At 43.7% G+C, this 70685-nt stretch overlaps 3 protein-coding genes across 7 annotated transcripts; 2 read left to right on the top strand and 1 right to left on the bottom strand.

The window, feature by feature from the left end:
• The first annotated feature begins 18959 nt into the window (after positions 1–18959).
• PRDX4 (peroxiredoxin 4) lies at positions 18960–28088 on the top strand. 2 transcript variants are annotated; one of them, XM_076356237.1, is made up of 8 exons: positions 18960–19200; positions 21905–22022; positions 23034–23150; positions 23729–23851; positions 24494–24624; positions 26294–26328; positions 27508–27554; positions 27900–28088. In XM_076356237.1, exons 1-8 carry the CDS (start codon positions 18960–18962, stop codon positions 27901–27903), a joined length of 816 nt encoding a protein of 271 aa, XP_076212352.1. In that variant the 3' UTR covers positions 27904–28088. The 2 variants fall into 2 exon arrangements, with proteins under 2 accessions (XP_076212352.1, XP_076212344.1); XM_076356229.1 differs by lacking the exon at positions 27508–27554.
• Positions 28089–36142: 8054 nt separating this feature from the next.
• ACOT9 (acyl-CoA thioesterase 9) lies at positions 36143–57449 on the bottom strand. Of its 3 annotated transcripts, XM_076356198.1 has the most exons (16): positions 57198–57449; positions 55584–55675; positions 54000–54026; positions 50939–50984; positions 47089–47259; positions 46957–46994; positions 44721–44804; positions 44025–44128; positions 42833–42906; positions 40754–40821; positions 39678–39789; positions 38433–38523; positions 37855–37940; positions 36945–37032; positions 36607–36757; positions 36143–36362 (listed from the first exon to the last, which is right to left on the bottom strand). In XM_076356198.1, exons 1-16 carry the CDS (start codon positions 57209–57211, stop codon positions 36304–36306), a joined length of 1305 nt encoding a protein of 434 aa, XP_076212313.1. In that variant the 5' UTR covers positions 57212–57449; the 3' UTR covers positions 36143–36303. The 3 variants fall into 3 exon arrangements, with proteins under 3 accessions (XP_076212313.1, XP_076212322.1, XP_076212332.1); XM_076356207.1 differs by lacking the exon at positions 54000–54026; XM_076356217.1 differs by lacking the exons at positions 50939–50984; positions 54000–54026; positions 57198–57449 and having other exon boundaries at positions 55584–55651.
• Positions 57450–63805: 6356 nt separating this feature from the next.
• On the top strand, positions 63806–66880 carry SAT1 (spermidine/spermine N1-acetyltransferase 1). 2 transcript variants are annotated; one of them, XM_076356184.1, is made up of 6 exons: positions 63806–64066; positions 64392–64443; positions 64533–64616; positions 65826–65927; positions 66015–66055; positions 66413–66880. In XM_076356184.1, exons 1-6 carry the CDS (start codon positions 64001–64003, stop codon positions 66515–66517), a joined length of 450 nt encoding a protein of 149 aa, XP_076212299.1. In that variant the 5' UTR covers positions 63806–64000; the 3' UTR covers positions 66518–66880. The 2 variants fall into 2 exon arrangements, with proteins under 2 accessions (XP_076212299.1, XP_076212290.1); XM_076356175.1 differs by having other exon boundaries at positions 63807–64066; positions 66367–66880.
• The last annotated feature ends 3805 nt before the right edge of the window (positions 66881–70685 follow it).

Raw genomic sequence — 70685 nt, 5'->3', positions numbered from 1 at the left:
GCAAGTGGTTATGAATATCTCAAGTGCGGGAAAAGCTTCACTGAGAGCACTCACACCTTAGTAGGCTGCAGAGGACCCAGACACAAAGCCCAGAGCCACAGGAATCCAGACTTTCCTTTTTCATGTGTTTTGACATTCGGTCCTACCATTTGGGATAATTCAATCTTTTTTAGTTTCAGGACCTGAAATGAGGAGGGGACCAGATATGTTTGTGTTTGCGGTCTAAGTGTGCACATCTGTGAGCTCACATAAGCTTCATGCGGGAAAGAAACATGCCTTAAATAACACACGAAATGACTCATGTATTTTTAACTGTCCTGAGACTGGGGAATTACCATCTGTAATTGCTGATAGTTGATGACCATTGATAAAATTGATGGAGCCCTGGTTGTTGAGGGGACTGTATTACACAGGCAGGGCAACAGCTTACAGGAAAGGAAAGGAAGCGTTTGGTTACCACAAAACAGCTTAAAACTAAGACGAAAACTTTACAATCAGAGTTGTGGTTGTGGATCACATATTAGATAAATATTCTGCTTCTGTGTGGAGATGTTATCCAGCTGAATAGATCAGCTTTGACTCTTTGATAAAATTATCTATTTAATCAAATTTAGAATCAAATAGCAGCCAATTTCTTACAAACTTCTTCACCGTGAATATGGTTTTGATTTTTTTTTATATATATGTCAGCATGTTGCATTCTGTGTGGTCTCTGACTGGATCTCCACCAGGTACAGGGACTCGGGCTTTCACTTTTCTTGGCAGGAAATCTCCTACAATTCCCCTAAAGTTCAAGCCTCAATTCTCACACTCCTACAGCACTCTGACTATATAAAGGTCTTCAAGTTATCGCTTGGAGCTATGGCAACAACTTGAAGACAACGACCCAAAGCAGCTTTTCAAACATCTACTTTTTTATCTTACATTTCTTTTAGTCTTAATTTCTACAGAAACAAAATATAAAAAGATAAAAAGATTTTCAGTAGGGCAGATCATATTTTAATTTAATTTCTTTAATCACAAGATTTTCAAAAATGTGTCCATTTCAAAAGAAAAATTTCCACCACAACTACTTGGAAAATAAAATACATTAGATAGAACGTTTTCAGCTTCTGTCTTAGAGTCATGATATTTAATTTCCATATCTGATTTATTTTATGGGAGTGTTCTGTCCATGTTACTTTATCCCATGATATTGTTAGAATGAATTAATTTTATGCTTAGATCAAACCACCTCCCTAATATTTAGGGAGGTTTTTAGATCAAACCACCTCCCTTCATTTATCATTTCGGCCACACTGCTGGTGCTCCAGAGCACAGTGCCAAAACTGCTGAGTCAGCACACCCAAGCCAGCGCAACACCTATCAGCTCCCAAAAAACAACGCAGCCACAACAGTACAGCACTGCACCTGAGCCAGGTGAGGTGAAACATGCTGCTCACACTACTTTAACAGCTCCCTATCTGCAGCAAATGTGACAATCACTGGCTCGGGCATTTCTGCACTTGCAGAACAGGACAGGCAGATATTTCCCTTGGGGGAAAAAAAACCAAACCTGTCTGTGATGGGATTAGGTGGAAATTAGCTATCATCTACTGACCCCTGTTGGCACTTCAGCCCAATACCGAGAGCCTCAAAAACTAAAGAGTGAGGGTCTCACACACTCACTGTCTAGTGCTATATACCTGTCCATAGGCACCTGCATTTTCAGCCTTAAAGCTCCTCTGGTGTTTAAAGTTCAGTCCTTGAGCATGCCCACACAGTGCTGAGCAGACAGGGACTACCTCAAACCTGGGCTCCCACCAGGATTTACAAACCTCGGCATTAGTCTGTTCGCATGCCTCACTGCTTCTGCCATTTGCAGGCGGCGTTACCAGGGCCACTTGAGGATAAATCAGCCCACAGGGTTTAGGGACACAACAGAAGCTGGGCACACCCAGGGCAAAGGAGATCGCACAAGCACTCCAGTGGGAAGCCACCATCCTGCTTTAGGTCCAGGACAGGACAGATTAGTCCGAGCTTCTTCCCCCCGCACCAAGAGGACAGTGACAATCGGGTGATGCACCACCGAGAGACAGTCACTGGATTTCACATCGGCCAAGAAGGAATTTTCCTAATGAGCACTGATAAGAGAGGCTGGAAAGGTTTTGCTGCCTCCCTTGTGACGTCTGGAGAACAAGTTTTATGAGGAGCGGCTGAGGGCACTGGGGTTGTTTAGCCTGGAGAAGAGGAGGCTGAGGGGAGACCTCATCGCTCTCTACAACTACCTGAAAGGAGGTTGTAGCGAGGTGGGTGTCGGTCTCTTCTCCCAAGTAACTAGCGATAGGACGAGAGGAAATGGCCTCAAGTTGCACCAGGGGAGGCTTAGATTGGATATTAGGAAAAATTTCTTCACCAAAAGGGTTGTCAAACATTGGAAGAGGCTGCCCAGGGAAGTGGTTGAGTCCCCATCCCTGGAGGTATTTAAAAGACGTGTAGATGTGGTGCTTAGGAACATGGTTTAGTGGTGGACTTGTCAGTGTTAGGTTAACGGTTGGACCTGATGATCTTAAAGGTCTTTTCCAACCTATATGATTCTATGATTCTATGATCTTAAAAGATACAGAAAGCTGGCATTAGTATTTACAAAACTCTGTCACAAATGAAGATTGCTCTGAATGCAAGTCACTTATGGCCGAAGGCCAATGTTTCACAGTTTGCACGGGTGGCAGGTTGATAAATCTGGAATCACAGACAGTTCCCAGGAGGAAAGTTGTCTGAAAGCTGCATGGGACTTTGGTTTTTCAGGAAAAGGGCAAAAAGCTAAGAATCTCAAGGAGCCCAGTTTGATTCAATAGAGAGAAACCCTTTTTGGAGTCTTCCTCAACTATCCCTACAGGACACATGGGCTCTGTTCTCTGCTCCTGTTCCCATAAGAAGGTCCTAACCACTGAGTAAAAATGTATTCCAGGTTCACAAAATCATAGGTTGGTTGAGGCTGGAAGGCAGATCATCCACTCCAACCCTGTGCTCAGAGCAGGGTCAGCAAGAGACAGTTGCTCAGGGCTGTGTCCAGCCAGGTTTTGAATATCTCCAAGGATGGAGACTCCACAACCTCTCTGGGAAACCTGTGCCAGTGTTGAATTACCCTCACAGTAAAAAAAAAAAAAAAAAAAAAAATTATTCATATGTTTAAGTGGAATTTCCTGTATTTCAGTTTGTGCCTCTCATCCTGTCACTGGGCACCAATGAGAAAAGTCTGGCTCCATCTTTTTTACGACCCCCACCAGGTTTTTAGGCACATTGATGAGTTCCACCCTGAGCCTTCTCTTCTCTAGGCTGAGCATACCCAGCTCTCCTAGCCTCTCTTCATATGTCAGATGCTCCAGCCCCTTAATCATCTTCACGGCCCTTCACTGGACTCTCTCCAGTATGTCCATGTCTCTCTTGTACTGGGGAGCCCAGAGCTGGACCCAGCACTCCACATGTGTCTCACCAGCGCGGAGTAGAGGGGAAGGATCATCTCCCTCAACTTGCTGGCAATACTTTGTCTAATGCAGCCCAGGACACTATTGGCCTTCTTTGCTGCAAGGGCACATTGCTGGCTCATGTTCAACTTGGTGTCCACCAGGACGCCTAGGTCCTTTAGTGCAAACCTTCTTTCCAGCCAGCGTGTACTGGTGCCTGAGATTATTCCTCTCCAGGGGCAGGATTTGGCCTTTCCCTTTGCTGAATTTCATGTGGTTCCTGTCAGCTCATTTCTCCAACCTGTTGAGGTAAAGCAGTGCAACCATCTGGTGTATCAACCACTGCAAAGTGGTTTTGTAGTGTCTGCAAAGTGGCTACACTTGGATACAGATGCCCCCTTCTTGAAGCAGTTCCAATTTTATTCATCAATCACCGGAAAGCACTGAAAAAGTCTCTCTCTGGGTAGGATATCAGTATTTACCTGTCTTTTAGCAGAAAGGCATGAGTTCTGCCTGGGGGCACTTTTTCCCATAAAGTTCAACATTAAAAGAAGCAATGCTACTATAAAACCTGTATCAACTGATTTAATAAAAGATGCCGTCTCTCCCTAAAATGTCACATCTCTTATTAGACCGAAATGGTTGCTGCAAGTACTACTGCTATTGCTACTATAAAATTTCAATCTTTTTATTTGGGCTTTAAGAGTAGGTTTTACGGATACTTTACCAGTAGTTAAAAACCCCTGCCTCCTACCTCTGTGTACTTGAATGGATTGCCTCATCTATTCTGTTAAATTATTATTAATCACATTTATTAGCTGAAGATTTAAGCCTTCATTTGAGAGATCCATACAGAGAGTAAGGAGGTACACACTGCTGGAGGGGCACATTGCCGAGCTGTCTACTTCTTCCATTAATCAACGCACCAAAGGAAAGATCTCCACCAACACAGCTACACCAGTTCTCACCAGGCAACAATCTCCCTTTAACATCTGAAAAGCATTTCTTATTTAACAATGCCAGGTAATTAAATAATCAGAGAAGCATATGTCTATGGAGAATCAGAGAAGTATATGCCTATGGAGATTGTTCAGTCCCAGGCACAAGTGTGAGAATGGCGTTTTTTTCCTCTAATTAGTATTGAAGTTAATTTCCTCCTTAACTCTTTATCTTACTGCTCATTTGAATTTCTCAGAAGCATTCATTTTGACTCTAAGAAAAGCTGTGTTTCAAATACTTGCACCTTTGCTGATGTCCGGATTAGATCTCCTCACAGAGCAAAGCGTTCCCCAGGACGGCTCTGCTTAGCAGGACATGGGGCTCAGTATTTGTGTGAATCAATTCAGACCATTTCAGGGTCACTTTTAGCAAAGCAAAGCCTGCCTGTTAAGACCAGATAAGAGTGAGGTCATTGATTTATTTTTTCCTTATTATCTGGCAAGGTTTCAGTTGAAGCCTAAACTCATTATCTCTGTGGAAATACAAACATAAGTTGGTCCCTTGAAGCAAGTTAATTTAGTTTGAGAACAGTTAAGGAGTTACCTTCTGAATTCAATTAGCTAATAACTCCTGATGGGTAAAGGTCACAGAAGATCAAGGCACCGTGCTGGTTTAAGTTAAATGCAATTCCAGGTAATATCAGAGCAGCACTTTTCCCCTTCCTACTGAATCATGGCCACAGCTTCTGGCCACCATCTCCAAATTCTCCGTCAATAAGAGAGACAAATTTATGCCAGAAGGGAACACCTTCGGGGATGAGAACAGCAGCAGTACCTTTGAGCCACAGCTCCTTCAAAGTCCTCCCTTTGTACAGGAAGGAAATCGACGGGGGAAGACCTTGCTCCTTCCAACCGCACTGAATAAAGCCCCTCTATTCACCTACATTAATGAGAATAATGCGTACATTAAAATCCAAATCCCTCTCTGCAGCAAGGTTGCAGCCAAATGCAGGATCCATTTTCTATTCCCAGATGCAGAGACGTTTCTTACAAGGACTCATGCCATAGGAGAGCCTGTGTTTCTGCAGAAGGTATGACACTTCTGGATCACTCATGGGCCACCAGCACAGAGGCTGTTTCAGGCTGGGCTGGAAAAACATTTTCAGCTTAACGGCCAAGTTAGAAAATAACACTATGAGAGAAACACTGACAGGCTTGATCACAGTATAGTAACTGTTGGTATCACTATAATGGAGGGGAAGTAAACGGTGCAAGGGCGGCACATTGTCATTGTTCTCTCAAGGAAACACTGGGCTCTGAACTACCCTGGGCAATCACGAGCTACAAGCAGCTCCCTCTTAGAGAAACAATTTTTCACGTTACAATGTGAAAGCAAATTTCTTGACAGTATTACCTCAGGTCATTAGCTGGATTGTAATTCTTGTGTTTTTCCAAACTGATTTCCACCTTAATTTGATTTTGAGCACCTGATTAAATTTACCCTCCCTGAAGAAACAGACATTCAGTTTAACTCCAGCTCGACATTATCCTCGTACCAAAATAGTTCTCACGGTTGCACTTTTAGCTATAGAATAATTTTGTCACTGTTTTACAGTGGCATTCTCTAACCAATGGCAATATATTGGCTTGCTCCTGCAGATCTGTGTTATACACAAGCTCAGAAAGCAGAACAATAAACCATACAATGCAAAAGGTAGAGCAGTAGCTCTTCAGAGAACCACAAAACATTGAATTACAGGATGAGGAAAGCCATGTATCATGCATTACTCAACACACTTTGCCTTTCCGAAGTGACTCTTTTCATCCCACCAAGATTTACCACAGGATAAGGTGCAAGGTGCAGCACCGTTATTCATTTTACTTCCTCATCCCACAAGGAACGGAATTCAATACCCAAAAGCATGGGTGTCTCTCTGGTTCATTATAGTAGTCCTCAGGGCTCTCCCCTCCTCAGGTGGCTGGATCAATGCAACCTTCTGCTCACTTTCTCTTCCAAGACTCCAAGTGGACATCCGGGCTAGGTCTAAATTCTTTAGGTAGAGATCAAGCCTCAGGACCCCGTGGGTCTCTGGGGTATTTTATGTGCCTTTCTCCCAGACTGATTCCTCATAAAAACATTACGCAGAAGAATTATATTGCATCAGGTCAAAGGTCCATTTAGTCCAGTATCCCGCCGCTGACAGGAGCCAGCAGCAGATACCAAGGGAAACAACTTTAAGAAGGGATAACCATGCAGGCATTTTCTCCACTCTCTCCTCCCCGCATCCAGCAGCCTGCCACGCAGGCAGTTCCTCAGGCAGGAATGTCATCTTGCTGCCTAATAGCCCCTGATGGATTTTTTTTTCCCATTAATTCATCTGATCGGTTTTGAGCCCGTCTAACCTCTTGACACCCAGCAGATACTGTGAGACTGGTTCCAGTTTAATCACACACCACAAGGACCGAGTCGTTTGCTGTTGTTTGCTTACACTAGCCCGTAATTCCACCTGACGTCCCTTGTTCTTGTTCTGGGAGAAACGCAAATAATCATTTGCTACTTATTTTCTCCATGCCACTCATGATTTTAAACACCACTATCACATGCCCTTCTACCTTCTCTTTTCCCGTCTAAAGAGTCTATTTAATCAATCTCAATTCAGAAGCCGTTCTCTATTCCTGAAAACACTTGTCAGGTTTCTCTGTCCCTTTCGGGCTCTGCTATACCTTTTCTTAGACAGGGAGACCAGAACGGCGTGCAGTAATCAAGAGGTGAATGCACAGCAAAATGGTTATTTTGTTTTCTGTGTCTTCCCTAGCAATTTCTGACAATCTATTTCCTTTTTTGAGCATTGCTCTGCCCTCAGCCAACATTTCTTAGAACTACTGACAGCCACTCTGAGCTCTCTTCCCTGAGTGGTAAGAGGTAGTTTAAAGCCCATCTTCAGCATCGTACAGTCGGGTTTATTTTTTCCCATGTGCATTATTTTGTGTTTATTGGCACCGAATGCGGGTGCCATTTTGCTGCAATGCCACTAGGTATCGTGAGATTCTTCCATGTTTTTAAGAGTAGATTTTTTTTTTCCTATCCTGAATAACTCAGTTAAAGAAACATCCAGCACGTCACTATTTAGCACATTTTCCAGACCACTTATGAATACGCCAGACATCACAGATATTAGTGCAGATCCCTGTGGCATTCCGCTTGTTATCTCCCACTGACATACCTGACCATCTATTCCTACCCCTCACATCAGTTCCAGAGGGGATCTTTCCTTTCATCCTGCTACAGTTTGGCTTCTCTATGAACTTCCGACTGAGGAGCTTATCAAAAGCTTTTGGAAAATCTGAGTACACCGTACCAACCAAATCACCCTAATCCACACACATGTCAGTGCTTCAGACGAACAGCAGCGGATTTCTCTCAGACACGATTTCTCTCAACAAAAGCCACATTGACATCTTTCCAAAGCCCTTTTTAAAGATTGGTGTCAAATTGCCATTTTCCCTTTCTGTGGTCCTTTAGTACAGTGGATCTGGGGGGAAGGGGGGGTGTGGGTGCTCCTGCTCCGCTACTGAAAATTGGCCGAATCAGAGTACGCTGCGGTTGCAATGACCAAAAGTCCCTCCAGCCCTAACCGTGCAAACGAGGCCCCGCTTGCTCTTCTGAATGACGCCGAGCACCGTTTCGTCTCCTGGGGATTCCCTGTTTAGTGGCTTCAACGAGCAGTCACTCATGCTGCTTACAACAGCAGTCTCCCTCCCCATCACGACGCTTTCCCCACTAACACTCCTATTTTTTTTTTTTCTTCAGCTGCTCGGTTCCGTGGATTGCTTCCACTCCTTTAATGCCCTAAACGCCCCCTGCAGAATGACCTTCCCCTCAGCAGCCAGACCTCTCCTGCAGCCAGGCTGCACTTGCCTTGTGAACTCAGGCCCTTCTGGAGCTCACCCGGAGGGCCGGGGATCTGCTTTCGTAGGGGTGAGGCCCCTGCTTTTCTCCCCCGCGTTCAGCCACCCCTGATGAACATTACACGATAGAGCTGTCTTTTAAGAAGGGTTAACAAAAGCCCAATTTACAATTCATATGGGTTGCCCAGTGATGAAAATTTTGAACCCACACAACCATACTGGCCCTTCCCTTTACGATTCTCGGTTAATCGTCTTAGTGTTATGGCTACTCATCTAAAGCCTGAGACATTAATTAAATTAATGCCGGTGACAGAATTCCTCTAATAACATCCAGCGATTTGTCAACAGAGCTGGTAGTTATTCCAAATTGTTGTGGTTATTCCAAATAAAATTTAACTATGCAAACATACTTGGTTCTTTCTCATTTTACTTATTTTTATGTTAACGAGCTTATATCTTATTCTTACCCCTTTCCAGATGTTTCATTCAATGCCTTGAAAAATATAAATGTGCAAGTTTCAGTGGCAACTTAGCTTTTCAGAACACGTCACAAGTTCTTAAAGCTTTATACATACCATCAGTAAAAAATCCACCAGGATCTTAGGCACTGCTTTGCATGTATGAGGTGCTATCTGTAAAAGAATTCAATCAGAAAATTCATTACAAAATGTAAGAAATGGTCCAGAACCTCCAGTCTAGTGTATGCAGAAGTTTATGAAGTGGTGTAAAAGGAAAATTGTTTCCAGAAGGCATCAGGCAGATAAGATAGCAAAGATAAAGACTTCCAGACAAGAAATCGGAAAACAGACCACACAGTGACGTCCAAAAATATGCCATTATAATTCAAGATACCAATGCTCTAGTTAACAGGTAGATCTGTATCCACTCATGTGAAGCAAGACTGGGGATTAAAAATGTTCCTGTCTCTGAAAACAGATATTATGAAGTGTGTTAATATTAATGGAGTATTCTCCACTGAAGAGGTAAAACCTTCCAATGGAAGAAAAATAATTAAATCTCACTGACACATATATGTGTCTGTGTGTGTACATAAAGACAGGCACATGAGCTCATGGAGCATTGTGAAAACACATGCTTTGAGCTTCACGGTATTTTGAAAATTGAAAGGTGAACCAGGTAAGGCGGCACTACTTTCCTGCTGTGAAAGACCCTCAAACATTTCATTTCAGATGAAACGTCTTTTGGACAGGACAATTTATGTCACTGGGGCTACAGTAAGTACCACTAGGCAGTAACTGGTATCATTTACTGCAAAATTTAGTGTACAAAAAATCTCCCTCCACAGCACTCCAGAAGCCAGGAGAACACATGTATAATGAATATTTCAGTACTTAGCACTCATAAAGAAAGGAAAATCCAGCAGCGTTAGATCCCAAACCCAACCACATTAGGACAGTCGCTGCACAGAAGCAGAGTTTGAATGAACAGTTTCCAACTAATTAAAACCTAACAACCATAGCAATGTTTCCAGCTCTCCATGCTTCACTGTTTCATTTTTTCCACTGACGTTCATTTAATATAATATTCAGCTTCCTCAAGTCTTTATTCCACGCTAATTCCCTCGGGCATCTAAGTCAACCTTTCAGAGATGACATTCCTCCAAACCCAGGCCTGGCCAAGCTGTTTTGAGGTATTTAACCAGGGCAGCGGGGTCCATTGGGCAGAGAGGAAGCAGGCTAACGCCAGACTCCTCCAGGTGATGCCTGTAATCCCCTTTTCTCCAACTGGCCTCTGAAAACGGCCCTGACCCTGCTCTATCTCCCAGCAGCAGTTGCCTGCTGGGGAAGGGAGGGTGGAGAGAGCTGCTGGCCTCTCCCTCAGCCAGCCCACGGCAAGACAAGCTTGCAGGCACAGCAGAGGCTAAGCGGCTGCACGGACCCCCGTGCACTCTGCCCTTACAGCCGCCTTGCGTAAGAGCCAAGACCAAATCTGACCCATGACAAAAGGAGGAGACTCCTCCAGGCTCTTCTCCCTTCAGCTGCCCAAAGGCTGAGCACAGTTCTTCAGGAGCATCACAATATTTGCTTATTTTCCCAAAGTCCCTCCTTCAAAAGTCTCACAATTGCATGAAAATTCATCTTTCATTTAAAACAAACAACAGTTTTGGGCCTCCAGGGAAGCCCAGACGTGTGAACCCTACATGCACACAAGGAACCAGACAGGTCCAAAGATCTCTAAGTCTATTACCATTACTGCTTCCCATCTCCCAACCTTTTAGCATCTGGATTTGGCAACACTGCACAAAAGCTCAAGGCATGGGGCTCACCATTTCCTTTCTTCCAGGCTTGGGGCTGTTATGTGCCACTGGGGGTGAGGAAAGGGGGCAGTTTCGGTCCAGTGACTTCCCCCGCTAGTCTGCCAAGAAGCAGATCACTGCTGCCCAGCAAAGCTCGCACTCTTCAGCTGTGGGAGCACCGCTGTCACCGACAGCAGGCTTTGCATCAGAGACATTCAGGCTAAAAGCAAAATCTTTACAGCTTCCAAAAAACAGCCAGCCCCTGTAGCTACAGATAGGGCAGACTCACATTTTCTTTGAGTGGGTGCAGAAGGATTTAGCACATTTACTGACCGGGCTACATGTTCTGTCATCTGGAGCCTTCTGCTTGCCCTTTATTTGTAATTTTAAAAAAAAAAAAACCCTTGGTGAGGAAGGACATACCCTGGGTTGCTGGTGATAGTCTTGTCCCTCCCTCATGCAATAACAACCCCGCAGCGGCTCTCCTGCCGTTATCAGAAGCGCCCAGGAGCACCGAGATGGGAGCATGGATGCGCTGAAGCATGAAGCGGCGTGGGATTATAATGAGCTACCGACCCTTAACAAACGATTTGGTAAGTATAAACAGCGGTTGCCTACAGTGACCTATTCCAACATGCCCAGGCGCCAGGCGCAGCGAGCGGGCGATGTGCAAGGCGTACTGCCTGGGGAAAAACACTGCACAAAGCCCATGGCACAGCCAAGCGTGGTCAGTATTGATGCCAACTTACCACAGCTGTTTCTGGCTGTATCCATGGTTTTCCAGTAAGTAAACTGACCTTATGGGTAATAAAAATGAAATCACCGAAAAGATGATGTCAGGCATTTTTAATGAGGTGTTTTTAAAATGAATTATTCCTTGCTAAACAGTAAGAGGCTCCAGCCTGTTGGTAACGTGGCTGCAGACTCACCAGGACAAAAAGCATCATGTCAGCAGCCCTCTGCGAAATGGCAGCAAATCTTGCAAATGACCTTGAAGACTGTTTTCCTACAGGATGATCAGGAGATACGGAACCCGACTTTTCCTTTTTTTTTAAGCGCTGCTTGTTTCATTTCCATTAAAAATACCATCTGGCAGAAATCTTATCTCAGAAATCAACACCCAGGTCTAAGAGAGGAACTCTGCCCCACAAACTATTCTGTGTTATCAGCTTTCTTAACTGGGAACTTCAGCTCACTCAGCCAACTTTTCATAACAACTATTTCAAAGCGTGGGCCTGAGGAACAATTCCATGTAACAGCTAGCTGTGCACCAAGTCGACACATTATTTTATTTATCTCAGCAATACTTACCGTCTTCAATATCTTGGAAAGTTTTATAATCTTTTTAAAAATTGGGGCAATTATTTAGCAGCGCCTCTCACCCAGTGAACGGCAGAGACGACACAAATTTTGACAGGATGGCTGCAGCTCCAGAGCGGCTCAGACCTACCCATCCCCACGCCCAGGGACAGGCTCTGCTGCCTCGAACCGCACAGGGAGGAGCCCTCAGCAAGACCAGAAGCTGTGCACGGGCTCAGCAGTACGATGCATTTTATTTTCAGATTGCCCGATGGCACGAATCAACCCACAGTCTTTTTTGCCACTTTAGACTCCATACTGAAGAAAACTGTTACAGCATTTTGGTTTTTACTCCTTTATTGTAATTTAAGTGCGTAAGTTGCATACCATGCTTTATTTTAGGCCTCGAGAGCAGCAGATACAAGAAAATCAGCTGCACACAACTGTAGCAAGTATTAGTATCTTCTAAACATTTTCCTCCATTATTTGATTCGGTAATGGTGAATGAGATTGTAGGGTATAAACATATACATGCTTTGCACGTAGGTAATATACTTTAAGTGTAGTATCTTGAACGCATATAGTATCTTGAAATCCCTATGCTTTCACTTAGGAGTTTGTAAACTTGCAAGCTTTTCTAAACTTGTAAGAATAATGCCTTTCTGAAGAAAAAGTAAGCAAGAGTAATAAATAAAACTCCTAGCTGGAAACTATAGGCTTTTTTTCCTTTAATTATGGGAAAATAACAGCACTCAATTTCAAGTTTAGATGTGGTAGATCAAATATTGTCTCTTGCACAGGGGCATGGCTTCCCAAGGCCCCTTGGAAAGTTGACGACCCAAAGCAGAGAAGGAGCTTTGACACAAGCAGGGGTTATGTTAGTATTGACCTAAATCAATGCACAGTTCACTACCAACACAAAATAAATGCTAAATTAGATTGTGGAGAAAATATGAGGTAACTGAAAGAGATTCAAGACATATACCTATGGTCTGGGAAACACAAATATTATATCTATTTCACTTCCAATGACTAAGAAATTTTGCTTTGCAAGGAAACCTCTAGGTCCCTGCATTAGACCAAGCGGACAAGCTGAAGTAGTTGAATCTCTGAAATGTATGCAAAACTGAGTTGGAATGAATGTGAATGTTACCATAAAAAATGGTAGAGTCTTCATTTATTTACAGCAATTCTAAATGGAGCACAGAGATTTCTGAAGCAGCAAAGAAGAAGGAGGGCCTGTGCACCCCACTCAGCTTAGTTCAAGTAGAGATGATAGTTTTCTGGACTGCTGTTTAAACTCCCAGAAAAATGTGTGTAGCTAGCAAAAAGGAAGCAGAAACAAAAATCCAATATTGATTTCAGTAGTCCGTAGTGACCAGGTCAAAACTTACCTTCTGTTACAAATTTCCACCTCTTTCACCATGAGTTTTATGGGGGTTTTTTTCTTATTTTGTCCTCCTTTTTAAGGGACTTAAAAGGAGGCATCTTCCCTCTCAGAGGCATAATCAAGAAAACTTCCTACTGAAAAATTATACAAGGTTGATTACATTTATTGTTGCAACAAGTTCACAGGAACTGCAGTTGTTTATAAGTATTGAATAAAGATTTCATCTTGCATTTCCTACACCCGTGGACTTTGTATTTTAGGAAAAAAAAAAAATCTAAAAAAGCTCTTCTGATTCCAGATCCTCAGATTTTAGGAAATTTCAGGCACTTGGAGAATACACGACTTAAATTTTTTTAATCGGTATAACAGCGTCTTACTGCCACCTAGTGAGCAATGTAAAAGCGACTAACACATTAAGGCACATGACTATTTCTGGTCAAAAGGCATTTTTCTCTTTCACAAGTCCAAACAGAAGAGAAAGGCAAATTTAGATATGGAACAGTGCTAGGAAATAGATAATACAAAAAGCTGCTTTTCAAGAGAAGACAGGAGAGGAGCAGGCAGGCAGGCGTAAGGAGAAGAGCTGGGAATTTTTTAAGACCGCATTATCCCAGTATCATAGGAATGCAGCCTCCTCTCCTCCACAGATCTTGACGTGATCACCCATGCTTCGGGCAGTAGTGTCTACTTTTTCGACGACAGCTTAACATTTCATTTTCCTCCACTTAGCCCAAAGGCAAGGCAGCTAGCACACCCATAAGCTTAAGCAAGGCTTTAGTGACTACCCACAGAAGAGGCATACCCAGGCGTCATCAACAACCATCAGCGACATCTGTCTCTTTTCTGGTCTGAGAAGGTATGAATTTGGGTTGCTGCAGGGTCTCTTTCCACCCACGAGGCTGCGGTGGCAGGCACCTGCGAGGGCGGGAGGCAGCTTTGCTTTTTGTCTGAGCTGAGGTGACAAATTTTCCGCCTTTTCCCAAAGGCTGACTGAGCTAGAGGCTTAGGCCAGAGTGCGCTAGCCTCAGTTCAGACCCGAGAAGGCAGAACCAAGGGTGGGACCCCGGGGGCAGGAGCCTGCGAACCCCTGCGAATGGCACTGGCGGAGACCACGACACTTGACACAGTGGGGTTATTGCTCTGTGGGCAAGGGCCTCTCTTGGTCAGCAACGCCAGAGGAAGCTAGCTAGGTTATTTTGGCTAGCAAGCTCCTAGCTGCAACGGTCTCAGGGCACGTCGGCAGCACGCTGCCAAGGGCAGGTCCAGACGTCCAGAGTTGGTTTTCAGGTGCAGTACTTCAACTATCCTTCATAGTCCACTGACTTGGACTAGAATACGTCTAACAGGTGTTGTTCAGCGTTGGCTTTCTCTGTCCTCACTCGTCAGTGCAACCGTCCAAAAATTGTGCTAATGCAAGGAGACATTTTAGGCACTTTCTTTGAAAGTCTTCTTGTCAATGGAAGAAAAAAATGGGATAGAGCATAAACACACTTGTAACCCACCCCCTAGGTGCCAGCAAAAGGAAAACTGACAGGGCCCCGCAAGGACTACATTATTTATTAGATCAAGAAGGCGGTTTCACAATATTTGTTTATATTCACAATCCTGTAGATTCTGTCAGCACTTACACAGGCAGAAGACAGCTTGGAACGGGTGGTGCTTTAGGAACCGTACTCCCCCATCGCCCAGTGACTAGTAGTATTGATCGCCCTTTTTTGCCATGCTCAGTCAAACACGTTAATAACGTGCTCGGTCCTGTTCCTACCACACAGGCCCCACAGGGTTTCTGGCACTTCTGCTTCCACAAGAAGCAGAGCCGGCTGGAGGAGAAAGGGAAAGAAACGAAGCAGAACTTTTCTATGGCAGGTGTGTTTGCAGAGGAGAAACGTAAATTCATCTCCAAACACTAGCCTATTCCCCAAAGGTAGGTTACAGGAATAAATACCCCTATTATACTCTACACTACCGAGTGGCAGATTTTAAGAAGTTTCTGTTTATATTTAACCAACCATACTGCTTCAGCTATATTAGCAGCAGTTAGAAGTCAGGATGAAGTTCCCATCGAAGCAAATGGCACCACCCAGCACTTCTCAGCCTGATACACTTTTTCTTCAAGGACCCTTTGCAGTCAGCGCACACACAGCTGATCCCACCGGTCTAGCCTTACCAAGAGCCAAAAAGGAGAAGACTTCTCTAATTGGTAATCTTAAATATGGTCATTCTGATCCAATACCACTTACAAAACAGATGCTTTCTACCCTCCTTCCTCCAGCAAAGTTTTCTACACTATAGATTTTCTGTCATGCATGACAAGCAATGCAATATATTTGTTAAAATGTCCCCGTAAGCCATGAGGAGGATAAACCCAACTGCTAGTTTCACCAGCGTGATATTCAACATCTGCTCCATCTGTTCCAGGAAATGGTGACAGGCATCTTGCTACAATATACTATGCTAATTTTTCTGAGATATTTTTATATTAGGTCATTTAAATGATAGTGAGGTATTTTATTACTACAAGCGAGAACAGACAGAACCTCCATAACCATTTCTAAACGGCTTTAGTAGCCTAAATCGCTCCCTGCTTCCGTATCTTTAGTGCCACCGTGGCAACGGCACCCTGCCACAATCAAGCCCTTTGCCAAAACTGAACCATCCTTGTGGGCCTTAATGCAGGAACACAGCCCGTAATGCAGTGGAGGAAAGGAAGGATTTAAGAGTTTTCCCTTTGCACGTCGTAAATCCTACCAGCTTCAGAAGAGCTGTACAACTGGATGAATGTAGCACAGTGTTTCTCTTATTACATATTAACAGCATAACTTAATTTCATCAATTTAAACACAAAAATCAGTATTCGGTTCAAGTATTTCATCACCGGATGAAGAAAGAAGGCTGCCCGTGTTATCCGTTTGGACACTGAAGAGTGCTATATATTTGGATCTCATTTTGGATTTCATTTACAAAATTTGTCATTTTTTAATCACTTGTGAAGTCTTGACAGTACAGCAGCAGCCAGAAAGTCTTTCTTGTTGCTCTTTTGAACTCTGTTCCACGTCTATATATACTTAATCACATATGAACCTCAAATTAGCGCTATTTAACTAACATTATATTCTGCAGATAAAACCCATTTTTGTCCTTCAGCATTTTCTCTGCTCACAAGAGGTCTGATTCCTTTCTATTTTTACTGCATTGATTTTACTGGTTTTCTCTCTCATTTATAGGCATTTGGGAAAACCTTTCAATTGAGGGATGTCAGCATTATGCAAAGTGCATACCTCTCAATCTCTCATTTTTTTCAACTTTACTATACGACTACTTTTCAAATCACTACCATTTCCTACGGTTCAAAACACCAGCAAAAAGAGAAGAGCAGGGACAACCAAAATAACTTTCCCTGTGAACTCACGGAGGCCGTGACTGTCACCTTCCTTACAAGCAGTGCGATTTAGGAAAGCCTCATATCAAGTCAGTACTACTAGAGCTGGATCGTGTAAGACAGTAATCTATCAACACATTTTAGCAAGCTTAAATGTAAGGCACACCTGAACCTGAAATCAGTGGGAGTACAAAGATTGTTGAAGTGCTTTTTTCCACCAGGGCCAGAGTGCTTAACATGAGCAAACGGCTTTTGTTCATCCTCCCTTTAATGACATGCCCTTGGCAGAGGAGGAAAGTCAAACTTAAACAGCAGCAATGAAAAGATCAGATTTTATCCTGCTTCCAACATTTTAGGAGGTATAAGAAGAGACTGGCCAGCATCACCTCACAGTGAAAAAACAGGACAAGGGGATCGCATGTGCCGTCAAGTCCATTCCTCCTGCGGGCAGACGTTTAATACAATTTTTTATAATTTCACACACGCTGATCGAGCCCGATAGCTATGTAGATATTTTGCCTCCATACCCACCAGAGGGCTGTTCCAGAGCCTTACCCTTTTGATCCTCAGCAATCTTCAGTCCCTTCAGGTGGGCAACAATGTCCGAGTAAGATTATTACTGTGACAGTAACAGTATGAATGGCATTTTACAAGCATGATCCCTAACTTGTAGAACCTAGACTGGAACTGAAAGGCAAGCACAAGAGTTGGGAAAGGAAAGGAGTTCTTTCTGGAGAGGAGTCAGAGCTTCAGGAGAAAGGAACACCAAAATCACCGGTTAAGAAGTGCAAGCATGCCTGCAAGGTTGTGTTTCTCCCACTTCCATGAATTTAATTTTATGAAATATCTTTTTAAAGGGTGGATTCTGTTGTAGGAAGGCCAGAAAAATAGTAACATTTGTTCAAGACACAACATTTAATGATAGTTGTCTTGCTAATCCCTGCCTTCTTTTACAGAGCCTGTGTTCTTTGAAAACAGCTCTCAGCATTTTCTTTTTGCTCTGCTCTTTACGTGCCTGTTCTTTATAATTTTTAAAAGGGAGAAATTGTGCTGTGCATTCTGGTGTAGGTACTGTAACATCTTGAAGGTACACTTACCACAAATCATCCGCAGAGACAGGATGCGATGCAGGTGTTCCTCTCTAAGAGCCTGACTTTGTCAGTCTGGGGTAACCTTTTTACTGAACGACCAGTTTTCCCAGAGGATGGCATCCACAGTGCTCCAAGCACAAAAGGTCAACGGTGTCCCCACTTTTGATGAGAGATCGCTTCAGCCCTCTCACATCTTAATTTTTAAGGATCCTGGTTACAATTTAACTGATACACTTGCCAGATGACCCGAACTGTCCCGGTCAAACAGATATGCCTAGCATAACCTAGTTCGACCAGTCATTGTGCTGCAAAGCCTTACCTGCTGCTTGACACAGCCTACTTACTGTCTTCAGAATCTTGCTTGCTATTGAAGGCGCTGCTGAATTACCTTCTAGCTATGCTTACGTGTGATAAATACATAAGTATTTTGAGATACGAACCACAACCTACTCACCACTGAGCAAAATGACCTCTCACAAGGCAAACTTGGGACCAAGACATCTGGAATTAAAAGGCACTTAGTAGCCTCATTTCTGTTTAACCACACTCTTAACGCAGCCCCCACGTGCACCGCATGGAGCTCACTCACGAGTTGCTGCCCAGCTGGCAGCAATTCAAGATTTCAGACCTGAGGCAGTACACTCTTTTACATTTCGCGTATTCATTAGGCCGGAACATACAAGCTTGAGTTGGCATAGGCTGGTGCGACCGTGAGTGATGAAATGCCCACAGAAGCCACGCTGCCACAGATAAGAGAGATACCAGGCGGGAAATCTCACATATTGGCAGAGAGTTTCCTTCTGCAATCACACACGCTGGACTACACACACGCTCTCTCTCCACATACACGTGTTTTTCTTTTCTCTTTTTCTCTAGAGATGTACGGAATTTACCATTTCCTCCGGGGCTTAAATAGGGGACAGGCCGGAGGCGGCTGGCACATGAGGCCACAGCCCCGCCGGCACGGCCCGGCCCGGGCCCCAGGGCCCAGGCGGCAGGCAGCGCCCAGCCCCACCGAAAGGCAGGGTCTGGGGGCGGCTGTTGCGGGCGGAGGGCAGCGCGGCGGGCCCCGGGCCTCCGCCTCTCCTCACGCAGCCGCCGCCGCGGGGCGGCGGGCGGCCCGGCGGGGAGCGGCCCCGGGGGGGCCTGGCCGTGCGGCTGAGAGCGTGTGCGAGAGGACCGGCCAAGCTCCTCCCCGCCGCCGCCCCTCCGCCGCCGCGCCGCGGGGACGTGCACTCGCTCGGCGGGCTATGGAGGCGGCGCGGCGGCGGCTGCGGGCGGGCGGCGGGGCGCGGGCCCGGCGCTCCGCGCTGCTGCTGCTCTTGCTGGCGGCGGCGCTGGGAGGCGAAGCGGCGGAGGTGGAGGAACCGCGCCCGGCGCGGCAGCGGGGGGACGAGCAGTGCCATTACTACGCGGGGGGGCAGGTCTACCCTGGGGAGGCGGCTCGTGTGCCCGTCTCCGACCACTCGCTGCACCTCAGCCAGGCCAAGAGTAGGTGCCGGGCGGGGCCGGGGCTGCCGAGGGAGCGGGGAACGCGCGGGCGGCGGGCGGGGAGGAGAGGAGAGGCCTCGCCTCCGGGCGGGGGATGCCGTACGGGCGCCCCTCGTCGCGCTGCCGCCGAGGGGCGGCCCGGGGCCGGGGCGCGGGGGAGGTGCCCGCAACGCGCCTACGCTCGCGCCGCGGGGCCGTTAACGGCCGCGGGGCGGGTGGGGGGGTGGGGGCCGGCGGTCTCCCCGGGCGCGGAGCGGGAGAGCGGGGGGCAGCGCCACGTCAGGCGGAGCGCATTGGCCCTCCGCGCCGGGCGGGGTCGGCGGCCGCGGGGCGCCCTGTGCCCGCCGCAGCAGGGGCAGCACGGCGGGGCGGGATTGCGGTCCTCCCTCCGTCCCTCCCTCCTGGGATCCCCCGGGGTCCGGCGGCGGCGCGGCTCTTCCCCGGCGGGGGGCCGTTCCCCTGAGGGCGGCCTGACGGCGCTGCCCGCCGTCTGCGCCGAGAGCAGGCCCTGGCCCCGCACGGCCCTCCCGCCGGGTGACCGTCGCGCTTTGGTCGCAGGTGTCCCTGCGGCAGTGGCACCCGCCGCACACCCCGCGGCTCCCGAATGCCTTCCCTTCCCCGCATCGGCTTCTGGCCGTAGCAGCGTGCGTACGGCCTCCCGGGCAGGCCTCGGGACGGACGGAGGGAAGGCCCGCCGTCCCTTCCAGACCCACATTTTCATGGTGGTAGATTGGCAGCGAGTTTAACGTTTCACAGACATTTAGCAAGGTCTGTGGTTCCAGAAATAGCAAACGAGTTAAGGGAAGCTTAACTCATGCTGAGCGCATAACTCGTGCTCAGGCTGTGGTTAGAAATACCGAACAGTCGCCGCTCGTAATGTTTACCGGTTGTTACTGGGCTTGCTTTGTCACTTGCTTTTGTGCCTGTGCTCCCTTGTGATTTAAATACTTCATGGCAGACCTAGGTGCAAACATCTTTAATTGAGTCGCAGTGAGATGTTCAGGGGCACCTGTTCCAAGTGGTCTGATGCTCTCCAAAAGTCCCGTTCTGCAGAACAGAGAACGGAGAAGTCGCGTAGAAACGATCTTCGCTGGGAGAATTTACAGCTTTAAAATCCTTTTCCTCTACCAAGCCAGGGCATAACTTCCATTAGAAACGTTTGCAAAACGATGCTATGAGAAAAATGGAAAACCAGTCAAGATATGTGTAACCGATTTTATTTGGGTTTTCCTCCCTTTGTAATGTAAGTTATTACAGCATTTTAGACAAGTATTTTTAAACCAAAAATATCACCTTCATTTTAAAATGGGTCAAGATACAACATATCTTACTTAATTTCTTTTCCTTCTCCCTAGTAATCTGAAGGTCAGTTGAACAGAATGTTTTGCTGCAAAGAGATTAGATTAGGGGTGTCACTATTTTGTAAAGAGCAACATTTGAAACATTGTGGACAGCTCAAAATAACTTGAAGATTAATCCTTGCTCTCACTTGAAAACAGTCCCATACCTAGAAAGACTCAATGAAAAAAAGTTAGAAGTCTGGAGCTTGAAATCTGGTCAGAAAGAATTCTGCAGAAGACTTGAGAGGAAGAAGAGCATTTCTTCAAAAAATGTAAACTGAAATTATCAGTCATACCTACTGACTCTCTCTACTTGTATTGCTGCGTCCCTTGTGGGTTCACTGTCCCAAGTGAAACCAAAGCAGGCTGCCCTCCCACTCAGGGGCACGATGTGTCTGATGATTTGGGGCATTTTTTGCAGTCCTTGTTGTAGATCCTCACCAACTATATTCTACAGCTCTGGGTTGTTCTAAGAAAAGGAGAGATAACGACGCAGCCATCATTCAGATAATAATTAAGATTCTACATATTTATCTCGGCAGCATTTCCCCAAGTTCCTGGGGGTCCATGTCCTTGACATCACAAGTGTATTCAGATCACCTTCTATCTCCAGCATACCTACCCTTTGTCTCAGAACTCACATTACTATGAAAATAGTACCTGGCAGAATCACTTTTAGTATTTTAAATTCAAGGTTAATCCCTTTTGATAGGAATAATAAATACATTTCATGCGTTTTAATTGGATTATTTTTAAAACACAACTATCTTCAAGTTACAGTTTGCTCAAGAGTTGTAATTTAACAAATATACACTGCATTTTTAGGCATTTGTCTCTAAACGTGTTGTAGCATGTATTTTTTTGTGGACTTGAATTCCAAGTAGGTTTTTATGGCTAAAAAGTAACAATATGAATTTGAACCATCTTTAGGCTTCTGATTCACAACAGCTGTTCATAACAAAATAGCGAGGGTTCCTGCAATCCTAAACAGCTTCCCCTTCAGCCTAACAGATGTTCTGCCATGAGCTGGTAGTGCACACGTGGTCTGTTCAATGTGCCCAGATAAGGTTTGTGTGGCCTCGATTACCAGTGATTCAAAGGGCTCATGTATAAGCACAAGTTGGTCAAATTATTTACTTTCCTTGTGTACTGAAACCTACCATTTCTTCATTATCCTGTAACCTCTGCCAGCTGTGAGCTTTTGAAAGTGGTAAGAAAGTTTCATTTTGTAACTGTGTGCAGTAGGTTGTTTTTCACGCCGAAGGAAGAACAGTTGTCCTTGCACACAAGCTAGCTAGTGAACAGCTTTGTTTGAACATGTGCTTTGTATTCTGACTTTTAATTGAACGTTCTTTGTATTTCAGTCTCCAAGCCAGCACCTTACTGGGAAGGAACAGCAGTCATTAATGGAGAGTTTAAAGAGCTGAAATTAACAGATTATGAAGGAAAATACCTTGTCTTCTTCTTCTATCCTCTTGACTTGTAAGTAAGACCCCTGTAGGCATACCAAGACCGAGTGCAGCTACGCTAGACTTGTAATTCATTAATTTTTCTCTTTTTTTGAGGTCTTGTTTTTTTTGTTTGGTCAGGGTTTGGGGGAGAAGAAAGGAGCGACAGAAGAAAATATATTCTTTGCATTTGTGTTTTTATCATGCATTGGTAAAATTGTAACACAATCTTTGTCCTAATAAGCGTGTCTACTGATTTGTATCTCCACACAAAAAAGTAACTTTCAGTCTGTAGTACCCCGTCAGGCAACCTTTACGTTCTGTATGATGCTGCTGCAAACAGAAGACAGCATCCCATCTATGTTTTCCAGAGTGTATGTAGAACATTAAGAGATGGCGTTTTCCCTTTAAGTTCTTCCCATAACATCCTAAGAACATCTAACATTACCCTCCTTTATTTAGAATGCAGTAACTTCACTGGTTGAGTGTAAACACCTCAGCTTTCTACCAGACAATCCCATTCTTTTCCACAAAATGAAGAGGACAGAGATGCATCACTACCTTAATATTATAAAGGAAAGAACATGGCTTTTCGCCCTGAGCTTCGAGGCCCTAGAAATTGTGATCTTTATCACTTTATTTCTTCTGTAGTGGAAAAAGTTCAAGTCAAAATAGTTAAAATTTGCAGACATGCAGGGTAACAAGAAATTATAGTATGTTCCTCTGAAAAAAGTTGGCATATTGTGCTTAAATGCAGCCATTTAATATTCATAAAGTCTAAAAGAAAGTAATTGTAAAAACACTTGTATCCCAATTGTCAGCCAACCGTAGGTTTATAATCTTCTTCAGTAATAAACCGTTTGTAACTAAGCTAGAGTCTGAGGCTGGGAGATTTGTCAGGCAGCATTTTGGTTAAATACTTGAAGAAGCAATAAAAAATAAGTAAAAGCTGAAACCATTTATGATAAATCCACCATTTTATGTTAAACAGAATTTACTGGATGTCTCATGAAATTTTGTCTTTTTCTTGTTATAAATTATCTAGTACATTTGTATGTCCAACTGAGATAATCGCCTTCAGTGACAGAATTGAAGAATTCAGAGCAATAAATACCGAAGTAGTAGCATGTTCTGTGGACTCAAAGTTCACTCACTTAGCATGGTACGTACCTGATCCTTGTCTTTTGCTAAAAATTATTCATGGGTCCATCTTAGCTGAAGAACTGCATCCCCAGATTTGTAGCCTACGAAGGTATATCATAATGTGTAAAAGCATGATACTATTGATACAGATGTTTAAAATATTTTTCAGTGGTAAAAATTTTTAACCCTAGTGTGTGAAAGTACCTTTATCTTTGAAGCTTGTTTAATATGTACTGCTTGAAATATACCATGTGTCAGTCCAAAAAATATTTCAAATACAAAAGAAAAAAAGAGATAAGGATGCAAGTATCTATAAACGCGTTACACTGTCCCAGTTCATGAGCACATTGGTATAAAGCGAATACGACTGATAAGAAAGAGGTCGCTATTAATAGTTGTGGCCAAAAAACTGCAAAAGATCTACTGAACGTTTTGCTCGAGCCATAAATAGTATTCATCTCCCTTGTGTGCAGAACAAGAAAAATGTCACTTGCACTAAATCCTTCTGTGTGTACTGTTCTGGCTTGTGACTTTTAACTTTGTGTAGAGAATATAAATCTTTGTGAGAAATACATCTGTATCTCATTTCTTTCAAAGGATTAATACTCCTCGAAAACAAGGGGGACTTGGACCTATGAAGATTCCGCTTCTTTCAGATTTGACACACCAAATTTCAAAGGATTATGGTGTATATCTGGAAGACCAAGGGCACGCACTTAGGTATTTCACTTGGTTACAGTTCATTTTGTTCTGCTGGAGTAGTACTTACTACTTTATATCTAAAGAAGCATTTGAAATTTTTCTTTGAGAGCAGTTTTTACTTGGGGATTCATGCTGAGAGACAAAATATATATTGAAGAACACAAAAAAATAGCCATAATGAGTCAGAACGGGGTGGAGGTTAATATCCTGTTTAACAGCAGTCATCAGCAGATACTTAGGGCAGGGCAACCACGCAGAATACCCCAGAACTGCAGTTACTCAGGGAACTCCCAAGTCCAAGTGGAGTCAAGTCTAAGGGTAACCAATGGCCTCAAGAGAGACATCTTTCATAAACTTGATTAGTTGCTTTTGGGATCCCTGTAACGTCATAGCATCTGCAACACGCCCTGGCAGGGCCTGCCAAAGCTTAGTTTTATGTTCTGCAAAGAACTATCCTTTTTTGGTTTTAACTTGCCGTCAGCTCGTGTCATCTGATACCCCAGGTAAAGAATAGTAGGTTGGTGGTATTCTGAAGTGGTGGGCATTGTATGGTGTTTGCAGAGATCAAATTCTTCCCACCCAACAGACATAAAATAGTATGTAAACACAACACTGTAATTAGTTCTGTTTCCTAACACACACAAAAAAATGTTTTCACAGAGGCCTTTTCATTATTGACAATAAGAGAATCCTTCGACAGATCACGATGAATGACCTTCCTGTTGGGAGATCGGTGGATGAAACGCTTCGTTTAGTACAAGCATTCCAATACACAGACAAACACGGAGAAGGTGCTCTTTTAAATACTTTCATGTTGAAGATTGTTTTACTTAGACTGGAAGCTGTATTTGTAGCTTTTTGGAAGAAAGGTGCTCAGTAGCATTAGAGACTAGCCTCATGCAGTGAGTGACGTGGTTTGATTGCCCTGCTACAAGAGTCTGTGGTCCTGGTACCTCCATAGGTTGTTTCTAGTGTAGTAATTCACATTTTGCTTCACACCCATGAGAATGCAGAGCACAAAGCATTCCTTAGTCTGAATTAAGGCATTGTGTACCATCTGTCACAAGTATGAATCTGTACAAAATATGAGGCCATGAAGAATCGGGCCCGATATTTCAGTACATTTTGACATACTAAAATAATTGAGATGCAGGCCATCCTTGTCCTGTGTCGTTCACTGAGGATCTGTGACAAGTAATTGAGGGTGCTTCATGTCAAGGTACATGGTGATACTGTGAAAGTTAGACCGCCATGACTCGTGTTTTCTTTGCAAGTGCTATGTGATCATCTTCCCCTGACAAAGAAGCTTTCACTGGCTTCAGATCATTTACTTTGTCTCAAGAATTCCTATCCCCCCAGTTCAAGCATAGGGTGAGCTTTTCACATTTCTTTAACTAATGTGTTTAAATAAACACATTCATTGTTTTAAAGATTTGTTTAAATATTAATACACATGTTCAGCAGCTTAACTTCCATTTCAACTCAATTTCACCTGGCATTTGAAAGTACCTTTATCTGAAGGTACAAGTCATTATTACGCTCCGCTGTACAGATTTAAAAAGATAAATGCTGATACTTAGGCTACGCACATTTGACTACAGAAATTTAACCTCTCTTACTTAGTTACAAATCTGTCTTATGGAATATTGATCTGCAGTGTGTTTCCAGAGTACCACATTTTTTTTCCAGCTGTACGTGGAATCTCACCAGCTTTTGCATGAATGCTGAGGAGAGCCTCCCTAGACGCCTTCTTGGATTCTTTGCACAGAACAGGAAAAAAAGTTCTCCACAATTCCTAATTGCATTTGTGGTATTTTGCCTGAGAGTATGCCTTAAAGCAGCGTAATATGGCACACCTCATTGGGCTAAAGCCTCAGAGGGAGAGCTCTGAGCATGCAAGAGCTTCACTCCAGAATGTGCAGCTGTACAGGTGGTCACAGGGCTCTCAGCCACGCTGCACGCTAACCGCATGCTATAATCCCTTGACTCCTGAGCGAGGCTTCAAATAAAATCACTCAGTCTCTTGTGGAATCTTTAAACTGATTTCTTTGCTAAAAAATTCCCCCTAGCATTGGTTTTAAAGAAAGAAAGGTAGGTCTCTGTGTGCTCACCTAAATTTTATCATGAAACTTTTGTTTCTACTAGAATAGGTGTTCATTCTCAGATACTGCTTTGCCAGTACTTTGTCTAGAAGGGCACGAGAATTGAACCAAGGCATAGACACCCATCCAGAGATACGCGGTTTCCAGTTAACAGAAGTGGTAGGTGGTATCAGGTATAAACTGTTACGACACCATCCCATGTATAAAGAAAACTGCGTATTTAATAGTTGCAGATATTTACATGTGACACTTGTGTGCTGTTTTACTTCAAGTTCAGAAAAAGAATATTAAGTCCACAAAAGTAAGTGTGCGTAAAAATACTTTTACTAACTTTGTCTCTTTTTTTTTTTTTTCCCAGTTTGCCCTGCTGGTTGGAAACCTGGCAGTGAAACAGTAAGTCACTGTTTATATTTAAAGGCATGTACTACTAGAAAGCACTCAGTCATCATTTCCACTAAAGCCAAATCCAAAGTCTTTGCAACTTTCAACGAGACGATATGAGTAAACTCACATTATTACAGTTACAGCTTTTGGATTACTACTGATTTCATTAGGAGCTCGTTTCCCTCACACTAGACATATTCCGTTTGTTTCAAATTCCTTGTGTATGAACAAAACTCTCTTGAGCGGCAATGAGTTTGTGATCAAAAACTTTTTTTCCTGTTAACACCTGATGAGAGGAAGTTGGAAACTCTTGAGTTTGTCCTATCTTCTCGGTTATTTGTCCATATAAATTCTTTGCTCTGTTGCGTCTTACTGTGGATCCCAGGTTCCCCGGCTGCCGCAGTATCTGACAGAGCTCGTGTGCCACTATCAGAACTCCAGCAGAGAGCACTGCTTTGCTGCGCAGTAGCTCTTCCTCCTTTGTTACTACTCGCCTACACGTGACTACAAGCAGAAGAGCTAGGGTTCGGATTAACACCCACTGAACTCGTTTGTGTTCTCTGAGCTTGGACCAAGCCTCAGCAGAATAATGAAACTTTCACTAGAGGTCTGAGCCGCCTAGTTCAGATGAGATCACTGTCATTTATTTGAGCATGTGGCTTTCTTCTGAACCATCTGGTGATGACAGAGCATTGTTGTTTAAGAGCTGTCTCGACAAAAAGCAGGTCCCAGCAGCCTCTAAGCAGAGTAGCGAGCATTGTAATTGATAGTAAAAACAGTGGAATGTTAAACCATGTTTCTTTGCTGGATGTGAAAACGTCCCAGGATGACTTGAGGCTAGCAGTCACCCCTCTCAAGCTAGCAGAAGAGTGTCTTAGTGGGGGAAGCTGGATGTTAAGACTGTAAAATGAAAGAGGCTGGCCTAACAGACATATTTTGGCACTGAAACGTTCTGCCCTCTGTAACCACGGATTACCTAAATAATATGACATTAACATATTTTCTAAAAAAGCCTTACAATGCCGAGATTAACAGCTCCAATGCTGCCAATTTAAAGATCTAAAACCATACATAAGCATTCTCTTTATCCTCCGTGCAAAAGATGCAGATAATTTAAATAGCAGAGCAGTTCCAAAAGACTTTCTCGAAGATGTAGCCATGCCTTCTAAATGTGTTTGATTTAATTAGATCAAACCAGAGGAAGCCATGAGAGTGTGGTGGCCAAGGGAAGAACTGTAAGTAAATTCTAAGACTCTGGATTACAGGCGTTAATTTATTAAAGTATCTGGGGTTTGGGGCAAACAACATAGAAGGACGTGCTCCCAACTGTCCAAATTCTTCCTTTGGTAGGCTGCACTCTCTCTTCCCCCAGTTAGTTAAATCTTTCTGCTTACTGCTGTTAGGTACCTTTAGAGGTAAAGAGTAATCTAGTATCAAGTCAACTGATAAATTACTCTTCAGTGTTGCTTGTGGGTTGGCCTTAGCATCATATTGTGCAATACTATGCTGTTCTGGTTTTATAGTTTGTGTGTTTGCGTGGCTTTGTTTTTAGACTAACATTTTCATTTTCTTTCTTGCAGATAATTCCAGATCCAGCTGGAAAACTGAAGTATTTTGATAAACTAAACTGAGGCTCGCTTCTGTTGAATTACATAGGTCACATTCAACTGGATTTTTGCCAATAAAATTTCGTTAATTTTGTTACTTTCACGAGTTTGACCAATATGTAACTGCAGTAGACCATTAAAGGTCTTGTTGCTTAAACAGGAGTCTAACCTGTGTGAAGCATGGGTACCTCATTAGTTATCAGAGAATATTCTTGTGAAACACCTTTTCCCTGTAAGTCTTGTTTAGATGCTTGGTTCTCCCAAAACCTGCTTCTCCTAGCATCTCGGGCTTAGATTCATGACTTTTGCTGTTGATAGATTACTTAATTTCTGTGAAAATCTTGTCTGCTTGGTCACGTTCTAGGAGCTACAGCTAGAAAAGAGCCACCTGGTTACGGTACATTAGTCTGTAGTCCAGAGGCAATAGCAGCTAACCCAAAAGCCAGAAATGAAGTTACAGATGCTGATTTAAATTTCCAGTCTGTCCAAAGCTGGAAAACATTTTTAAACTACTAATAACATATCCTACACTATACAAATCAGTACAACTGCACTGAAGAAAATACAGCTCTGCCAGGTCATGTGGTTCAAGAGCTGAACCAGTAATTTTTTCCATGCTTCTATTTCTAGTGTGTGTGCTGATAAGATCAATGCCATTTCACACGGTCTGAATTTTTCCCTGGCCCTACACTGTTAACAGAGGTACAGTTGTTAGTGTCCTGTGCTGATCCACTCGTTAACCGTGGCTCCTAGTTTTAAGGGAGTAATTGCAGTCTTTCCCAAGATTGGTATTGACATATCTGGTGACCATCAGAAACTCTTGTGGCTCACGTACATGAATTTCTTCTTTCAAGGGAAAAAAGAACATCTCCATGTAAGACATACTTCATACTTGTGTGCAATGGAGATCTCTTGCTTAAGAATGTCTTCTCTTGCTCCTTTCCACCTTTCCCTCTTTTTAACATGGTGTTCTAGAGTCTGTGCAACTGGAAAAATGGCACCTAAAGTCAGTGTCAGCCCTTCACCAGGGTCATCCTTGAAAAGGCCAGAGAGAAGGCTTCCTCCCTGCTCCAATCCAGCACCGCTAGGTTATTACTCTTGGTTGGATCCCACGCTCGTGAGAACTTGCTTCCCCTTCCCCCGCCAGACCACACAATTCCCTTCCCTATACACAGACGCTTCAGTACAGTTCTGCAGAACTAGACCGGCAGCTGCATTCTGACTGTAAAGTTACCTGATTTTGTAGACTTTGGAAAGCATTGAGCGGCTCTCCGGATTAGTCACTGCAGGCAGAGAGCAGAAGCGCCTGCTTGACTTTTGCTTCAGCTCTGATAGAAGTAACACCTAAGCGCGTGCCTAGGGCAGAGGGAACCATGGCCAGAGCAAGCAGAGCTCCACCGAGCCCCAGCCCCCCTCCTGCCCCGTCCCCGCGAGGCCTGGGGAAAGGAGGAGCTCCTGATCCCATCCAGAGGGTAATGGAGGCACAGCGGGACCGAGGCCAAGCGCCAAAGGCTGGCAATGTGCTGCTCCAGCCCATGTGATCTCAAAGACCAGAGGGCAGCATGTCGAGAGGCGGTTTCTCGCATTACTAGGCTGTAAATCAGCCGCTTGAATTTCACTCGGGATCTTGTTTACAGCCTGTATCAACCCTGAAACACCAAAAACATCATCAACACAGAGAACATTCAAGTAACTCCAAGCAACCGCAGCGTGACGAATGCAGGCCCAGCTATTACATGAATATCCATAAGCAGCCCAAGGCACAAACCAAACCTAACACCCGTGTCTGCCTTAGAAATAGCGCTTGTGCCCTCTTCTTCAGCGGCTTTGCCTGCCTCTCCAGCCAGGTCGCTCTCCTTCACACCTAATGCTCTCCCAGCAGCAAAAACCTCTGTGGCACTAAGCCAGCCAATGATAAAGACAGAAATGAGTTATCACCCGCGCGTTGAACACGCTCCATCCAGCCCACGGCTCCATGCGGAGCCAGGCGAGTAGCAAGTTGCAGCAACAAAACCACAGGTTGTATCGCTGTAGCACATACAGCAGCAACAGCATCAAACAAAAGCAGATGTCGAAAGCTGAGCCAAGAAAAGAAAACAGGACTGCGAACACTTACTGACTGAAGAAAACTGAGGCCATCTGCACACTTTGAACGCTGCAGATTTAGGTCCGCAGCAGTGTAGCTGTGCCAAATTTGAAGGCCCCAGCCCTCTAAACGCATGTGGTAAGGAATGGGCTAAGGAATTACTTCTTTTTAAAAGCAATTCAATAGGAATAAAAAGTCTTAGGGAAATACTCCTTAAGCAAAGACCTGAGTCGCTATGTCACATTACATATTTGAAATGAAAGATTATTTCTATGGAAAGAGAGAATGGTGTTTTACAGAGATTTGGATATGCTGGAAGGAAAAGACTGGGCAAAAAAATGCAAAAGTGCTGGCATTTGAGGGGGAGAAGTGAGAGATTGGGGGGGGCAGGAAACAAAGGCAGATCCTCAGTTACACACCGCCTCCAGGGAAAAGGGAAACCGAAGGACAGAAGATGAGATCCCTGAATAGAAGAATAACATTGGAAACTCGGCGGGGGGGCGGGGAGGGAGAAACACCGAAGTCTGTGGGTTTGGGATCATAAGGATTTGCAGATGTGCAAGACAAATGGCAAGCTGAGGATCTGGCTTATCGCTACCTACTAAAGCTACTGCCTTCCTCTTGCTCTACTATCGAGAACTTGTTTTCAGCATACCTTGGGATAACGTGTACCATTTAATGTCATCAGCTGATTTTTGTACTACCCTCCATCATACAACAGCCTGATGAGCAGCCCTAAGCAGTACAGCGCTTCCTTGGGTGGTTGTTCCCCCGGCTGCGGGGAGAAGTCAAGGAAGGAGTGACAGAAAGCAGGACTAGAAACTAACGATACATGAACAGAGCAAATAAAGCTCCTGAAAGTACAAGGCCCTATTCTGAACTGACATTTCCTAGAAGAATCATGCTCTCTGACCTTCGTACACATACTATATATACACCTGATAAACGCAGTGAAATAGCAGTGAATTGATAACGCAACTTTAAGGATGATGCTGTGATAGCTATTTCAGAGGCTCACGTGGCTGTTTAATTCTTTGTATTATATAATCAGCATGTGGAGGGTTTGAGATCTTCCAGCAAAACCATCAAGAAAAAATTAATTTCAAAATCAGAGTCTAGTAGTACCAGTATCTCGGATAGGATTATCCAGCAGGCAAAGGATTTAAAAGGTTTGCTTTGCCCTTCTGTGTTTCGATTAACAGACTGCTGCCTAGCTCTGGTCTCAAAGTCTGCCTCATATTAAGTACATATAAAATATGTCTGAGCTGAAGGACAGTTACTGGGAGACTAAGCAACACTGGAGTACTTTAGTATCACCTATGGTTTGCAGCTGACAAAGATAAAATATAGGCAGCTTCAATTAAACAGCTGAAGTTGATTCCGACTCCTTAGTGATAAAGAAATGCTGGGGCAGTACAGAAACCCACTCCTCTTCCACATGCACGTCACTAATTCTTGCCTAGTGCTTGGATTAGGGATTGCCATGGCCTTGTTGGCATACCTGGAAATGTCTTATGCACAGGTGTAGGAGCAAAATCTTCAGATAAGCACAAGCAGGACAAAAATTAAAATCCTAATTATTTTTTAGGCAACAAATAAAAAGTGACATCATCTTCTGAAAGAAAGAAGATCCACCAGCAAACTTCACTGAAGTCCACATTGCAATGGACATCCTTAGCACTGCTTGAAATATGACCCTTTCAAATGTTGGTGCAGAGTCTAAGAACCTGATTTCCAGCTGCCGGTTTGAAAACGGTGATCCACATCATGGCAACCTCAGAGGAATTCAGGTAGACTGGGCAGTGCCACCTGCAACGGCCTCTCACAGAACAGGAACTGAACGAACGACACAGTGGTCTGTTCTTCCAGTACTCTTCACCTGAGGTTTGAAATAGGGGAAGAGTTAAATCTCACACAGCTCTGCTTCCCAAACCCTGGGATGTATTCACGGGCCTCTCTTGAAAGTGCGTGAAACGCAGATGCACGGAACTGCCACTGTGAACTTGTCTTTTCAAAAGAAAAAGCAAAGAGCTCCTGCAAAGCAAGTAATAAATAGTAATGAGACGCTCTGCCTTCAACTTCCACTGCTGTTTCAGGCAAGCCTCTCACTCGCCTCGACCGCTATCTCAACGGTTAAAGAGAAACTTTATACACCAGTGAGGCCTGCAGGTGAAAGCCACCTCTCCAAGCAGAAAAGATTTAGCTGCAATAGGAACTTTCATGACAACCCCACCATCGCCGCCTTTGGGACGGGTACTCCAGCAAGCCTACCTCACTGAACAACACCCGCAGATGCTGCCCCACCGCCCCCGGATGCTCTGAAAAAGTTCTGCCTCCCAAGGCAGCCAGCCCTGCCTCTCCTGCGGTGCAGAGCCCTGGCACTAGCCTCCTTGCGACGCCTGTAAGAAGAAACTCGCTTTTAGCAGCATTTAATTCTGGAGACGACCCCCTCGTAGGCTCCCCACCAGCCTGGCCGACACAGAGGACCCGGGGGACTGGCCCCTGCTGCGGGACTGCACCTGAATTTTCTGCTGAACACTTACCAGGTAAAGTAAAGAAGCGACGCTGTGAGCAGGGACCAGAACCCCTACCACTGGCCTTTCTGAGTGCCCCAAGCACCAGTCCCCCAGAGCCATGCTCCCCTCCTCCAGAAATCTCCCATTTCTGCTAGGTAACAGAAGACAAAAGAGTAAGGAGCAGCCAATGCCCAGAAGTGCCTGCAGCCTCGTGGATAGGAGGCCTGCAGGGACAAGGATCCCCTCCTGTCAGGGCAAGTGCTCCAGTGTATTTTCTATGCAGGTATCGTCATCCAACTACACCTTCCACAAAAGCAGTCCCCAGTTTCTCTTTCACGAAAGCTGAATATTTACCCTTTTGTTTTCCTGTTAGCTAGTGCCTAGCCCGTGAAGAAATAATCTCTCCCACACCTAGTTAAAAACGCATTCAGAGGAGGACCAGCAATCAACCAAACCCGTCACCAGACAAAGGCTGGACTGAACGTGCAGTAAAACCAATTAAGCATGCAGAAAGTTTAGAGCACGTTTTTGAACTGTACCCTCACTCAGTGGCCCATGCTGTACCAGCTCCAGCAAGCTTCTTCCCAGAATGCTGCACACCACGACGTGGCTGCAAAGGAATCGTGCATATTTGAAGAAGGGCTACCAGAAGCTGTTACAGTAAGTTGGAGTAATTAATTTTAATATTTTTTTTTTTAAAAACACAGAAAAATAAAAACATTTAAAAGAAAGCGCTTTTTCAGGCACTGAGCTTAGCCAGTCCCACAGAAATCTCCTTTTATACCACTATTAACTATGAGAGGGTTAGGGGAGGCAATCCAGCTGCCACAGACTTCCTCCTCCTCGCTGTATTCCAAGATGCGATGGGCACAGAAACATTTACTTCCCACTACAGAGCCACTGCCAATTACAGAGATAGGTTCACTCTAAATAAAAGGACTTTCTACCAATACCTTTAGGCTTGTGTGGTAATGGTTAGTCACTTACAGCAGTGACGGGTTGGTCATTAAGTTGCAATATAAACTCAACATTAATTACTATGTTAAAATATTTTAATTCTGAGCGTGAGATCTGAGAACAGTTTTATCTCACACACAAAGGTATACAGCGACGTGCATGTATCTTGAACGAAGATACATTTAGCCTGTTATCAGAGAGGGCGACAATTTGGAGTTACCTTCTCCGAGTAAAAAATATGCGAGCACATATTCTATGTCTTTCTGTTTATTACTATATATATATTTTATATCTTTTACATATGTATATATATACACACACATTCTGTATGACTGTACACACATTTCTATAACTACTGTGATTGCGGTACGTGATTAAGTTATCATGAACTTTGAAAACACACCAATTCTTCTAAGCATCTGCATTTGCGGGATTCATTTTCTTCGCTGTGTCCAGAGGTTTTGATGTCACACTTTGCTCCCTACCCTATTACCTCTTTTTCTCCTCTCCAATCCCTTCCCGAAGGCTGAATTTAGAAATTATGATAAATTCACACTTAAATACAGCTGAAAAGGCAGTAGAGGAAGAACTTGGTACCCCCTTAACTTACAAATGGTATACAAAAGTGACCCAGGTAGGACCACCGGGTCAATGATAAAAACCTGCAGACAGTCAGGAGTAATACATAGTTCCGAAATAGATCCCTCCACTTCCTGCCTTCTTCCTGATTTTTTAATAGCCAATAGCGATCCGTGCAGCGAGGGGGGAAGGAGCTGGGACAGAATTTCAGTTCTTTATTTGTGTGGTCAGTCAAGTATATTCAGTTTCCAAGGAGAAAAACAGAAAATACAATACATATCCACAGTGTCATAACCATTAAAGAAAAAGATTATAACATCATACAGCTGAATCAGCACTGAAGTGTGGCTGAAGAGAGAAACTCTATGTAAGGAACCAAGAGCTTAGTGTCACTGCCACACATGAATCTGATCCGGATCAGGCAACACCCCTGTGCCTCCACTGGAAAGCGATCTAACTTAGAAATACAGGCAGCCAAATCCTAGAAAGGAAAGGCTGGTGTGTAACGTGCTGGTTATTACAACGCTCGCTCTCCTCACACGAATAGCAGTCAGCTGTTAGGAGCCACAAACTTCATGCTATCCTAGCACCAAAGGAACCTGGTCCTAATTGTGAATTTCTCAAACCCTCTTACTCAGAAATAAAATTTCAACATGTTGCTTTATTTTATCAACTTGTTTCATGCAACTGTGCCGATTCACATCATTTCTACTTGCTGCTTCCTGATTTCAAAAGATTTTAAACCTAGCAGGGAAGCCGGAGCCTATTCTCATGTATCATATAAGACATCATATTTCATCCATTTAACCTACCATTGGGCCCAACTACTCCTCTTTGGGTGTCTTGATCAGACAGGGTATCAGTCTTGATTTGAAGGTATCAGAGGTCCAATTTTGTGCTTGTGACTAATCATCCTCACTGCTAAAAGCTGATGCCTCCCATCCACTCACCTTCCTAATTTCAGGATGTTGGGCTTTATTTGCCCGGTATCGGAGATTATTAAAACTTTCTCCACTACATCAGAAGCACTTCAGTATCAAGTACTCTCTTCCTGTTACTTATATGCCATAGTTATGTCCACCTTGGTGTCCCCTCCGTGGTGGGGAATTAACTCTGTCCTTTACAGGTAAATCTGACAACCTTTAAAGCTGTGCAATACTCATATTTCATTACAGTCTTACCAAGGAACCAGAGAAATAATCCAGCTGAGGAGGCTGTCCTCTAGCCGTACCACCCCCCAGCGGGATAAAAATCCTCCCACCATTCAGCAGCTGACTTGGGAGCTGGTCAAGACAGATTCTCTAGACCCCTAACTCCAGCATCAAACATAACCATTACCATTTTGCCAGCAGTTTACCTTTCCTGCTCCCACTCCCTAACAAACCAAAACGTTCTGCTCTACAATGCCATTTCCCAGTCCCACTCGATCTCGCCAATCAGATCTCTACTTTACAGGCCGTGAGAAATTAAGGAACTCACTTACCGTTATAGCTTGAAAAAAAAAAAAATTAGAAGAGGCTGGCAAGGACTGGCTGTACGCAAACAGAATGCCAGAAGAGACCATCTGGCCACCTCATTTCATTGCAAAAATCAGTTTCCTCCCAAGGGAACGTGAAACCATCCAAAACAGGAGCTGCAACAACCCTGTAAAATCCCAGCTGATGGGAAACACCTGCTTTACATTGTGCACACCCTAGTAACTTCTGAGCTTATGCTGCTGCCCAGATGCATGTGTCCTCGTTTAAAAAAAAAAAAAAGTAAGACCCTAAAACTAATTTACACAAGAATGTAGGTCAAATGGCTTCGTCTGTGTGTATCTACTTATTGCACATATCTTTCTGGTAGAACTTCTATCCCTTATCAGGGAAACACAAAAGGAGAGCTACTAAGGGAAAGAAGGCAGATGGTAACAAGACAGCAAAGGTCATAATGAGATCTCTCAAAGCAGACAGAGAGAAGCGATCTAAAGCTTAAGACTGTATTTTTTCAGCCTTTTTTCCTAGCATCAGCATGTAAAAGTAGATTTCAACAAATCCTAGTAGCAGAGAATAAAAAATCCTAATACATGCAAATACAAATAGCACTAATAACGTATTTTTTGTTGTGGGGTCTGGGGTTTTGTTTTGTTTTGGGGTGGGTGTTTTTTAGTATTGCAAGCACCTGTCTGTTAGCCATGCCTGGTGACAACTCTTTCCAAGACAGCGTGCTGCTACACTGCTGACGCAGCATTCAGTGCGTGTCAGATTTCTCTCATGACTGCAGCAAAGTGTCGCTTCCCATCTAAATACAACATGGACTCTGAAATAAGGTGGAGAAAAGGGAGAACCACGTTAGTAACTTAGTATCAATACTGGGCAACTACACAGAATGGTAAGACTAAGAAGCAATCCACACAGCCAAAGTATAAAATAAATGTGGTTTGCCATGAAATCCTGTTGAATTCTTCACATGCCAATAGTTCACCTACTAAAATGACCAACGTTCCAACCAAAGCCGTCTCGTCTACAGAGTTATGATGACAATGCATTAATTGGATACTTGCCTCCATAAGTTTTGGGGACAACCCGTGGGACCTCATTTTCTGATGTAAATGTAAAATGGAAGATATTGGTTGTCTGGTGCTCCCTGGTATCTGCATCATAAACCTCACTGTGTACTCGAACCTGGATGTAGTTTTTTTCTGTGTAACAGACCTACACATTAAGGTAAGAGTTATAGTTCATAATTTATCACTGGCGCTGAAAAACTGTAACAGACTTCATTGCACTGTTTAACAAGAAAAGTCACACACTCGCATAATGCACTGTTCATTACCAGTGACTAACAGTGACTAGGGCAAAGATAAGTTTTTCTCCCTTTCAAAAAGAAATCAACTCCTACCTGTCCAGAAAGCAGTAATAAGGATCCAACCTCAACTGGCCTCTGAAACATGATATCGTCAACGGATACGATAAAAGGTCTGGAACCCCTGAGCAAGAAAAAGAGAAATTTCTTCTCAAGAATAACGAGGGTGTTTGGAGAAATTTAAAATATTTCATTGTCAGCATTTTAATGAAGGGTTACTAGAAAATAGATCTCTCTCTTAAACACAGGCCACAGGAAGTGCTAAAGAATTATGTCATCACCCAAGACAAAAATAACTGGAGGAAACCTCTCACACATAAAAATACACGTTCTCTAAGGACACATTATTGCATCATTATTGCATCTTATGACTTACACTTGCTAGGCAATCTTCATGCCACCATTGCTTAGGCCTTGGTTTTCCAAACACTGACATAAAATACTTCACTTTCTATCAGGCTGTGCATGCTAGATTAAACTTACGCATAGATCTTCGCTGGATGATGACCTCAGTCACATTTTCTAAGCACAAGCAGTTACCAGAAGTTGTTCAGAAACCATTCCTCTTGTGTATGGAATGAAAAGATGTAATATTTATTTGATAGAATGTCTATTTTATATGGTTAGAAAGAAAACGTATCTTCAAAAGTCAATCTCAATAGCTTGGTAAGATAAAAGAAAACAGAAAAAGGATGTGTTTTCTATCTTGACATGTAATGCTTAAAAAGCATTGCTCCAAGGAGCAAGATGCAAATCTCTTCGTAAATACAACAGATGCTCTAAGGAACGTAGTGCTGTGCACTAATAGTGCAAGATTCTACTAGACACCTAGGTCTTTTCTACTCAGATTGTCATTAGGTTGGTTAGCTTGGCTTCCCGACATATATATATATATGGGCACAGTGCTCTGGATTATATAAATATTGCAGTTGAGTCTTCAACTCACCCATAGCTGCAAGCAGTTGCCCATCCCAGTTCAAATGCCTTTCTCATGAGAAAACCCCCAAAGATCCTATTGAAGATGTTCCGTTCCTGTACGTAGAAACAAAAAATCAAACTGCTATATTACACATATTCTTTTCAAAGCATTGTGTTGAAGTCTGCAGTTCAGTTCACAGTTTTTAACAGAACTTCCAGCATCTGAATGCTGGAAAAAGCACTACTGAAATACATATGCAAAAGTCCAAGTGGCTGAAGCAACTTTACTTAATAGGAGCTCATCCAACTCATTGGACAACAGAAGATAAAAACTAAAAATTGCATCAGCAACCAGAAGCCCAACTTAAGCACTTTGCAGAGGAATTTCTTTACACAAAATGAATAGTCTGGTAAGAAAACAAAGTAATTTAAAATCTTCTATTTTGAAATGGCAATTCATACAGATAATAGGAAAATGGCAAAAGAAACTGAGATCTAAATACATTGCAAGGACTGCAGAACTGAAACAAAATAATGGATTGACTAGTCTTACAAGACAATTCATAAGTAACTGTTTCTGTAATTCATTAATATTTTTCAAAATACCTGAGGATGGCAAATCTGTAGGCCTTTTAGCTTTGCATCTTCCATCCACACTGAATTGGGTGGTAATTTACGACTCCGGAAACTTACTGTCCTTTGGAAGAGACAATAAACTTTACAGCCCACATTAGCAGAATTCAGCAAGTCAAAAATGCACAAATAGCAAATGCAGACACACACACACAAAAAAAAAGACACCAAAAAATCCCCAAAACCCAGAAATCCTATCACTAAAAGCTGTTCCAACTGATCTTGAAGCCTTATCTAAAGTGATACTTTGATTTGTTACTGCAATAAGCCTACGCTCCTGATCTTTCAAAAACTTCTGCTAATGTTCAAGCTTATGTGAATGAACAAGCTCGAGAAAGGTACATGAAAGAAAAGGTGAATCACAACCCCAAAGCACACACTTTGTCAGAATAGCCTTACTCTGTTTTTTAAGTCATAATATGAATTAAAAGCACACAATGAGCTAACAGAGTAATTCAACATCAAACACGCAGACGGTTTGAGGTTTTCAAATCCAGACAGAATGTGTACAAAATACATCTGCTAATTTTAAGGAAAAGCATGTCACACTTTGGTAAACAGCTTTGAAAATAACAATTGTATAATGTTAGTAAGTTAAAGAAATTATAAATTATCCACAAATACAACATTGCACTAACGTCATTAGGCATTGTTCTATCACCATTGGCACTGGATGATTTCACACAAATCTCAAGTATAAGAGAAGTAAGCCAACAACAGTCTCCCTCAAATAATGCTGTCAGGTATTATATTTAAAACACACTGCAACGTTATCTGGTCAAAATATGGCCAATTCCTGCCCTCGTTTTTTTTTTCTAGATATCATGGCAGAAAACTCTTAGATTGTGCAAGTCACACAGCTGCAAAACCATTCCATTCCCTTATTTGGTTAAACATCATTAACCTTTTTCCTCAAGATTATTCCTAACAGCTTGCTCAGAAGCTCTTTGTGCTTACACTGCCACTTTCACCATCTTGGCATAGCTAACACTCTTTAACGACAGAAGACTCTTTTAAGAGATGCATATGTCACATTAAAGTGTTTTTACACACATTACCTGTGTTTCAAATAAAATGCCACAGAATTTAAATGGTGAAATGGGAAAACAAAATGCATGCATTTATTCCAGACTACCCTCTTACAAGCACCCACTCAAAAGGCACATTACTTGTCTCTTTCATAGGACTTCAGCTCTCCTCCACCCCTCCCCTTCTTGCCTTGTGTCCAATGTATTAAGGAATATGTCATGAACAATGTTTCTTTCTTCTGCAGTGGGAGCCATTTTCAGTAAGGAAGCAGTGCTGAAATCAACCCTCTTCAGCTTGTTCACTAAACATTAAAAAAAAAAAAAAATCGTATTAGAGTTCAAAGAAAAAAAAAATTTGGCTTGGCTCTGAAGATTTTAACCTGGGATCAGCTCTCTCTTTCCTTTTGTCTTTTTCCCCCTGTAAGTTAAAAGCTGTAACTTCACAATCCCACAGATTCAAACAGAAATTTGGATTTCAGAATTGACTGCATCAAAGGAAAAATAAAGCAGAAGTTCACTGTTACCTCACCAATGTGGTGAAGACCTTTTATACATATACTATGATACTCACCCACCACTCCTACAGAAAACTTAAGTACTCCCCTCAAAGTACAGAAAACATATCAAAAAAGAAACCCTACAGAACAAACAATCTTCTTCAGGTTTTGCCAATGGTACAAGAATGCAAATTTATGATAGAACTCATCACCATAGGCCACAATGATTGAAATTTTAGCTTAAAAGATCTTCTGTTCAGTTTATTCAGTCTTTAATGTTTCCCTAATTCTCTGCTTTAAAATTCCAGCTTGAAACAAAAGAAGACAGAGCTACACGCTCCTTCCCCTGCTCTCCCCCCTTCTTTTTCTGAGTTTCTTTCCAAAAGGAACATGGGCACCCAGACAGGTAAGGAGCTGTGATGCACGCAGCAGAGCCACCGTGGGGGCAATCAATCAGCCAGAGCATTAGGAAAGCCTGTGCTGCACTCAGGTCTGAAGTGGAGGGAGCACCCTGGAAACGGAGAAGTCTAGGCGGGGTGCAGAGCACATCAGGAGTGCCCTTGTCTGTCAGTTTAGCCAAAGCATTTCCAAGAATGTGATAGCAGGCTTTTAAACTCTCTTACACTACTGACACACGAGACAGAACGTAAACCTGATTTTAAACAAATTAGGAGCATTTCTAAACAGCAGAACTTCTGAAGTCTACTTCCTTCCAGCTACTAAGTTGAACCTGAGGCAGATGTGCATACTACCAGGAAGTATGACATACATTCCCCTTGCTTGAAGATTTCTTCTTCCTCAGGGGTCTCGGGAACGACTGGATTAACAAATGCTGGCCTATGGACAGGAATTTTTTTTAAGTTACAAACATTATAAGAATTTGTCCCGTGAATACGTTATAACAGTCTTCCGTGTTTGCTTACATACACATTACAAGATGAAAAGACATACACTTCAGGTTACGTGGCAGCTGCCAAGAGAGTATCATATTAGCTTTAACTCTGAAGAAGCAGTTACGTGATCCAACCACTACCTACTATAACTGAGAAAGAGCAAGCAATGCTTCTTAAAGTCTATGCTTCTTAAAGAGCTAAAACTGTACCCACAGACTATAATGAAGCTTATGGAAGTAGAAAGCTGCTTAGAAACTCAGCAAATGAAGATGTGATGATCTAGGATAGTCTAAGAGACACACAAAAACTGAACGGTATCATTCCTCCTGGAATAGAAAGAGCACAGTGCCGTAGCTAGCAAGTGTTCTTATAATCTACACGTTCCCATGACAGCCTTATCAACAGCCAAAAGCTGTTTACCACATGTACTACTTATCAAAGAAGATGATATGAGGCTGCCTTGAGTACAAATTTGTGTTTATTTTACTGCACAAATAAGTTTAACCTAATTATAGAACATTTAATTATTTCTTTTCACAAGGCAAGGCAAATGCTTGTTTTCCAGAGCCATTCTTCCCCGTAATTTCCAATTATTATTTTTCCAATTATTACTTTTGCTGAACAGTTCACCTCTACCCCAAGCCTTTACTTGGGTTGGTGACAAGAGGCATGCAGAGAGGACCTTTTCGCTTGGAACAAACTGCTCTTTCCTGGTTTGCTAAAGCTCTGGATTTTGGAGACACACCAACTCATTCTCCCCCTCCTCAGCTCAGGACACATCTACATCAGCTCTCCCGTCCAAGCCCCAGGCTGCTGAGATGCAAGTTTGCTATGGTCCAAAAGCCACACAACCATGTTTCTGTGGCACTATAACCAACCTAACATACACTGCACCGCTCTGAAAGGTTTTTACCTCACACAGAATAAATACCTTCCTTATATGGACGGAATGCTTCCGAAACACAGCTGGCTTGTGGCCAGCTGGCCTGAAGAACAGCCACTGAAGTTTGTATCTATCTGCACAAGTCCATGTAGGCTTGTCCTCAATCTGCTAGTGAGTAATTACATCAGATTTGATGTAATTCTTTTGCAAAATAAGTCCTTAAAATGGGAACCATAAATATAAGGGGTTTTTTAAGTGTATAGTATGTCAATGAGTTCTAAAAAAATCTCATAAATCTGAAGGAAACCAACCTAATAACTACTTCTAACATTATCAGGACTAAATAATTATGTCAAGCAAAACCCCTTCATTAAGTACAGGCAATTATTTAAACTAGTTAGAAACAGAAAATTGTTTATTACTTTTGCAGGCTATACAAGAAAGAAGAAATACAACGGATTTTTCTGGTGCTGGAGTCATAAACCAAAACTGAAACTGAGCAGCCTGTTAGTTTAACGACTAAAGAATTACAGAGAGTAAAACCAGAAAAATAAGAGTTGGGGTTTTTTTAAGTTCTGTGGGAATACTTATCAGTTCCATGTTACTTACATAACCAAGTTTTAGGCTGAGTTATTCTGATGACACTTACCATGTCTCTATTAGGGAATTAATGACATTGTTCACTCAAAGACTATTTAACCATTGAAACTCAATCTTTTCCATTTTTATGGCAAGAAGGCAATTAATTCTAACAAGTACTACAATGCCGGTGGGTTTCTAGCAGACTCATTCACTTCTGTGTTCATCAGGCCAGTCATTCAAACACAGGGAAAATCTGTTAAAGATCTGTTGGTCAGATCCCAAGACCAACAGCAATTCCCGGTATCATCTGACCGCTGAAATCAGTGCTCTGAAGCTTGCCACAGGAAAGTAAAACTGGCCAGCAGAAAACATTGACTATGTCATTTATCACCTACACTATATGGCTTCTACACATACACAGCAAGCTGCCGTGTTTGCTATTTTCACCACAGCAGGAGTCTGCAAACTATCTTCCTGTCCTACAAATTACCGTTTATTCTCTGGATCCCGGGCCACCATGACAAAGGTTGCATCTAACACAGGGCTGTAATCACCATCATGTAGCTAAGAGAGAGAGGAAACAATTATGTTTTTAAACTCTCAAATTGTAAACGCGCTTAGCAGGCTATTCAGTTGACATCAACTATGCCATCACACTGTTAATGTTGTTTGCTTTCGCGTTCTGTCATCCCTTCCAAGATCTCTCACAACAGGTCGAAGAGAAGGAAATAACACAAATTAAAACTCTAGCTTCAGGAATTCTGCAATGTAAACATTAAGCAGGGAATGCTTCTTAACTACTACTTTCAGGTGGGAGGGGAGGAAATCAACACAGGCATTGTAAAAGGACCACTTACCCTTTATTCTGAGAAATGCCAATACAACGTTTTTTTGTCAATATCAAATTGCCACTAATTGCCAGCACTGCAAGGAGTTCAGACAACAAAGGTGTAACATTATCTTCTACATCAGAGACTATACTTAAGGAGACCAACTGAATTAAAAAAATATTTACCTGTTTATCTGAATTATAGCCACTAGTACCACTTCAGTGTTTATAGCATATCTTTGTTACTCTAAATAATTAAATAACTGAATTAATGTTTCAGTTAACTAATGAATTGACAGTAAACATTCAATAGAAATGTTAAGGATTTTTAACCGCATTATTAATATTCCTTTTGCTTCCTGCACAGTGTAGCCTAGCTACACCCTTCATTTAATTTATTTTCTATTATTTAGTATTTAATAATTTATTACAAAAATTATGCTACACAGTAGATAAGATGAACACAAGGGATACAATTTAATACTGAATCTGAATACCAACATTAAAATTTGTAAATCTATAAAATGCAAAAGTATAAGGAAAATAAAGTTTTTCAAAAGCAGGGTGAAACTTATTTAAGAACGCGCAGAGCACAGCCACCTATTTTTTCTGTAGGAATACTGCATTGCAGTTTAATTACAAAATGCTGGTTAAGAAAAATGCATGTCTTGAAAGAAAGATTAGCAACAGACTATTGGAAGTCGTCTTGGTCTTGAAACACTAGGGTTGTCTCAAGCCCTTCAAAAACAGTTATTCTAGAAAATATAACTTAGATCGCTAACGTCATCATCCAGAATTCCCCCTGAAGCACCTCATGCTTGTCATAAGATGGAGAGAAGTCACAGGAACTAACCTGCAGCATGTGCATCTTCACTTCCATTGAGGTCCTCCCAACCCAAGAAACATTGCCTGTGAATTTGATGTCACAGTCTGGATATATAATCTTCTTGCACAAATCTACAAGACAAACATTAGAGGTTACTGGAGACAGATCACTCACATCTAATATTAGAAAGACTGGATTCTCTAAGACCTTTTTGTGTTCTGCAAGTGGCAACACATGCAAAGACAACACAGAAAAGACAGTTGTTGCAAGGGACCACACTGCTAGCCTGCAGTTTCTGCCTTATCAGACTTGTAAGGCCAGAACAGAAGGAGGAAGAAGGCACACGGGTGGCAGACAGATGGCAGACCCACGGAGGTGTTCAGCAGAACATGTCACACAGGCAAGGTCCAACTCCACCAGAACAAACACTGTTCAATAACGAAGCTAAGAAACTCACATGCCAAAATAAAACCAAACACAGAAGTGCAGGAAGCATGAAAGTTGAAGGGAAATATGAAACGTTGAAAAGCATCTACAAAACCCTCTTCTCTCCTCCCTTCAACAAAAGCCACAGCACTCAGAGTTCAAAGCCAAAACAAGATGAAGTGAACTAAACAGGAGAGGGAAGAAAGTATCCTCAGTAACAACCATGGGAAGGCAGTAGCTGCTGAAAGAGTAAGACAAACAGATGAAACCATTTCTACTGACCAAATTGCCACTTACTGATTTTATCCACCAGAGCTGTAACTATTGATAAGGGAGACCTTGGCTGCATTTCCTGCTTGGTGTGAGTGTAGCAAATAAGAACTGTGGAGAGACCAAAACCGGAGTCAGCTCTTTAACAAAAACTTCAGCGGAGCAGATCAAAGCCATCTTTGTGAAGCATGAGAAGTAACTGCAAAACACAAACTAAAGTATCATACTGTAGGAGTGCACGACTTCCACATTTTCATGTATGTAACTCACAGGATTGCTATAAAGAAAACAGTGATTCAGCAGCTGTCTCGGTTACATGCATATTTACTTACTACAAAGAGAAATTTAGCTGAGCATTTTAAATCAACCCATCGCTCCACTTCCAATCCCACGTAATCTCTTCCCTCTACCCCTGCAGCCCACTGTCTCAGATCCTTCCTACCTTCTATTTTGATTTCATGCCGGTTGTCCAAGGATACATGCTATCTGAGGACTTATTTTCAAATACTGATTCCTTTAAAGAGATGCAGATTAGATAAACCGTGCCTTACAGGCATGAAAGCATAGTCAGAGGTATTTATCACACTGCAATTACTACTAGCCAAACCACTATTTAAATTAATTAGCTCTGCTCATAAGAGCACATCCAAGTAAACAGACTCCTTAGAGTAATACAAGGCGGCAAAGATTTTTTTTTTCTAGCACTCATGATTTTCACTCAACACAGATTTCCATAATCAAAAGTATCTGTTTGTACTTAACGAGATAAGAGAGAAGGCAGATCTCTGTCCTTCCAGGTAATCTAAGAATTTTTTCCCTAAAATTACTGAAGTCACAATTCTAAAAACTGTTATGCCTATCAACTCATGTCGTCAATAAAATTAGTAAGAGTCTGAATGGGATTTATCTGAATCCCATTGCCAAAGACAAAAAACTATAAGTCAATCAGACCTTTATGCAGTACATCTGCTGAGATCACAGAATATACTGGGGGGAGGGGAGGGATGAAACGATACATTTTCCTGTGAAAACTGCTGACCACCATCCTGAGTATTCTGTAATTGGGACAGAATCTTGATTAACTCGAAACGATACATCCCCAGTGGAACTGACTGAAGCCCAGTATGACTACAAACAAGGCAAAGACATTCTGTGCTGCAACAGGAAAAACCTAAGATCTTCACAGACTTCCAGGAAAATAAACAAGGCACAGCATGAAAAACAGGCTCATCTCATCTACCAATGGAGGGTACCCAACAGTTTCAAGTCTCCTTTTCTAATTCAGGACAGATACTGAAGCCACTATCTTCCACATCCAGAAAGAAATATAAATCACCTAGCTATTTTGTCTACCCTTGATAGATAGGTGACATGCATTCACTTGTTTCTCTGCCTTCCTCAATTTTGCCCATGTGGACCCACAGAAGGTCTTTCTTTCCTGCCAAAAAAGCTGTTCTATTCAGAACTTTCCCGTAATAAGCACTTATTCTTTGTCAAAAACCTCCATCACAATGCTCCCAACCAGCTACAGAATTCTGATGAAGAAGGAAGTCACCTGGTAACATTTTAAGAGAAAAGTATCTTCAAGTTGTATTAACAACCTAGCACTTATTTTAGCTGCAAACAAAAGTCAAAGATCTTGAACTTTTAAAGACCATGAATAAATGAAAAGGAGAGAAAAAATTAAGAAAGCTAACTCATGAAACAACTGAGTTGCTTTCACCCTTAACATCAATTTGGAGACAGAACCCAAGAATCTATACCGAGTGTTTTTCATTTGTTCTCAATGGATACATTCTGTTCTTTCCAGATTATACTTTCTTCTCCCCAAAGGGAAGATTAAAATATTTGCACCTCACTATCTGTTGGGGTTTGTGTTGGTTGGTTTGGTTTTTTTTTTAAGAGAAAAATCATGTTTTAATTTGAAATTGTGTGCTCTGCAAATTTTCTCTGATTTAACACTCAATGCAGATTCATAATCCAGGATCATTTCTTAGTAAATTATTCTTGTAGCTGGTCCTTTACAAAATTGGCAGAGGCAAGAAGCTGAAGCTGAGCAATTTTGCTTCTGTCTGTTCTTTGTCATCTTTCCTTCTCTTTCAGCATCAGCATCTTTTCTTTTTTTCCTTCCCCTTTGAGATAGCGCACTGATGTGATTCCCTCCCTGAGGCCCTATTATATCATACCACACAGTGCTCAACAGTACTCAAACTCACTTTGTCTGCATTACTTGTGCCTTCTTTACAAGGGCATAGATACATACCTCCTAAACTGTCAAGATCTTCAAGTATCCTTCCAAACCTGTAAGATAGGGTTTTTTGACAATTAAATACCTACATCCATAGTAAATGAAAGTTAACACTTACCTGTATGCGTAACACGGTTGCTTTGTTACCTTACACTGTTGTGTACGTTCAGGTACTTTTCTCTTATTTCAGGTTGACTTCCTAGAGGCAGAGTAACTTCCAAGTAGCTATCCTTCATTCTCCTAGGAGGGAGATCTTCCTGCCGTTTTGCCAGTAAAGTATGAAGAGCTTTTCTTTCTTGCATTGCTTGCACATGATCCCTGGTAAGAAAAAAAACACTCTGTCTCGAGTATGACAACGGAACTGCAACCCTAGCTAAAAGATGTCACATTGAAGATTATCAAAATGGAAACAAAAAAGTAGTAAAAATAGCAAGACACAGTAAGCGTGCCTTGAAAAGAAAGTGAAATGCATATAATGAGATATGCTAAGCAAGACTACTGCAGAAAACTTTTAAATAGTTTTGTGTACAAGTGGCAAGCACATATTTTGCACTAACAAGATGAACAAAATTTATCTAATTCTGAATGCTACCAAAATGGTTCCCCTTGAAAAGAACAAATCAGACATCATTAAACCTATGAGGTTTTGTGCATATTCATGTCTTCCATAGCTACTGTATCACAACTCTTCCTACAGTGCCAATTTTAAAGGACTGACTGTCAACTTACAATCTCTCCCAAGAAGTAAAGCAGATGTATAGCGTTGGTTAGTACTAACAACAGAGAGAACTAATCTGCTAAGACTTGCTATCATCCACAGGTGACTTCTCCCTTTACAGTGTCAGTTCATACAGCATACACTTGATCAGCAAGCTAAAAGAAAGGGAAAATTAATCTATTTCTCTCTCTCTCTCTCTTCCTACCCAGTCATCTTACGACTATACGGGAAAGTTATAGAAAGAAACAATACAGAAAAGGGAGCACCACCCCTTCAGAGCTGCTTTTCCAGCACCACCAAGTCAGAGGGGCTGCAACTCTCACAAGGCAGCAAGAGCCAACTTACTGTCACTTCTTTCCAGTCTACCAAGTTGGTTCCTTGCACAGGTATCTACAAGATATAACAGTCTTGCCCAACATTTGCTCTTACCTGTTCCTCCAAAGTTTCCTCCCCTTAAAAGTGCAACCTGACTGAATAAAGCAAGTATTTCATAACATCCCTAGAATCAACAACAAAGCATTAAAAACCTAAGGGTTAAGCATGCAACAGTTCCAGTATAAAGCCAAGGAGTATGCAAAACTATGAATCCATTTCATAAAGCAAGAGAAGGCATAAAACACTAAGTAACCAAACTTAATTTTAAACTTGTGGATATGTGCCATTCGTTCAGTTGTGCATGCTGCATTGCTGAGATCTGAGTGCCACTGTGTTTAATAAAACCAATTTTAAAAAAACTTAAAGAAAACAACAAAAAGAACCTTTTCACCAAAAAGAAAATTTGTCTTAAGATTTGACTTCGGATGAATTCTGGGCATTAACCATTTAAGATGAAGACTTTTTTGGCTTGAGTTTTATTTTTGGAAGAGGAGAGGCACAAAGCAGTCACGCTTCAACATATTTATATTCCCTCTTTTCTGTTTAATAATTTTGGGGGAAATATGAATAATCCATGATCAAAGAGAGTAAAAGTCTAGCAGAAAATTTCAGTTAGTTTTGTTTGTTTGTTTTAAATATGAAATACGGTTTACCTCATCTGGGCAACGTGACTACTGCAGAGTTCAGAGAAAACAGAAAGGTAACAACCTCCTCCAGAGTGTTAATGTTTGAAGTTATGCCACTGCACAGAAATGGAATATACTAGATGACTAAGGAAAGACGCATGTCCAAGATGATGCACCTTTATGCTTTTTAAAAGATTTGTTTCCAAGGTCTTTCAGTGAAAGGTTTAAGAGAAATTAATCAGAGAGTAAATCAGAAATTTGTCTACAAACACAGAGAAACCAAACAACAAAAATTTAACTATATTCTGTTTTCACCAGTCCCATCCTGGCTCCTCTGAGATCAGCAGCAGAACTCTTCTTGACTTCAGCTTCAGAATGTACTCTTCAATATATGGAAGTATTAGGCTCAAGGCAGTAACATTTTTCAACAGACAAATACTCTTACACACTGCAGTACCGGTCATACAGTAACAGTACTTCATATAAGTATTAACTAATACCTGCCCTAAACATTCTGAGAAATGACATTATTTACTTCTGAAATGGCCACAACTCTATCTAGACTATAATTAGCAATGAACAGATTAATAATTTTAATTACAATTTAAGTACAAAACCAGAATAAATGCATAAGCAAGATATTTCTTTCTAATACAAAATGCCACTGGCCTTTACAAGAGAAATCACGAACCAAAGTTTCCTTTTAGCAAAATTAACAGCCGAAGGCGTTCCTCCAACATGCATCTCTCCCCTCTCCCAGCAATGCAGATGTATGCGCATCAGTCCTTCCCTAGTTCCCATTTCGGGACCCCTATCAAGCTATTCTCTTAGGTTTGTCCTCTTTAGTCATTCTGTGGTCTAACTCGATTAAAGCACTGGCTGTTCAGTCTCCACATGTATCAACTCTTTGTCACTCCATTTTAAAAGTGGGATCTCAAAGGCTACATGATCCATGGCCTCCAAACCTCCCTATATTAAATCCGCCATTCTCAAGCACTCCCAGTTATGGGCTCCCCGGCTTTACTTCTTCATGGTAGTTGAAGCACACAGTACTCTGCAAACCATGTCTGCTGTATTTTATACAGCACAAGAGACGCACCTATCTAAGAAAAACACTGCTGTGGTGATCCTGGCTTCAGTCTGCTCTCCTTCCAGGGCGGGGGCAGTGGGGGAAAAGAAATGGATGGAAGATCAGATTTGACCAGAGCCCTCTCAAATCTCGATCGAAATACCTCAGATGGTATTTCCCTATGGTGTGGGTCTTCCCCAGCCATTCTGGGCTGCAGGAAAGGCTTTTTTAAAAATCAACTTCTAGAGCCCTTTTCAGCTGACCTACCAAAAATTTCAAGTCCCCTCATGCTTACATACTAGTATTACTAAGCAAAAATCAGCTTCCCAGATTCAGGCATTTTCTTTAGCGTGCCTATAATCCTATTTAGACAAACATAGTCAGAAGGCCTGGACATCAGACACTCCATCCAGACAGGCCTCTCCATTTCCCCATCAGTGCACAAAGTGTGAAACGAGAGCTCAGCAAACACAGCCATAAGGAAATCAACAATCAATACAATAAATATGGGACCAACCAAACAGCAATATGTAATTTCCCCAGACTGCTATACTGACTTATTCAGAATTGTTAACAGTAGAGGATTACAGTCAACTCTGGCTTATTCGACATAATGGAGCGGGAGGAAGGTAACCTGAATAAAGCCAAAACATCAATGATTTAAACCATATGTAAATTAATCTAAAATTAATTTATAGCCGAGAAAAGAAATGCCCGAGATGCTCCTAACTAAGGGGACACAGACCTCAAGCTGACAATTTTCCAAAGTGACAAGGGTGCTGCCAGGCCATTCATAATGCAGCCTGCTTCATGCTGAACCAGCTCAGTTGCCTCCGAATCCAGTGCAGGACAAATCCACCGTGTGGGTACTCCACCAACAGATAAGTCAAGAGGTAACAGCAACATAACATTTCCAGTCAGACTCTACAGCTCTTAAAGTTCCATCAGATTCAAAGCTAATGGGAGAATCTTTTAAGCATCAAGATCATGTATTTTGTTCCTTTGGTGCTAAAGATCTTCTGCAACAGAAATCTCAGAAGTCTGAGACCCACAAAGTAACAATTCAGAAACCTTGTTTGCATTACTTTTTAGCTTGGATCTTTTTTCTTCCCCAGTCAGCAAGCTAACATCGTTAACTTCCACTACGACAACCCTGAGCTCTCCCTGGGTTTCACAAATAACTTAAAATACATTTAATGTACACTGTACCTCCAGTTGGTAGATGCTCCCACTATATCCCTCAATCTGCTCCGCACTGAAAAAAAAAAATCAAAGCAAATCAAGCTTAGTTCTGCAGGTGATGAACATGAGGTTGCCTGGTGCTAAAAGGCACAACCCTCATCCCAGAACAGGAAAATTAAGCAAATTCATGCAAATAGCAGCCCAGAAACAGAAGTTTGGCCAAATTCACTGATGCTGTTAGTAGGCATATCACAATAATGGGTTGAGTAACATGATTCTGTAGCTTCCTGTGTACAGCCAACAAAGAATGCATCTTGAGCGTTTGTTAATGCAATCGAACACCGGCAATGCTAATTAACAACTGAAAGAGACAGCGGATCAAGATCAGATTGAGAAATTTTGATGTGAAAATATTTCAGCCTCAACACAAAAAAACTGTGGAAATAACAAAAATCAGAAAGTCATAAAAGAACATAGAAAGGAACGGTGCAGCTGGGAGACAGGGAATGAGGAGAGTACTTTTTAAATAATCCCACCCATGAAGGGCAGGTAATGTCAGCCGATTGCCTGTTGCCAGCAGGGTCTCATAGCCTAAAGTTTTAGCAGCCTCAAAGAACACAGCGTTAAGACACTGAAGACAGGCCTATAAAATTGCTTCTGACACCGTCTGCACTATCAGAGTTAATGCTAGCTCTGCACAAGTTTTTCCTAAATTTCAAAAATAATCTGCATAAGCAGTTTTTCTACTCCTTCCTTGGATGAGGCTATTAAGTGTGCTAAGGTCCCATCAAATCTATCAAACTACTCTTATCACTATTAGGCAGGTGAAGGTATGCTATCTGGAAACACCTGAAAACAAGCAGCAACAATTCCCAGGCTCGGAACAGAAGAAAGTTGAGAACTGGACAGTAGGGATTCCTTGCTTATTTACAAAGATTTTTACACAAGGGGGTTCAAATATTAGGACAAAATAGCTAGGGACAGACCAAGGAAGGGCTACCAAAAAACCCCCAAATTTTACGGTGAAACAGAAAAAGGGCTGCTGGTGACTCACAAGCTGATCCTTTTTACTTTTAAGTTATTAGACATCATCAGGCTTGGCACATTCCAAACTAAATGCCCGGTCAGAGCATTCACAGTGATCAGCAAGCTGTCCTGTGAACCCTAGAGTAAGCAGAGCCTGATTTCCTAGGTATTTAAATCATATACCCCTCCCTCAGCCAGATCCACCTGGCTCTGCCCCCCTCCTCCCCACACAATCACTTCAGTTTCTGCTGCTTTCCTGCCCAAGTCCCCACACCTCCACCACTGCAATACCCCTAACCTACCCTTTCTTGCTCGTTCCCCTGCAAGACCTTCAGCTCCATCCCTACACCCCCAGCCTGCTTCTGTGTTGCCTGCCCCCTAGACAAGCACCAGCATGAGCTGTGGTTAGCCTGGAGCTAAGCAAGGCTGACTGCCAGCCAGCACATAGATTCCAGTCACTCGCCAACTGCCAGCAAACACCATGGTCCGTGCCCGATGCCAGCGCCAGCTCTGGCACCCTAATGAACCTCTGATTCACGAGCCAATTTTCGCAAAGCATGTGGAAACACGTTTCTCTTCGAGATTTGTGCTCATCTATTTTGGCTAACATCAAGCAACAAAAGGTTCTGGAAGAAGAGGGAGGCAAGAAGATAGGCAGACAAAAACAAAATAGCTTGCTTAGGCCTCATTTCTTTAGGAAATTAGGCTAAAACATGTTTTGAAATTAGAAGAGTTCCACTACTAATTCTGAGAACAAAAAAATTTCAGTGAAAGCAACTGATTGAAAATCTTAAGAGTTGAGGGGTTTTTTTTCAGAAGGGGGAAGGGTCTGATTCTTTTTTTTTTTTAAGCAGCGGGCTTGTTCACAGAATAGGTACTACTTTCCTGTTACTCTCACTCCACCTGTGAAGCTGCCATAGCATGCATCCAATCAATACAGTGTTAGCAGAAATACCGTTACAGCTTCTAGAACACAAAACCTCAATTTTCCAACAGCGTGCACTCTGTGCTGGGATGGAGGGGGAATAAACAGCACTTTCTCTTTGTTTAAACTAGGTTCCTCTTCCCTTTCAACTCTAAAGAGGTAAAAAGCTCTGAAAAAAATCTCAGGTCCAAACCTGCAAAGATGTATATACACTGTTAGTCCCATTCAATACCTCTGATTTCCATTTTAGACATACGAGTAAACATTTGCCTGGCTGAAACCATGTAATTTTTATTTTAACAATAAAAGGACAAAGCATAAAGTGTTTCTAAAATTTTGCCAAACTAAATCTAGTCCATTTTACAGGCTCCTAAGTACATAATTTGTCTCTTTTTTCACTGGGAAAACTATATTGCTCTTCCAGATATTAATTATTTTACAACAGAAATTTAAATAAGTAATTAAGCATAAGAATCCATAAACTCTCTTTTCTCAGTTGGGAAATGTCTTAGATATGCAAAACAATCACAGCAAATGGGTTTTATCCATCATTACCACATTGCGTATTTCACAGTATCTCCTAAACCATGGTCAGTGGATCACTAATGCCAGAGCAGCAGGGCCTGAGTTTATTTGCACTGTGCTGTGACGAAGGACACGGGGGCAGCTGGACAAGGTCGCTGCATTCATCTCTGCCAATGAGATCCATGCCCCCTTGTGCTGGTGCCTCCCCAGGCCGCATCCAGGTTCAGGTAGACCACTAGGATGTATTTTACCACCAGTTTTGGTATAGAGCTTGGTCTGGACTTCAGTGAAAGACGCAGATTCAAATGTCTGACATGAAGCTAAGTACTGCAGGAGTTGCTGTGTAAGAGATTTTGTATCCCACAAGCCTCTTAGAAACGTGTTATCCAGCACGCCACCAGAAATACAGTGTGCTGACAGAGATCTAGTACAACAATATTGCCACAAATAAGATCAGAGCCATTCACTGAAGGCAAAGGGGCTTTAAGCAAGTCGACAGAAAAGAAGAATAGCATTTCCTTTTTCATGAATGCTGAAGTAAGGAAAAACAGTAGCTGAGTAAGTTTAGAGTTATAGCAAATACTAAAATATGTATAGACTACCACAACACACCATTATTCACATGAATGGGTAAGTCATCTGTGGAGTGGAAAACAGGTTAGATTAACAATTTTTTAAAAATGCAAATTACATCTATTAAGGGGTTACCCGATTATTCTACCTGCTTGAGTACCATTTACACACATGTTCCTTAATTTTAGTAAGCAACTGTAGGCAACCTGTCCTTGCCTGATTTACAGTCAGTATCTCTGTGTTTTCAACTGAGTTCGTCCTCTCCTTCAAAGCCAGCTTTCCAGTTCCTTTGTCTACTGGCTCTGTGCAGCACCTGCTTGCAGTGTAATTCCAATCTGTTTTTCAAATTTGGTGCTACCATGACAAACACTATTAACTTTGGAAAGAATATCTGGGGCATTTTTCAGAAAGCGGCATGAGAGTTATCTCAGAGGAAACGTCCAAAGTCCTGCTTGGTGTAGCCTTTGGGAGAGCCATGGGAGAAGGGAGGGCATTCACAACTGGGACCCAAAGTTGGGAGGAAGCATGTGAAAAGCTAGAAAGAATAAGTATTTGCTGGTTTGTGAAAGCATGGATACCAAATTAAAGGAAACTAGTTTACATATCAGCAAAAGTTTGCATAACATTATTTAAATGTTACAATTTTGGAACAGAATCTCAAATATTTACAGTTATTATAGCCCAAAAAATATTAGTATTCCTTGGAAACAAATCAGAGGCAAGGCCAGGATGGCCTCACTGCTTCACTATTTTTACTGGCCTTCTAGGTGGTATCATTATCAAATATCCAAACAAAAGAGCAGTGTAATATTTGCAAGTATGCAATATTCTGTATCCTTGCTTCTCCCCTTTAACCTCCCAAATTACTATTTATTAACAATAATGAAAAAAGTTCTCTAACAACCAATAGCCCTCATTTTCTTTTACTGGATAACCTGTGGTTTCTATTTAGAGAACAAAGGGAAAAGAAGATCTTGGAAACAAGCCTCCATGAAGGAATTATTTGTACCTGGCTCTAGCCCTTTTCCTCCTTCCCTTTTCTCAGTACATGGGATTAGAATGCAAGAAAACTTTTTTAAAAGCTTCTGAAACAGGAACATTATGGTTTATTACTATTAGAGCACTAAAACAATCTTTCAACACAAAGCTCTATTGACAAGAGCATTTTCACGAGGCAATGCTGCTGATCTGATTAAAAGATTTCTCTAAGTTTACAAAATGAATGGTATTGACACATTAAAAGTTCTGTAAGACATTATTTCCACTCAGTTCCTCCATTTCTTGGCCATTCTCTCCAGTCGCCATAGTACCTGTCTGTACTATGTTGACTTTCTATCTAGAGCCAACTTGAGAAGCAGTTGTCCCTCCAGAAAAGAATCACACTCCCTTCCAAGACTAAAGAACCAGACGAGCCCCTAAATCTTCAATGATTATGCATATTTGTTGCCATTAATCTCCAAACACACACAGTGATTTTCTGCTACTTCCTAAACTCACTATGAGCTAACTGTCAAGGGCATGTGCATTATCCAAACCATATCAACACATGAAGGGCCACCACCTGAAAAAATAAACTCCTTAGAAACATTTCTAAATCTTCCGAAGTACAGCCAATTTTTTTACCTTCAGACATGTCAGGAAGCACTGAGGAGCCACTGGTCCCAGAAGTGAGTGTCCTAGCCAGAACAGAAGGAAGCTTCCTCATGGTGCACAACCTATAGGCAGAGCGGAAGAATTTAGTGTCATTAAAACTAATGCCATGGAAATAATTTAGGATTTATTTTTGGAATGGCGCTGATTACTTCAGAAACCTCAGTCCTTACTTTTAGCCTGACTTTTAGAACCAGATACAATCCGTACAACAGTTCAAGCCAGCTGAAATTCCAGCTGATACCTGTCCTTATCTGAAAACAGGAAGGAAGAATGATTCACTGGTGGTAACCGTTCTCTTCACTGACTATTCAGATGCCCTGAGACAACCAGCTTAGACCAAACACCAGCTTCTACCCTGTAGACAACCTAACACAGACGGGGTCCGTGTGCATCTAGGAAATCATCCATGACCCTAACCATACGCTTCTCCTGCACTTGGCTGGTGCGCATAGCGGTGGAAGGTGGAATATCCCAAGAAGGATATCACAGGGCCTCCCACACAGTCCCATTCAGCTAAGCCTGGTATTCTCCTCCATGGCTTGTACTACTGCAACTCAGAACAAGCCTAAAGTGCAGGATATAATCCTCTTAGCTGTTCAGCAAGAAGGGACAACCATGAAACCCTTCAGAGAATGTAATCTGCCCAGCAATTCAGTAAGTGTTCAACCAGGTAGTAACCAGTGTGACTCCTCCAGGCAAGCAAAACTGTGGGAACACAAAAATACACAGAGGGTCAGCAGGAGTAAAACCCCTCATGATAGTTCACAGCGTTGTCCTGACAAGGAACATGGGTTACCTGTCCCTTAATTTTCTTCAGCTGAGGCGAGGGTTTCACCTCAAAAAAAGAAAAAGAGGCAAGTCCCCAGGCACCAGCCGAAAAGCAGGGCCATGCACACATCTCTATATACATATCCCTCACGTACATATCTACACATACACATCACGTACACACAAGCTTCCTTTGCCTGCAGGTATACCAGGATTAGTTAAGACAGTAAAAGGGGACACACACAAAAAAAAACCCCAGAAGCCAGCAGAGTCTCGTCTGCACCAGAGATGACATCAACGGCAATGGCGAAAACTCTCTATAACTGATGCAGCTTCCGGACTCAACTCGTGTCTCACGGCACCGCCAGCAAACGGCTTCCCGCTCAACCCAGCCCGCACCCCCGCAGGATCTTATCAAGCTTGGTGCCATTCAGACGCTCGGAGCGAGGTGACAGACGCCCCCCACACAGACGGGCCAGCACGGACAAGGCCAGACGCCATCACTCGAAGCCGCGCTGCCAGCGGCGCTGCTGGAAGTTTTAGGGTACCGCGCCCTGACAGCGCCCCGCCGACCGACGCACCGAGCCCCCCGCACGGGAGAGGGCAGGGCAGGGCAGCCGCGGGGCGAGGGTCGGGACACGGCACACCCCGGGTAGGGCGGCGGCCCAGGGCCCTGCCCCATCTCCCCGGCACCGCCGCGCCGCGGGGATCGCCGGGGGGAACCACCACCTCCTCCGCCCAGGGAGCCGCCGCCCGGCCGACCCCCCCCGCCCCGCCGCCGCGGGCAGGGGCTAAGCGGCACGGGGGCAGCCTTACCGGGTGGCCAGCATGGTGCCCGCCGCGCCGCCGCCGCTCGCCCAGCGCCTGTGGGGCCACGCCTGCCCCAGGCACGCGGTCCTCCAGCACCATAGACTCGCGGCTCGCCTGGCACAGAAAGCGCTCCGTGCGCCGCCCTTCCACCGCGACGCTCTGTGCGTCCCCCGCGCAGGGTCGCTCGGAGCCGGCTCCCCTCACCCTTCCCGCCCGCCGGCGGCTCCGGTCCCGCCGGGCGGTACCCCTCGGCCCCGGCCGCCTGCCAGCGACCGCGCCTTCCACGCAGGGGCGGGCCGCCGGTCCCTCCGTCCCTCTCTCCCCCGTGCGGCGCGGCCGCTCTCGGGGGCGGAGGTTGGGGCCGCCGGCGACCGTTAGGCGCCGGGCGGGCCGCGGCAGAGCGGGCGGGCCCAGCCCGTCGGGCTCTGCGTGGGACTTGCTTTTAATAAACACCGCGGTATTATTTTCCTGTTTAATACTCCTTTTTAATTCCGCTGTGTCCTGAAGCGGAGCAGGCTCGCGGGCGCACAGCAGAGCCCTGCCGTGGCACCAGGCCCGGATCCCGCCGACCTCCCCCCAGCCCGGGCCGCAGAGGTGGGCCCGCAGCAGTCCTCGGAGGCGCTCTCCGAGCCGGGGGGCCCGCAGCGGCCCGTCCGGTCCCCACGCGGCTGTGGGGGGACGCGGCCTCCTCCCCCCGCCGGTCACTTGGTGGCACTGTTAGGGAAGGTAACCGAGAGCCTTGGTATTTCTAAGAAGAGGTTTAAGAAAACACTGCTGAGTTAAATAAGCTGTGCGTTTTCCACACGCGAATAATCAACAGATGTAATTCATTAGAATTACTTTCATCACTGGGAGCCAAAGAACCTTGGAGCAGAGAGGACAATCGCCTGCGCCGGGGTCTGAGGGCAGAGAGGCAGCTCCCGCTCTGCACAGAGACGCCATCGAGCCGGTAAGGACGTGATTTTCAGAGAACTAGCCTCTACCTGTGTCAGCACCTCCGAGTGGTTTGTACATATGTGGCCTGGTGCAGCCCGTGGCGTTCACACTGACCAGAATTTATGTGGTTCTCTCTGGTCATTTCAACTTGCCAGCAAAATGGTGCTCATAGGAGGCACGAGTTAGCGGTGAAGTTGTTAAATGTACCTTGCTAAAGGCTTACCAAAGACACCACTGAACTAAGGCTATGTGAATTGAAAAATAGGATCCGTGTCTCTTCAATATGAGACGTATGATGTATTGCAGTTTTCCCTCTTGAAAAAGTGAGAGACTGAAGTTGCATGCCTTGCACACCGAGCGAAACCTGCCCGGAACCGACCCTTGCTACAAGCACGGTTTTTCTGTCATGGTTGTGGTGCGAGCGCTTCCCTCCTGTTTCATGACAACATAACCACGCACAAGCGAGGGGCCTGGCAGGAGAGCCTCGTTCGTGGAGGAGGCAGAGAGCATGGAGGGAGAGTGGCAGGCATGGCACGGCAGGGGAAAGGGTCCTCTTGGGTGGCCCACCCCCGAACGTCTTCCTCATAAGTCCCATCCCCAGCTACAGCCCTTGTATACCTCAGCCCGTACAGTCACACGCCTCTTGCTATGTGACCACGCATAGACCGGCTCTGCGGGTCTACAGAGGAAAAATCAAGAGCGCTATTCCAAAGCTTCTTGTTCATCTGGTCAGGAGAAAAAATGTGGAAACCTGGTATGGGTGCGTGCTGACGGTTCAAAAACCAAGATGCCATGAAAAGAATCGCCTCTGGACAGTGCAAAAGACTGTGCCAAAAGACAAAATTGTGATCGTGACATCTAAGAAAAACACCTGCTCATCGTGTGAACCCCCATTAGTTTTAAGGAAAAATTTAGATTCCCTGGATTTCTCTTTAGAGCCTGAGATACTGCACCCAAGAACACTGATTTAAGTATATCGCAGGATCAGAGCTAAAGGGACTTCTACTGTATCCAAAACATAAAGTTATAAAACTGAGGCCTGGTTTGACTTTTTTGCCAACGTTTCTCTCTATAACTTTTATACCCCAAATCATTTGCATGCATGATGTAGATGATTTGTGGATGCAGGCAGGTAATTAGTTATGTCTAAATCCCAAATTCATCAAATTGCGTAATTACAAATGACAAGATGAGATATATCAGCTTATAGGAATAGGTTCTAAAGACCTAAAATAGGTCTTCAAAGGTAATAATGGAAAATGATGGTCCTTTCATTTCCAGTAAATGGAAATTCATGTAGTTTTATTATGTGAAACTGTTGATTTTGCATTTGCCCCAAATTTTGAGCTGTGCTACTGCAGTATTTATTTACCGTTCTGTACTATTCTGATAGAAATGAGTATTTTTTTTCTACGTACAGCCTAGTGTTAATAAACTGTAATTGTAAGTTGCTTGAAACAAATACGTGGAAGCAACTGTGAACTCATAAATATCAATGCAAGTTCTGAGTATGAAAAAGAAATCATGCAGTTGAAAATGCTCAGAATCCTGAATGTTGCCCAAAGACTAGTCTGGAAAAATAACAGGCCAACGCCAAATATTAATTGCATTTGCTGTATTTTGCTCCAGAGATTTGACAAGAGATTTAATTTGGAGATGCAATTTGGAGCTATAATTTGGATTGAAATACTTGAGAACATTTAATACTGTAATCAAAAATTATTAACTCACTGCATTTTAATGTGGAACAAGCAGTTCTTCTCCTTCCCTCTTTTATTTATTATAAACAGAGAAACTCTGAGGCATGAGAGAGGCATTCATATAGGAATTCAAGGAATCTTCCTAGCGAAGGAGGAAATCAAAAATTAAAGTACCAGCAGTAAAGGAGAGTTTGATTAGTTGAACAGTAAAGGAAGCAAGCTGGTGCCCGCTTTCAGCCTTTCCCTCCAGCCTCCAAGATAAGAGGACATTCAGAAATATAGATGCAAATAAAAATACGTTAACAGTACAAGTGTCCAGCTGAGGTCCCATAACTCTCTGAATAAATTGTTCATTCGCATCGCCATGAAAGGATCTTGAGGAACTAGCATGGCTATTTCCTGTAGCTTGAGACTAGACAAGACCTCCATCTCCAGAGAGAGGATGTGGGGAAAACTTGCCTCAGTCAGCCACCTAGCGCTCTGTGTGCTTGTATTAATACCAGTTCCTGTTGCACGCTAAAAAAGAAAGTGCTGCTAGCTATTTTGCATGAAATTTTCTGTCTCCCCACTTACAAGTAAGACTTAGGGAGGAGATAAAATGAGAGCAAGAGGAACAATGCGCGTGAGCTTTTTAGATAATTCTAACCATTCTACCCTTCAAACACCAAAGTACCAGCCCTCCTGGTGGAAATGCAGATGGATTCACAGTCAGCAGGTTCTGCATGGAAGAAGCTGCTGGCTGGTGACAGAAAAGCGAGCTAATCCAGACTTCAGTGCGTATTTCATTATAACAGGTTATTTCAACATCGGTTTACCTTAAACACGTTTGCTAACCACCTTACAGCATACATATTTGCATAATTTGAGAAAAACTTGATAGTTTTCAGGAGACTTACCACTACTCATTCCCTCAGGGAGAAGTGCAAATAAAGAGGCTGACCATTCAAGGATAAAATCCCAGCCCTATGCGAGTCACTAGAGAGTTCACCACTGACCTCAGCTACGTCAGGATGACACGAAACCTGCTCAAAGACGAACAGACCTGAGACAAAAGGAAGAAGCTGTGAAGTACAAGGCCCATCAGTCTGATTCATTCACAAAACTGAGTTCTTCTAGAACCTCTTTGTAAAATATTACCATTCTTATTAATCTTACTTATTCTGAAAAAATACCTCTAGTAATATGTAACTAAATAATTGCAGCATAGTCCCTGAGATCTAGGTATCTTAATTATGTATTTTTCATTTTCCTTTTTTTTATTCTCTGCATTTCCTATTGTTTCATGAAACTATTTTTGACACTTCAAGAAATTTAATAGTTTTTTCTTCTGCCTTGTGAATTTGAAAGCTAACTCCAATGAACTGTATTCACTGGGGTAACACAATATCAGCATATTTCTGAGCAAGTTAAAGCAGGACTTTCAAAAACAGTCAAGGTGGAGAATGCTTTTTTTTTGCTGAAACTTCAACTTCTAAAATCATATGACTTTTCTGACTTGAGAATGAAAGAAACCAGTCACTTTCTGCTCTTACACAACAGGTTTCCTGACAGCACGACTTCCTCATTGTGAAATGCAAAACAAAAAGACTTGACACAACACAAACACTGTTAAGTCTTTCACAGACACAGTATTCTCCATTTCTGATCCCAGTCAGATCATTTCTAGGGATTGAAAAAATGTATATTCATTAAATGTATGTAGTAAGGCTGAGTCTATTCTTTGCTAGTTTATTCAGCTTCAGTCTCCCTACCAAAAGCCCTGTCCTGAAGGATTTCCAGATCCATAATGCATGAAACAAATCTTAAGTTTTCTACTACTAGCCATTGGCTGTTGCTTTGTGTTTTGGAAATGCTTCTGCTCTTTGGACATCTCCATTTTTGCTCGAATAGAGGGTAAACTGAGCCAGTTAGGGTGTTTGCATAAATCCTAAATTACTCTTCCAGGACTCTAGGCACCTTCCACTGCGTGCCAAAGGATTTTTTTGGCCAACACCAGCCACCAGAATACACACTTCTTTACACAGTTCTCTTGTAGTAGCACGTTCCGTGCTGGCCCCTCTGTCTAAATGAAGGTGAGCTCAAAATAGAGCGTGAGTGTTGTGAGAGTGTTTGGGAATCCAGGTTTTCAGGATTGTTACTCTGCAGCAGCAGCATGACTTAGTATCTTCCCATATCCCAAATCACTCTTAAAACAAGTCAGATTAAGCTAAATGTAAAATAAAGAGCTCCTTTACAGTATCTAAGAACGGACATGATGGTTGCAAAGTTTATAGAAGAGGGTGAAAAGAAAACCATGCGTATGCCAAAGAATTACACTTTTCCTCTGGGTGGCCTAGCCAGTAGGTCTGTAGACACGCATGGTCATCTAGATCAGGATCCTGCTCTCATTCTGTGGCACAGATCATAGAATCATAGAATCATAGAATCATTGAGGTTGGAAAAGACCTCTAAGATCATCGAGTCCAACCGTCAACCCAACACCACCATGTCCACTAAACCATGTCCCTAAGCACCTCATCTACACGTCTTTTAAATACCTCCAGGGGTGGGGACTCCACCACTTCCCTGGGCAGCCTGTTCCAATGTTTCACCACTCTTTCAGTAAAGAAATTTTTCCTTACATCCAATCTAAACCTCCCCTGCCGCAACTTGAGGCCATTTCCTCTCGTCCTATCGCTTGTTACTTGGGAGAAGAGACCGACACCCACCTCGCTACAACCTCCTTGCAGGTAGTTGTAGAGAGCGATGAGGTCTCCCCTCAGCCTCCTTTTCTCCAGGCTAAACAACGCAGTTCCCTCAGCCGCTCCTCATAAGACTTGTTCTCCAGACCCCTCACCAGCCTCATTGCCCTTCTCTGGACACGCTCCAGCACCTCGATGTCCTTCTTGTAGTGAGGGGCCCAAAACTGAACACACTATTCGAGGTGCGGCCTCACCAGTGCCAAGTACAGGGGCATGATCTACATCTGTAGGTAATGTTCAGAGGAAGACCTGGGCTGGGTATAATTCCTCCATCCTTTCATACTCCAAAGCCATTTTGGGGAGTTTATCCAGATTGAATTTCTTCATCACACCCACCTCTCTCCTCAGGGACATCCATACCTCCACCCGGAAGGAGTCCCAGCCTCCCTTATGGCGGACTACTGGCAGATCCTTCCGGTTTTGAAAACGCTCCTGTCCTTTGTGCTTCTCCCGGCACTACCCCTTCCTCTCCCGTCAGGCTGGTAAACCAGTGTCTCTGTCAGGCTGGAAAATGTCCCAAGCCCAAAGTGAAACTTCAGTGGTTCGAACCCCTTTCCATCAGGACACTCCTGCCTCGGTGCGTACCTTGGGACTAGACACACACGCACGCACGCACACCTCCCCGCAGCTTGAAATACTACTTAGCGCAGAGGCTTTTTTTCCCCCACACACACCGGTATAAAATACCGTGCTGAAAGCCGCCGTACTCCCTGAGCACAGAGCCCGCGGCCAAGGCGGCGCCACGGCCTCTAAGATGGTGCCGCGGCCCTCAGCACCCCCGCAGGGCGCGCCCCGCGCCAGGCGCAGTCGCACTCGCTGTGGCACCGACGGGCCCGCTTTTCGGGGAACAACCCTCGGCGCCACTGGAGGGGAAGCCGCTGCCGGGAGAAGCCCGCAGCCCCGAAGGGCGCCAGGGCGGGCTCCCCGGGCGGGGCCGGGGTGCCCTCGGCCCCGGGCCCGCCACCCTGCCCCCGCGCCGCTGAGGGAGAAGGGGCGGGGCCTACCCGGGCGCCCTGCAGCGCCGCCCGGCTCTGCTAGGGGACGCCACCGCGCGGGGGGGGAGGGGAGTCACGAGACACGCCGCACCAGCTGTTGCTGGCAGGCTGAGGCAAGATTCCGGGGAGGAGCGCTATTATTGGCTGAGGAAGAGCACCGCAGGCGCTCCCATTGGCTTGCGTGCGGGGAGAGGCGGAGCGTGGGCGTCTATAAATACGGAAGCCGGGGCGGGCGGCCGGCACAGCTCGCGTCGGGGACGCAGCGGCAGCTGGACGAGGGTCTCCTGTCTGCTCAGCGCCGCCGGGACATGCTCGCAGCCTGACTGACCGCAGGTGGCCGCCGCGCCCGGGACACGAATGAAGAAGCAGTTGCTCCTCCTGTTCACACATCGGGGACTCGTCAGCCGAGGGGGCCGCAGGGGGAAGCGCCGTCGAAAATGGCCTCGTTCAGCATCCGCGCCGCGCGTCCTGAGGACTGCCCCGACCTGCTGCGACTGATCAAGGTGCGGGGCGGAGGGAGGGCGGAGGTGCGGGGGGGGGGCAGAGCCGCTCCGGCGGCAGGCGAGACCGGCCCTCGCTGTACCCTGCCGGGGGAGGGCCGCGGCGGGGGCCGGGGGGATCTCGCCAGGCGCCGGCCCGCCCGTGGTGGGCGGCCGGGTTTGGGGCAGATCCGCAGGCTTCAGCGGTGGGGGGGGCACCTTTGCCCTTCTGTCTGAGCGAAAACAAGCTCTTGCGCAAGGGTGCGGGGGGGGTGGCGGGGAGCGGCCAATAGGGAAGCGGCCGCGGGGACCTGCGGGGAGAGCCTGCTTACATGTCCTTCCCTTCCAGGAACTAGCGAAATACGAGGACATGGAGGATCAAGTGGTGCTAACTGAGAAAGGTATATAAGCGGCATCTGCTCACCTTGTGACCTTGGTAGCCTTGTGACAGTGTCTGTAGCTCAGGTGCCGATTTACTCTGCTTTTCTAGAGCTGCTTGAGGATGGTTTTGGCGAGCACCCGTTCTACCACTGTCTGGTTGCAGAAGTGCCAAAAGAACACTGGTCGTCTGAAGGTGAGACTTCCTGATACTTAATTTTAGACGCTAAATACACAAGAGGCATCTTATACTTAATGTTAGCGATGATACGTGAGGTTCCACCAATGAATTGGGGTAGGAGGAATAGGTTAACTGTTAAATGCAGTAACATATAGTGATACTCTGCTGAAGTAGTTGCTAATCCTGGAGGCGTGGGAAGATCAGGTATAACATGATGTGCTTGACTCCAGTTAATTAAATGGCTTTTCTTGTTTGACCCTGACTTACCTTTATGTAATCCTGTTGAATCACATTTTTTTCTTTAATTTGTCCCCAATCTTCAGGTTACAGTCTCTAGCTTCGCCATGTACATGGCCCTTCCGTGTACATGGATGGGCGGGGAGGTAACTAAAAGATCCGTTACACAATAAAGTAGATGATCATAATATGAGGTAAGGTCTACAGGGACAAGTGCTATGTCCCAAACCTTTACCAAAGACACAGTAGATCAGAAATCTGTTTGCACGCTTCTCTTACAGTATGTGCAGAGTGTTATGGCAGATGTAGTTAAAATACTCAAGGTTTAGGTTTGAGTGGGCTGCTGTTGGAAGAGTTGGTTTCTCTTCCCTGCTGAGCCACAGAATCATAATTGAAGCTGCAGCTTTACTTACCTTGACTTTATGGTGCTGAAGGTAAAGAAAACAGCGTGATGCTCTCAGTGGAAGCATAAGATGAGGTGCTGGAAATGCTTCTGTAAAGGTGGCCTGTGAGCATGCCTTCTCGCACAGTGTAGATACTGAGGAATATACATTGAAAGATCAGTGTTCAAACTTCAGAGTTTGATACTGTTTTGGTTGCTAAGGAAGCAGAGTTGGGGCAATCATCTAGACTGTGAACTGCTGTGTAAAGTTTTCACTTGTATTCCAGAATGGAAATACTGATAAATCAGTAGGGTATGCATTTGTTTGTAGATAAAAGCCTTGTGTTCAGCACTTACCCTGAAATCCTCAAAAGTACTATGATAGTATGGCAAGGGCAGGCTTCGTTCTGTTAGGTTGATACAAGTTCGTGAGAACTCATATTTTCAGTTGTGTGCTTACTTGCAAACTTCATTCTTAATTCTAACCTAATAGCAAATGTCTGCATGTCACAGAAAGACAATCTGTACGTTTAAACATGCATGTAAGACTTAATATTTTTGCCTTTTAAGTTCAGACTAGCTAAAGTTGCACCCTTTTGTTTCAGAACACTGCATTGTGGGCTTTGCCATGTATTACTTCACTTACGATCCATGGATTGGAAAACTGCTGTATCTTGAAGATTTTTATGTGATGGCTGAATATAGAGGTATGTATTAAAAAATTAGATGAGCTGCTTCCTATAGGGCTTCTTTAAAATTAAAACTTAGTTTCTTGTTGTGTTGGTTTTTTTTAGGGCTTGGCATTGGGTCAGAAATTCTGAAGAACTTGAGTCAGGTATGTCTAAGTGATAAGTCTAAACAAGCAGGGCTGAGGACACAAGGCAAGGCAGTGTTCTTGCTCTTCTGTGAACTGCATGAGAGCTTCTTCAGCACTACTCAGAATTAAATTAAAGGAGGTGACAGGACACTAGGTGACTTAAAACATTGCCTAGAGTCTGTTAAACAGTGACAAGTGCTGAAGTGACCGACAGAATGAACTTGATGACTTCTGGTGATACACAGTCAGTTGCTGCGTAGTCCCGCCAGTTCTTAATAGGCTTATCTGGGGCTGTTGTTCGAAACATGTCTTGTTGCACACTTTTGCAGGTTGCTGTGAAGTGCCGCTGCAGCAGTATGCACTTCCTCGTTGCAGAGTGGAACGAACCATCCATCAGGTTCTATAAGAGAAGGGGTGCCTCTGATCTGTCCACCGAGGAGGGGTGGAGGCTCTTCAAAATTGACAAAGAATATCTCTTGAAGATGGCAACAGAAGAATGAGATTATTCCAGCAAATAAATTCTTTCTGCGAATATATATGCTCTTTGAATAAACTCCTCCTTGCTTTCTGTGTACAGTTTGTAGTGGAATAAAGTAGTGTGGATGCTAATAATGAAAATGCTATGCAGGTGTGGTCATAGAGTAATTGGTACTGTGATCTGGAGTTGAGGCATCTGTGAAGTTGAGTATGTGCTTGTGTGTGTCCTTTACCAGTGTGGGCTTGTAATCTTCGTGTATGGAAACTTCATTCTTGTAAGTGTCATTCAAATGTGTACAATGTACACACTGGTAGGGTTTGTTTTAATTATTGCCTTTTATAAAAATAAATAGTGTTTTCACTTCATGGCAGTAGTTTTGACTTTAATTCTCACATACAGTTTTCAGTTAGATAACATGCAAATTAATAAAACAATTCACCCAAGCACTTTCATGAGTGAAGCATGATTTGCCACAGTCCCAGAGTGATAAAAAGTGCACTTGTGTGCCTGCAGGACCCAGCGGTGAGGCTCTGAGCACCTGTGCTGGAGCTGAGCATTTGGAGGGGTTTGAGAGCAGTCTCTGCTGCTTGTGTGGCACATGAGCGTCCTGTCCAGCGAGTGTTCTGTGCAAGTGAACTAAACTTGAGTTACAGTTGGTTTGTTTGGAGTCCTTCAATTAGGCTGCTGCTCTCAGCCCTCTAGAAAGCAGCTCCAGAAAAACTGGAGCTTGTGGCATTGCCTCCTTGGGACTTTCAGTTAACTGCAGAGCATCTCAGTCAGGAGGGCATAGCCTTGAAGGGGAAGATGCACCTAGCTGTGGTTTCAAAACCTAAATCACAAAAATAGGTTTGACTGGTCAGGAGTAGGAGAATATTTTTACAAACCATAAAAAAACTCCCTTATGTGAGTCTTAAAACATCAAACTTGAATGCTTCTGGTAATCTGGGTTTATGTACGTGATTTCAGATACTGTACAGAGTTTTTCACGTGCTTCGGTGTTGTGTAGTCAGTGGCAGTGGTGAGCTGCCTGAAATTAAGTGCTGTGTTAAGCAGTGAAAAACTCTGATCCTGTGTGTTCAAACCTTTGTACAGCAGTAAATGAAAACAATGCTGCTCATGAACTTTTTAATCAGCTTGGAAACAAACTTACCAACTTTGCAATACTGTGTTTGCCTTTCTCATAAGTCGATGGTGAAAGTGGGTGCATGCAAGTTTTATGCCGCTCTCCTCTTGCTCTGTAGTAACCCCACAATAAAAGGCTTCTTTTGGCCAGCACTGCTTTCACTTCAAAGGAAGAGAAGAGACTTACCTGCCTTGTAACATGCACGGGTTTAAATAAAACAAGGTTTTAAACTGATTTTGATTGCTGCATAAATCATGTGTCATCTAGAAGATGTCTTCTCATCCTAGAGAGTAGTGGGCAGTGACTGCTTCAGCCATGGGTAACCCTAACCTAAATTTAAGAACAAGACGTCCCTCTGCCTAGCATCAGCAGCAGGTTGTGCAGGGCATTTAGCATGAAACTCCTCTTGTTTTCTGTTTTGTTTTTGTTTTTAACTAAGGCGTAGGCAGCAGTGTGCCAGCTCTGCCCAGGTGTGAGATACGGCTGTCGGCTGTTGCCTCAGGAATGAGAAAACCAATAAGAAATACAGGAGCTCTTGGAAGAGAGCAGGAGGTAGCATGTGTCCAAGTGGTTGTCCAGACAAACACAGGCTGGACTGAGCCCAGAATCTGTCGCGTAAATTACCCTGATTTAGCAGATCAGGTTCTGCATAAGAAACAGTCATTTCCAGACACTCCCCGTGTCTGCGCAGCACCCCAGCTGTGAGTGTTCATATCACACGCAGGAGCCTGAGGCTCAAATCCCACTCCTGCCCGAGGGGAACAGAAATCTGTGTTTCTTGCTTAACAGCAGATTAACTGCTAGGCTATGAACCGCCCTGCACTTGCAGAGGTGTTTGATACTTGCTCTTGTTGAGCCTGTTCTATTCTGCAATTCAGTAGGCCAAAAAACATGAGAGTAAGCCCACTCGATGAACCGGTCCAGTAACTAGAGCTGGAGGCGGAATGGGAAGGACGAGTTGGTCTCCAGCTCTCGCTGAGCCTCAGGGTGTTTCATCTTCTCATCGGTGAAGCTGCAGTAACTTCACTGGTAACCCAGTGAGCTACAGTAACCTACTCGTGCATCGCAGTCATAGTGGAATCTGGTTTGAGGTTGTTTTAAGCCGGTCCTTTTGGCTCTGTATATCAGTCCAGAAGGTGATTACTAGTAGAGCAGTTTAAGAATGTTTTTATTTTCAAACTAACAGTTCATTAGATATCTAGGACAGAACTGCTTAAATCTCAGGCCCCAGACTTCTGGAGCACAATAAGGCTATCAAAGCTGCATGACTAAATGGAACAAGGTAACTAATTAGGCATTATAATTAGGAAAGTAAGCAGCTTAGTCAGATTTTTCAATCAATTTAAAAGTGTTTATCGTATCTTGTTCATCTTCTTCTGCCAATGCAGTTTACCACCGCATTTTCTAAACGAACGCTGCTGAAATAGATTCTCAGGGAGTCACAGAAAACAAGCGAGGCAGTGCTAAATGAGAAGACCTTTTCTAGCCAACTGTGATAATCTTAAACATTCACACGTGAAAGTAAAGACAAGGACTAACCTTTCAGATGTGACTTTCACTGAGATCCTACTAAGAGGTAGGGTTTTTAAAACCAGCAGAAATATTCTCACAGTTATGGTACAGAGTCTCCAACAGAGTGATGTAATGCCATGGCTCAAGAAAAGATCATTTTTAATTCCCTCAATAACGTTTTCTCAAGCTACCAGGAGACCAAAGTGACTCTGTAACTACAATCAAGACATACAGCTGAGTATTTTCTACCAGTTTAGACATGGGAGAAACCTCACCCGGCTTGACTTTCTTCGTTTCCAGGATCATGATCACACCACCAAGCTGCAGTGCGAGCGTATGATCGGGGCTAAGCAATATCAGTAGGCTTTGAGCTGGTCACCGGTATCACACCAGTGGGAATCCATCACAGCACAGGCACAGGGCTTGCGTGGGGCCTGCAGGTATGTCAGCCTTCTGCGTTACCCTATTTCCTCGACGCAGCGTGCCTGCCTCTGGGGAAGAGTTAGAGAGCGGGTGTTATGACAGCACTGATAACATCTCCGGGGAGGTGAGGTGCAAAGAACCTCGTTGCTCTCACTCTCAGGCTCATCACTCGAGAAGTTCTCCTTATGCCAAGCCAGCCAGCAGAAGACTTCGCAAGTGAAGCGTTTCCACGTTCCCGTCGGGTGGGGATGGAAAGGTGGCCTCGGACAAACTTGCGGCTGGAGGACATGGTGGAGGGCCATACCCAGCTACAAGAAGAAGGAGCGCCGGGCTCGCCGCCCCCTCTGCTTGGCGTTTTCCTGCTCGCAGGCTCCCGCACAATGATCTGAGCTGTAGCCATAGTGACAGCACGGAAGGAGGCTTTTTTGTCTACATAATTTGAGTTAAAACATAATATATGCGAGGAAAACAACCCTTCCCCCTCCCCTCTTCTTTTAAAGAGCCTTTGCTCTCAACGTAATTCAAAAAGCCAATGCAATCTTTTCCCCCAAAGAGCATATAGGTGCTTAATGCATTCCTGCACACTGAGTTTTGTCTTGGGAGACTTGCCATCCTGGAGCCTGGCCAGCTGAATGCGGAGGTCTCGCTGACGCAGCTGCAGGGAAAACACCAGCTACGTGTGGAGCAGGGACTCAGGAAACCGTTGCGTAATTCACTGCTGCACAGCATTACCTCAGGCTGGAGGCTAGCTCAGAGATGTGCTTCATGCCTCCCTTTCTTTGAGTTGACCAGTTTTATTTCCTTCAGCTAGCACAAGTTTCCTCCTCACAGCGCTCGCTCCCCTGGGCTCTCCCTCCACACGCCTCGGGGGAGCAAAAGCTGAGCTGAAGGAGCACACACACGCACGCGGGCACGCGCCGACTGATGGCAGCGCCGATGAAACCTGCAGCGTCCAGCTGTTTGCCTTGGTTTAAATAATTCACCTCACTTAACAGACTCGGCTTTGCCCGGTTGTTTTGCTTGCCTGGGCAGGATTGCTTAAATGCTTTTTTTTTTTTTTTTTTTTGGAACTCAGGTTTCAGAGAAGTGGCCGCAATTTAAATAATGGCATT

The sequence above is a fragment of the Aptenodytes patagonicus genome, chromosome 1 (genome assembly GCF_965638725.1).
Source record: "Aptenodytes patagonicus chromosome 1, bAptPat1.pri.cur, whole genome shotgun sequence".
Taxonomy (NCBI): domain Eukaryota; kingdom Metazoa; phylum Chordata; class Aves; order Sphenisciformes; family Spheniscidae; genus Aptenodytes; species Aptenodytes patagonicus.
The sequence above is the reverse complement of the archived record's forward strand: the minus strand, read 5'-3'. Positions and strand labels throughout refer to the sequence as shown.

What these genes read in the sequence shown, in the direction of transcription:
- ACOT9 (XM_076356198.1), bottom strand. An exon ending in AGCTCTGGTGGATAAAATCA is followed by an intron (nt 44,129 to 44,720) that starts GTAAGTGGCAAT and finishes TTTGTCTTGTAG; the next exon opens with ATTTGTGCAAGAAGATTATA. An exon ending in CGGGATCCAGAGAATAAACG is followed by an intron (nt 40,822 to 42,832) that starts GTAATTTGTAGG and finishes TCCTGTCCATAG; the next exon opens with GCCAGCATTTGTTAATCCAG.
- SAT1 (XM_076356175.1), top strand. Translation starts at nt 64,001, where the DNA reads ATGGCCTCGTTCAGCATCCGCGCCGCGCGTCCTGAGGACTGCCCCGAC. An exon ending in AGTGGTGCTAACTGAGAAAG is followed by an intron (nt 64,444 to 64,532) that starts GTATATAAGCGG and finishes CTGCTTTTCTAG; the next exon opens with AGCTGCTTGAGGATGGTTTT. An exon ending in TTCTGAAGAACTTGAGTCAG is followed by an intron (nt 66,056 to 66,366) that starts GTATGTCTAAGT and finishes ACACTTTTGCAG; the next exon opens with GTTGCTGTGAAGTGCCGCTG.
- PRDX4 (XM_076356229.1), top strand. Translation starts at nt 18,960, where the DNA reads ATGGAGGCGGCGCGGCGGCGGCTGCGGGCGGGCGGCGGGGCGCGGGCC. An exon ending in GCACCTCAGCCAGGCCAAGA is followed by an intron (nt 19,201 to 21,904) that starts GTAGGTGCCGGG and finishes TTTGTATTTCAG; the next exon opens with TCTCCAAGCCAGCACCTTAC. An exon ending in AAGTTCACTCACTTAGCATG is followed by an intron (nt 23,151 to 23,728) that starts GTACGTACCTGA and finishes TTTCTTTCAAAG; the next exon opens with GATTAATACTCCTCGAAAAC.